Source organism: Lissotriton vulgaris, chromosome 3_1 (genome assembly GCF_964263255.1).
Source record: "Lissotriton vulgaris chromosome 3_1, aLisVul1.2, whole genome shotgun sequence".
NCBI lineage: Eukaryota > Metazoa > Chordata > Amphibia > Caudata > Salamandridae > Lissotriton > Lissotriton vulgaris.
In genome coordinates this window covers 593,995,173-594,067,261 of record NC_141689.1, presented here as the reverse complement: position 1 = coordinate 594,067,261, position 72,089 = coordinate 593,995,173, and positions in this window count along the sequence as shown.

The window sequence follows — 72,089 nt, the reverse complement described above, 5'->3', positions numbered from 1 at the left end:
CTCCTGAACCCCTCCTCTCTAACCCCACCCACTCTGACTAGGCTCCTCCTATACCCCTCCTCTCTGACCCAGCTCCTACTATACTCCTCCTCCTCTGACCCCACCCACTCGGACTTGGCTCCTCCTCCTCCACACAACACCTGTTCCCTTTCTTTCACCTCTCTCTATTCAGGCCACACCTATTTTACTTACCAACCAATCTGAAATCCCTCATTCACTAGGCATGATTTCACTCTTACACAACACACAGACACATTTTACTTACCGATTGGCCATTTAGGCCCAGCTCCAACTTACCTCTGCTCTGCCACCGTCAGTCACCTGGTGCCGAACCCAGGATTTGAACCCTGGTTGCCTGCATGGAAGGCAGGCACTTACCCACTGGACCACACTGGTTTCCATGTAAGTAGCCTATCAAATTGTCCTTATGTCATGGTCATCCTTTTCATGTGCAATGGAAGCCGCAGGGAAGGACACCAAGGCCTGTATGTTGCTTATAGTTACTACTACAATCCTCTAGACCACTAAGGAGCTATAGCTGAAAGGTAAGTCTTGTACCCTTGGTGCGGACAGCCCTCACAGGCCAGGGTTCGAATCCTGCCAATGCTGTAGAGGTATCCCAAGGTGGAAATTTTCAAAAAGTGAATGTTTTTTTTTTTGCTAAGATTTTTTTTTACTTGGTAACAGAGGAGAAAAGTGGACACTCTTTTTGGCATGTGTGTCCCAAAATTTCAAATGTTTTCCCTCATGACCTTCTACCAACCTCCCTATTTCTCAAGTAGGTGCAATAGGGACAAGGCATTATCTTCCTTTATCAATGTCTTCACTCTTTGTCCTCTAAGTTTGGTGAATTGCAGAGTGCAATTGTGGTATTGGGGGTTATAACTGAGCACAAGAAGGCGAGGTAGGTGCTACACTTATTGTAAAATAGGTTGGATGATGGTGATTTTTCATTTTGGTGTGAGCCACTCGCTCAAATCAGGGGTTTGGTGCCAGTGAGCTTGGATAGAAATAAAGGTCAAGTATGAGCTCTGTCTAATGAAATGATGGGTCAAGTTTGAGGCAAGCTAGAGTCCATTTATTAGGTGCAATAAGAAGCTAGAAAGATTGTTTCCTTTAAGAGACATACAAGGGCAGAGTCAAGCCTTTGCTCTAGTAGGTCTGCATCATGCCTGCTGCAGGATGTGAAGGAATTTACCTCCACAGCAGTGCGCTGTGCCGGGCTGGGCTGCGCTGGGCTGCGCTGGGCTGGGCTGGGCTGGGCTGGGCTGGGCTGGGCTGGGCTGGGCCTGCCCTGGCACTGTGAATTAATCACCCACCTCCTTCCTTTGAGGAACGCTCACGAACGCCCACGAACGCCCTTGTTCTGTATACAGGCTGACAGCAGCAATTTAAGACCCTGCTAAATGAGGGTCATGTCCCCATGTGCTTCCTTCGAGTGGCAAAATCCTTCGTCTAAGGCAGGTGGGCTTTTTTAAAATTTGGTTGAAGACCATATGTTGGAGGCGGTATCACGGCACAAGCCGCCGACCGTCTCAGAAGAAAGTATGCATGGGAGGATATTATTTGCATAGGACAGCCCTCTTCTCAGTCCCATTCTTATGCTGCAGTTGCCATGAAGTGTTACTAGAGGGCAGCAGTATGAACAAAAGAGCACACTGAGGCTTTTCTTCTGCTTGCTGACATGATTCTTGTTCATGGTGGTCTTGCAGGGCCTAAGGAGTGAAGGACTGCTTTGACTGAGGGGATGAGGAATGGCAGGCCTGTATTTGTGGTGAAGGGGGAATATTTGGAAGGTAAATAGCAAGATGAAAACGTCAAAGCATATATGTTTGCTGAGTGATTGAGTCTGTGTGTCACTTGTCTCTTTGAAGGGACATGTGAGAAAGGAACAGCAGCACCATAGACTTCAGATGGGAGAGAGCAAGCAAGGAAGAATATTTCCCTCAAATCCAAATACTTAAGTACCTCAATGATGACAAGTGCGATATGATGTTCTGCAATTGTAAGGATTTGCCATGTGTGGTAGATAAATATGCATAGTTAGTGAGGTTTTTCCCAGAATGTGAGTATCGTTAGGCTGGCAAATGTCAGGCACTCCTTTGGGAGTATGAGGCCAAGAAAAAATTGGGGAAGTTTGCTACAGTCATCTGTAGGATCGAAAGACACTGGGGAATCGTTACAGAGGGAGCCAGGCTTCACAAAATGTGGTAACAGTTGGACAGAAATCTTTAGCAGGGACTTTTGTCAACCCCCAATGTGGGACCAGGACCGCAGTAGCTCTGTGTCTCTGAAACATATTTTGACCTCTGGACACCACCATCTCAATACCCCTCAAATGTTCCCCCCTGGTACCCCAGCTTTGGTAGTGCATCAACCAGGTTTCAATCATTTGAGTGACCACAAACACCCTTCCTATGTGCCTTCCATTTACATTCAGTCAGTAACCCAGCTGCTTCGTTCGCTGCTCAATCTCAAGTGACAGTTGGATGCACATTGCAGGGGGTATACAGGCATTTACCGTACTGTACAGGCCCTCTCAGTACAGCCAGACTACACTTCTTAAAATCAGAAATACATGTTTTGCCCAACAGTAAGGCCAGGCCTTTCCTCTGTAGTTCATGGCCAACGTAAGGAGGAAAACATCAACTGAAGAGCATGCCAAAATTCTCTACAGACACTGCCAATCCTCACACTTTTGCCTATTCGCATGCTGAGGTTATTCTCTATGAACCACCAAACCAATTGCAACAGTAGCCTCTCCCTGCCTCATTCGTATGCTCCGATGCCACCTTTATTTAGCAAGTGTTAGTGCTCTCGGATTTTGTAGCGCGATTCGCTATAGCCTCTGTTTTCAACAGAAATGTCCTAAAGGTACCTATACCAATCTGCAGGGTGGGGAGGAAGGGGGCTGTTGCTGCTGCTGGCAGTAACATTTTGGGGCACCCCACCTGCAAAAATACAGCCAAATGCTCCTTGTTTTACCTTTCAATACCATAACTGCAGCAGAATCGTATGGTGACCCCTGTTGTTAATAGAAACTGTCAAACAACTTCTTGCCCCCCCGTTGCCCCTAACCATTTGGGGTACACCCCATGAGGGAGGATCAGAGCAATAAAAAATAATGGTAGCCCCTCAAAAAGTACCTGGAAGCCAAGCCATTGTGTGCACCTCATCGCCTTCACGTTGCGCCCAAGCACCTTTTAGTACTGCTCCCCCAAATTTTGACTGCCCCCTCCCAACAGAAATCAGAGAGTATAGGGGGGTGCAGTAAAAAAGTATTTGCAGTACCCCACAATAAGTCAGGATCCTCCTCCACCTATTCCTCTGCTCTCTGAACCCACCCACTCTGACTAGGCTCCTCCTATACCCCTCCTCTCTGCCCAGGCTCCGCCTTTACCCCTCCTCTATGACCCCACCCACTCTGACTAGGCTCCTCCTATACCCCTCCTCTCTGCCCAGGCTCCGCCTATACTCCTCCTCGCTGACCCCACCCACTCTGACTAGGCTCCTCCTATACCCCTCCTCTCTGCCCAGGCTCCGCCTATACTCCTCCTCTCTGACCCCACCCACTCTGACTAGGCTCCTCCTGAACCCCTCCTCTCTAACCCCACCCACTCTGACTAGGCTCCTCCTATACCCCTCCTCTCTGACCCAGCTCCTACTATACTCCTCCTCCTCTGACCCCACCCACTCGGACTTGGCTCCTCCTCCTCCACACAACACCTGTTCCCTTTCTTTCACCTCTCTCTATTCAGGCCACACCTATTTTACTTACCAACCAATCTGAAATCCCTCATTCACTAGGCATGATTTCACTCTTACACAACACACAGACACATTTTACTTACCGATTGGCCATTTAGGCCCAGCTCCAACTTACCTCTGCTCTGCCACCGTCAGTCACCTGGTGCCGAACCCAGGATTTGAACCCTGGTTGCCTGCATGGAAGGCAGGCACTTACCCACTGGACCACACTGGTTTCCATGTAAGTAGCCTATCAAATTGTCCTTATGTCATGGTCATCCTTTTCATGTGCAATGGAAGCCGCAGGGAAGGACACCAAGGCCTGTATGTTGCTTATAGTTACTACTACAATCCTCTAGACCACTAAGGAGCTATAGCTGAAAGGTAAGTCTTGTACCCTTGGTGCGGACAGCCCTCACAGGCCAGGGTTCGAATCCTGCCAATGCTGTAGAGGTATCCCAAGGTGGAAATTTTCAAAAAGTGAATGTTTTTTTTTTTGCTAAGATTTTTTTTTACTTGGTAACAGAGGAGAAAAGTGGACACTCTTTTTGGCATGTGTGTCCCAAAATTTCAAATGTTTTCCCTCATGACCTTCTACCAACCTCCCTATTTCTCAAGTAGGTGCAATAGGGACAAGGCATTATCTTCCTTTATCAATGTCTTCACTCTTTGTCCTCTAAGTTTGGTGAATTGCAGAGTGCAATTGTGGTATTGGGGGTTATAACTGAGCACAAGAAGGCGAGGTAGGTGCTACACTTATTGTAAAATAGGTTGGATGATGGTGATTTTTCATTTTGGTGTGAGCCACTCGCTCAAATCAGGGGTTTGGTGCCAGTGAGCTTGGATAGAAATAAAGGTCAAGTATGAGCTCTGTCTAATGAAATGATGGGTCAAGTTTGAGGCAAGCTAGAGTCCATTTATTAGGTGCAATAAGAAGCTAGAAAGATTGTTTCCTTTAAGAGACAGACAAGGGCAGAGTCAAGCCTTTGCTCTAGTAGGTCTGCATCATGCCTGCTGCAGGATGTGAAGGAATGGACCTCCACAGCAGTGCGCTGTGCTGGGCTGGGCTGGGCTGCGCTGGGCTGGGCTGCGCTGGGCTGGGCTGGGCTGGGCTGGGCTGGGCTGGGCTGGGCCTGCCCTGGCACTGTGAATTAATCACCCACCTCCTTCCTTTGAGGAACGCTCACGAACGCCCACGAACGCCCTTGTTCTGTATACAGGCTGACAGCAGGCAATTTAAGACCCTGCTAAATGAGGGTGATGTCCCCATGTGCTTCCTTCGAGTGGCAAAATCCTTCGTCTAAGGCAGGTGGGCTTTTTTAAAATTTGGTTGAAGACCATATGTTGGAGGCGGTATCACGGCACAAGCCGCCGACCGTCTCAGAAGAAAGTATGCATGGGAGGATATTATTTGCATAGGACAGCCCTCTTCTCAGTCCCATTCTTATGCTGCAGTTGCCATGAAGTGTTACTAGAGGGCAGCAGTATGAACAAAAGAGCACACTGAGGCTTTTCTTCTGCTTGCTGACATGATTCTTGTTCATGGTGGTCTTGCAGGGCCTAAGGAGTGAAGGACTGCTTTGACTGAGGGGATGAGGAATGGCAGGCCTGTATTTGTGGTGAAGGGGGAATATTTGGAAGGTAAATAGCAAGATGAAAACGTCAAAGCATATATGTTTGCTGAGTGATTGAGTCTGTGTGTCACTTGTCTCTTTGAAGGGACATGTGAGAAAGGAACAGCAGCACCATAGACTTCAGATGGGAGAGAGCAAGCAAGGAAGAATATTTCCCTCAAATCCAAATACTTAAGTACCTCAATGATGACAAGTGCGATATGATGTTCTGCAATTGTAAGGATTTGCCATGTGTGGTAGATAAATATGCATAGTTAGTGAGGTTTTTCCCAGAATGTGAGTATCGTTAGGCTGGCAAATGTCAGGCACTCCTTTGGGAGTATGAGGCCAAGAAAAAATTGGGGAAGTTTGCTACAGTCATCTGTAGGATCGAAAGACACTGGGGAATCGTTACAGAGGGAGCCAGGCTTCACAAAATGTGGTAACAGTTGGACAGAAATCTTTAGCAGGGACTTTTGTCTACCCCCAATGTGGGACCAGGACCGCAGTAGCTCTGTGTCTCTGAAACATATTTTGACCTCTGGACACCACCATCTCAATACCCCTCAAATGTTCCCCCCTGGTACCCCAGCTTTGGTAGTGCATCAACCAGGTTTCAATCATTTGAGTGACCACAAACACCCTTCCTATGTGCCTTCCATTTACATTCAGTCAGTAACCCAGCTGCTTCGTTCGCTGCTCAATCTCAAGTGACAGTTGGATGCACATTGCAGGGGGTATACAGGCATTTACCGTACTGTACAGGCCCTCTCAGTACAGCCAGACTACACTTCTTAAAATCAGAAATACATGTTTTGCCCAACAGTAAGGCCAGGCCTTTCCTCTGTAGTTCATGGCCAACGTAAGGAGGAAAACATCAACTGAAGAGCATGCCAAAATTCTCTACAGACACTGCCAATCCTCACACTTTTGCCTATTCGCATGCTGAGGTTATTCTCTATGAACCACCAAACCAATTGCAACAGTAGCCTCTCCCTGCCTCATTCGTATGCTCCGATGCCACCTTTATTTAGCAAGTGTTAGTGCTCTCGGATTTTGTAGCGCGATTCGCTATAGCCTCTGTTTTCAACAGAAATGTCCTAAAGGTACCTATACCAATCTGCAGGGTGGGGAGGAAGGGGGCTGTTGCTGCTGCTGGCAGTAACATTTTGGGGCACCCCACCTGCAAAAATACAGCCAAATGCTCCTTGTTTTACCTTTCAATACCATAACTGCAGCAGAATCGTATGGTGACCCCTGTTGTTAATAGAAACTGTCAAACAACTTCTTGCCCCCCCGTTGCCCCTAACCATTTGGGGTACACCCCATGAGGGAGGATCAGAGCAATAAAAAATAATGGTAGCCCCTCAAAAAGTACCTGGAAGCCAAGCCATTGTGTGCACCTCATCGCCTTCACGTTGCGCCCAAGCACCTTTTAGTACTGCTCCCCCAAATTTTGACTGCCCCCTCCCAACAGAAATCAGAGAGTATAGGGGGGTGCAGTAAAAAAGTATTTGCAGTACCCCACAATAAGTCAGGATCCTCCTCCACCTATTCCTCTGCTCTCTGAACCCACCCACTCTGACTAGGCTCCTCCTATACCCCTCCTCTCTGCCCAGGCTCCGCCTTTACCCCTCCTCTCTGACCCCACCCACTCTGACTAGGCTCCTCCTATACCCCTCCTCTCTGCCCAGGCTCCGTCTATACTCCTCCTCGCTGACCCCACCCACTCTGACTAGGCTCCTCCTATACCCCTCCTCTCTGCCCAGGCTCCGCCTATACTCCTCCTCTCTGACCCCACCCACTCTGACTAGGCTCCTCCTGAACCCCTCCTCTCTAACCCCACCCACTCTGACTAGGCTCCTCCTATACCCCTCCTCTCTGACCCAGCTCCTACTATACTCCTCCTCCTCTGACCCCACCCACTCGGACTTGGCTCCTCCTCCTCCACACAACACCTGTTCCCTTTCTTTCACCTCTCTCTATTCAGGCCACACCTATTTTACTTACCAACCAATCTGAAATCCCTCATTCACTAGGCATGATTTCACTCTTACACAACACACAGACACATTTTACTTACCGATTGGCCATTTAGGCCCAGCTCCAACTTACCTCTGCTCTGCCACCGTCAGTCACCTGGTGCCGAACCCAGGATTTGAACCCTGGTTGCCTGCATGGAAGGCAGGCACTTACCCACTGGACCACACTGGTTTCCATGTAAGTAGCCTATCAAATTGTCCTTATGTCATGGTCATCCTTTTCATGTGCAATGGAAGCCGCAGGGAAGGACACCAAGGCCTGTATGTTGCTTATAGTTACTACTACAATCCTCTAGACCACTAAGGAGCTATAGCTGAAAGGTAAGTCTTGTACCCTTGGTGCGGACAGCCCTCACAGGCCAGGGTTCGAATCCTGCCAATGCTGTAGAGGTATCCCAAGGTGGAAATTTTCAAAAAGTGAATGTTTTTTTTTTTGCTAAGATTTTTTTTTACTTGGTAACAGAGGAGAAAAGTGGACACTCTTTTTGGCATGTGTGTCCCAAAATTTCAAATGTTTTCCCTCATGACCTTCTACCAACCTCCCTATTTCTCAAGTAGGTGCAATAGGGACAAGGCATTATCTTCCTTTATCAATGTCTTCACTCTTTGTCCTCTAAGTTTGGTGAATTGCAGAGTGCAATTGTGGTATTGGGGGTTATAACTGAGCACAAGAAGGCGAGGTAGGTGCTACACTTATTGTAAAATAGGTTGGATGATGGTGATTTTTCATTTTGGTGTGAGCCACTCGCTCAAATCAGGGGTTTGGTGCCAGTGAGCTTGGATAGAAATAAAGGTCAAGTATGAGCTCTGTCTAATGAAATGATGGGTCAAGTTTGAGGCAAGCTAGAGTCCATTTATTAGGTGCAATAAGAAGCTAGAAAGATTGTTTCCTTTAAGAGACAGACAAGGGCAGAGTCAAGCCTTTGCTCTAGTAGGTCTGCATCATGCCTGCTGCAGGATGTGAAGGAATGGACCTCCACAGCAGTGCGCTGTGCTGGGCTGGGCTGGGCTGCGCTGGGCTGCGCTGGGCTGGGCTGGGCTGGGCTGGGCTGGGCTGGGCTGGGCCTGCCCTGGCACTGTGAATTAATCACCCACCTCCTTCCTTTGAGGAACGCTCACGAACGCCCACGAACGCCCTTGTTCTGTATACAGGCTGACAGCAGGCAATTTAAGACCCTGCTAAATGAGGGTGATGTCCCCATGTGCTTCCTTCGAGTGGCAAAATCCTTCGTCTAAGGCAGGTGGGCTTTTTTAAAATTTGGTTGAAGACCATATGTTGGAGGCGGTATCACGGCACAAGCCGCCGACCGTCTCAGAAGAAAGTATGCATGGGAGGATATTATTTGCATAGGACAGCCCTCTTCTCAGTCCCATTCTTATGCTGCAGTTGCCATGAAGTGTTACTAGAGGGCAGCAGTATGAACAAAAGAGCACACTGAGGCTTTTCTTCTGCTTGCTGACATGATTCTTGTTCATGGTGGTCTTGCAGGGCCTAAGGAGTGAAGGACTGCTTTGACTGAGGGGATGAGGAATGGCAGGCCTGTATTTGTGGTGAAGGGGGAATATTTGGAAGGTAAATAGCAAGATGAAAACGTCAAAGCATATATGTTTGCTGAGTGATTGAGTCTGTGTGTCACTTGTCTCTTTGAAGGGACATGTGAGAAAGGAACAGCAGCACCATAGACTTCAGATGGGAGAGAGCAAGCAAGGAAGAATATTTCCCTCAAATCCAAATACTTAAGTACCTCAATGATGACAAGTGCGATATGATGTTCTGCAATTGTAAGGATTTGCCATGTGTGGTAGATAAATATGCATAGTTAGTGAGGTTTTTCCCAGAATGTGAGTATCGTTAGGCTGGCAAATGTCAGGCACTCCTTTGGGAGTATGAGGCCAAGAAAAAATTGGGGAAGTTTGCTACAGTCATCTGTAGGATCGAAAGACACTGGGGAATCGTTACAGAGGGAGCCAGGCTTCACAAAATGTGGTAACAGTTGGACAGAAATCTTTAGCAGGGACTTTTGTCTACCCCCAATGTGGGACCAGGACCGCAGTAGCTCTGTGTCTCTGAAACATATTTTGACCTCTGGACACCACCATCTCAATACCCCTCAAATGTTCCCCCCTGGTACCCCAGCTTTGGTAGTGCATCAACCAGGTTTCAATCATTTGAGTGACCACAAACACCCTTCCTATGTGCCTTCCATTTACATTCAGTCAGTAACCCAGCTGCTTCGTTCGCTGCTCAATCTCAAGTGACAGTTGGATGCACATTGCAGGGGGTATACAGGCATTTACCGTACTGTACAGGCCCTCTCAGTACAGCCAGACTACACTTCTTAAAATCAGAAATACATGTTTTGCCCAACAGTAAGGCCAGGCCTTTCCTCTGTAGTTCATGGCCAACGTAAGGAGGAAAACATCAACTGAAGAGCATGCCAAAATTCTCTACAGACACTGCCAATCCTCACACTTTTGCCTATTCGCATGCTGAGGTTATTCTCTATGAACCACCAAACCAATTGCAACAGTAGCCTCTCCCTGCCTCATTCGTATGCTCCGATGCCACCTTTATTTAGCAAGTGTTAGTGCTCTCGGATTTTGTAGCGCGATTCGCTATAGCCTCTGTTTTCAACAGAAATGTCCTAAAGGTACCTATACCAATCTGCAGGGTGGGGAGGAAGGGGGCTGTTGCTGCTGCTGGCAGTAACATTTTGGGGCACCCCACCTGCAAAAATACAGCCAAATGCTCCTTGTTTTACCTTTCAATACCATAACTGCAGCAGAATCGTATGGTGACCCCTGTTGTTAATAGAAACTGTCAAACAACTTCTTGCCCCCCCGTTGCCCCTAACCATTTGGGGTACACCCCATGAGGGAGGATCAGAGCAATAAAAAATAATGGTAGCCCCTCAAAAAGTACCTGGAAGCCAAGCCATTGTGTGCACCTCATCGCCTTCACGTTGCGCCCAAGCACCTTTTAGTACTGCTCCCCCAAATTTTGACTGCCCCCTCCCAACAGAAATCAGAGAGTATAGGGGGGTGCAGTAAAAAAGTATTTGCAGTACCCCACAATAAGTCAGGATCCTCCTCCACCTATTCCTCTGCTCTCTGAACCCACCCACTCTGACTAGGCTCCTCCTATACCCCTCCTCTCTGCCCAGGCTCCGCCTTTACCCCTCCTCTCTGACCCCACCCACTCTGACTAGGCTCCTCCTATACCCCTCCTCTCTGCCCAGGCTCCGCCTATACTCCTCGTTGACCCCACCCACTCTGACTAGGCTCCTCCTATACCCCTCCTCTCTGCCCAGGCTCCGCCTATACTCCTCCTCTCTGACCCCACCCACTCTGACTAGGCTCCTCCTGAACCCCTCCTCTCTAACCCCACCCACTCTGACTAGGCTCCTCCTATACCCCTCCTCTCTGACCCAGCTCCTACTATACTCCTCCTCCTCTGACCCCACCCACTCGGACTTGGCTCCTCCTCCTCCACACAACACCTGTTCCCTTTCTTTCACCTCTCTCTATTCAGGCCACACCTATTTTACTTACCAACCAATCTGAAATCCCTCATTCACTAGGCATGATTTCACTCTTACACAACACACAGACACATTTTACTTACCGATTGGCCATTTAGGCCCAGCTCCAACTTACCTCTGCTCTGCCACCGTCAGTCACCTGGTGCCGAACCCAGGATTTGAACCCTGGTTGCCTGCATGGAAGGCAGGCACTTACCCACTGGACCACACTGGTTTCCATGTAAGTAGCCTATCAAATTGTCCTTATGTCATGGTCATCCTTTTCATGTGCAATGGAAGCCGCAGGGAAGGACACCAAGGCCTGTATGTTGCTTATAGTTACTACTACAATCCTCTAGACCACTAAGGAGCTATAGCTGAAAGGTAAGTCTTGTACCCTTGGTGCGGACAGCCCTCACAGGCCAGGGTTCGAATCCTGCCAATGCTGTAGAGGTATCCCAAGGTGGAAATTTTCAAAAAGTGAATGTTTTTTTTTTTGCTAAGATTTTTTTTTACTTGGTAACAGAGGAGAAAAGTGGACACTCTTTTTGGCATGTGTGTCCCAAAATTTCAAATGTTTTCCCTCATGACCTTCTACCAACCTCCCTATTTCTCAAGTAGGTGCAATAGGGACAAGGCATTATCTTCCTTTATCAATGTCTTCACTCTTTGTCCTCTAAGTTTGGTGAATTGCAGAGTGCAATTGTGGTATTGGGGGTTATAACTGAGCACAAGAAGGCGAGGTAGGTGCTACACTTATTGTAAAATAGGTTGGATGATGGTGATTTTTCATTTTGGTGTGAGCCACTCGCTCAAATCAGGGGTTTGGTGCCAGTGAGCTTGGATAGAAATAAAGGTCAAGTATGAGCTCTGTCTAATGAAATGATGGGTCAAGTTTGAGGCAAGCTAGAGTCCATTTATTAGGTGCAATAAGAAGCTAGAAAGATTGTTTCCTTTAAGAGACATACAAGGGCAGAGTCAAGCCTTTGCTCTAGTAGGTCTGCATCATGCCTGCTGCAGGATGTGAAGGAATTTACCTCCACAGCAGTGCGCTGTGCCGGGCTGGGCTGCGCTGGGCTGCGCTGGGCTGGGCTGGGCTGGGCTGGGCTGGGCTGGGCTGGGCTGGGCTGGGCCTGCCCTGGCACTGTGAATTAATCACCCACCTCCTTCCTTTGAGGAACGCTCACGAACGCCCACGAACGCCCTTGTTCTGTATACAGGCTGACAGCAGCAATTTAAGACCCTGCTAAATGAGGGTGATGTCCCCATGTGCTTCCTTCGAGTGGCAAAATCCTTCGTCTAAGGCAGGTGGGCTTTTTTAAAATTTGGTTGAAGACCATATGTTGGAGGCGGTATCACGGCACAAGCCGCCGACCGTCTCAGAAGAAAGTATGCATGGGAGGATATTATTTGCATAGGACAGCCCTCTTCTCAGTCCCATTCTTATGCTGCAGTTGCCATGAAGTGTTACTAGAGGGCAGCAGTATGAACAAAAGAGCACACTGAGGCTTTTCTTCTGCTTGCTGACATGATTCTTGTTCATGGTGGTCTTGCAGGGCCTAAGGAGTGAAGGACTGCTTTGACTGAGGGGATGAGGAATGGCAGGCCTGTATTTGTGGTGAAGGGGGAATATTTGGAAGGTAAATAGCAAGATGAAAACGTCAAAGCATATATGTTTGCTGAGTGATTGAGTCTGTGTGTCACTTGTCTCTTTGAAGGGACATGTGAGAAAGGAACAGCAGCACCATAGACTTCAGATGGGAGAGAGCAAGCAAGGAAGAATATTTCCCTCAAATCCAAATACTTAAGTACCTCAATGATGACAAGTGCGATATGATGTTCTGCAATTGTAAGGATTTGCCATGTGTGGTAGATAAATATGCATAGTTAGTGAGGTTTTTCCCAGAATGTGAGTATCGTTAGGCTGGCAAATGTCAGGCACTCCTTTGGGAGTATGAGGCCAAGAAAAAATTGGGGAAGTTTGCTACAGTCATCTGTAGGATCGAAAGACACTGGGGAATCGTTACAGAGGGAGCCAGGCTTCACAAAATGTGGTAACAGTTGGACAGAAATCTTTAGCAGGGACTTTTGTCAACCCCCAATGTGGGACCAGGACCGCAGTAGCTCTGTGTCTCTGAAACATATTTTGACCTCTGGACACCACCATCTCAATACCCCTCAAATGTTCCCCCCTGGTACCCCAGCTTTGGTAGTGCATCAACCAGGTTTCAATCATTTGAGTGACCACAAACACCCTTCCTATGTGCCTTCCATTTACATTCAGTCAGTAACCCAGCTGCTTCGTTCGCTGCTCAATCTCAAGTGACAGTTGGATGCACATTGCAGGGGGTATACAGGCATTTACCGTACTGTACAGGCCCTCTCAGTACAGCCAGACTACACTTCTTAAAATCAGAAATACATGTTTTGCCCAACAGTAAGGCCAGGCCTTTCCTCTGTAGTTCATGGCCAACGTAAGGAGGAAAACATCAACTGAAGAGCATGCCAAAATTCTCTACAGACACTGCCAATCCTCACACTTTTGCCTATTCGCATGCTGAGGTTATTCTCTATGAACCACCAAACCAATTGCAACAGTAGCCTCTCCCTGCCTCATTCGTATGCTCCGATGCCACCTTTATTTAGCAAGTGTTAGTGCTCTCGGATTTTGTAGCGCGATTCGCTATAGCCTCTGTTTTCAACAGAAATGTCCTAAAGGTACCTATACCAATCTGCAGGGTGGGGAGGAAGGGGGCTGTTGCTGCTGCTGGCAGTAACATTTTGGGGCACCCCACCTGCAAAAATACAGCCAAATGCTCCTTGTTTTACCTTTCAATACCATAACTGCAGCAGAATCGTATGGTGACCCCTGTTGTTAATAGAAACTGTCAAACAACTTCTTGCCCCCCCGTTGCCCCTAACCATTTGGGGTACACCCCATGAGGGAGGATCAGAGCAATAAAAAATAATGGTAGCCCCTCAAAAAGTACCTGGAAGCCAAGCCATTGTGTGCACCTCATCGCCTTCACGTTGCGCCCAAGCACCTTTTAGTACTGCTCCCCCAAATTTTGACTGCCCCCTCCCAACAGAAATCAGAGAGTATAGGGGGGTGCAGTAAAAAAGTATTTGCAGTACCCCACAATAAGTCAGGATCCTCCTCCACCTATTCCTCTGCTCTCTGAACCCACCCACTCTGACTAGGCTCCTCCTATACCCCTCCTCTCTGCCCAGGCTCCGCCTTTACCCCTCCTCTCTGACCCCACCCACTCTGACTAGGCTCCTCCTATACCCCTCCTCTCTGCCCAGGCTCCGCCTATACTCCTCCTCGCTGACCCCACCCACTCTGACTAGGCTCCTCCTATACCCCTCCTCTCTGCCCAGGCTCCGCCTATACTCCTCCTCTCTGACCCCACCCACTCTGACTAGGCTCCTCCTGAACCCCTCCTCTCTAACCCCACCCACTCTGACTAGGCTCCTCCTATACCCCTCCTCTCTGACCCAGCTCCTACTATACTCCTCCTCCTCTGACCCCACCCACTCGGACTTGGCTCCTCCTCCTCCACACAACACCTGTTCCCTTTCTTTCACCTCTCTCTATTCAGGCCACACCTATTTTACTTACCAACCAATCTGAAATCCCTCATTCACTAGGCATGATTTCACTCTTACACAACACACAGACACATTTTACTTACCGATTGGCCATTTAGGCCCAGCTCCAACTTACCTCTGCTCTGCCACCGTCAGTCACCTGGTGCCGAACCCAGGATTTGAACCCTGGTTGCCTGCATGGAAGGCAGGCACTTACCCACTGGACCACACTGGTTTCCATGTAAGTAGCCTATCAAATTGTCCTTATGTCATGGTCATCCTTTTCATGTGCAATGGAAGCCGCAGGGAAGGACACCAAGGCCTGTATGTTGCTTATAGTTACTACTACAATCCTCTAGACCACTAAGGAGCTATAGCTGAAAGGTAAGTCTTGTACCCTTGGTGCGGACAGCCCTCACAGGCCAGGGTTCGAATCCTGCCAATGCTGTAGAGGTATCCCAAGGTGGAAATTTTCAAAAAGTGAATGTTTTTTTTTTTGCTAAGATTTTTTTTTACTTGGTAACAGAGGAGAAAAGTGGACACTCTTTTTGGCATGTGTGTCCCAAAATTTCAAATGTTTTCCCTCATGACCTTCTACCAACCTCCCTATTTCTCAAGTAGGTGCAATAGGGACAAGGCATTATCTTCCTTTATCAATGTCTTCACTCTTTGTCCTCTAAGTTTGGTGAATTGCAGAGTGCAATTGTGGTATTGGGGGTTATAACTGAGCACAAGAAGGCGAGGTAGGTGCTACACTTATTGTAAAATAGGTTGGATGATGGTGATTTTTCATTTTGGTGTGAGCCACTCGCTCAAATCAGGGGTTTGGTGCCAGTGAGCTTGGATAGAAATAAAGGTCAAGTATGAGCTCTGTCTAATGAAATGATGGGTCAAGTTTGAGGCAAGCTAGAGTCCATTTATTAGGTGCAATAAGAAGCTAGAAAGATTGTTTCCTTTAAGAGACAGACAAGGGCAGAGTCAAGCCTTTGCTCTAGTAGGTCTGCATCATGCCTGCTGCAGGATGTGAAGGAATGGACCTCCACAGCAGTGCGCTGTGCTGGGCTGGGCTGGGCTGCGCTGGGCTGCGCTGGGCTGGGCTGGGCTGGGCTGGGCCTGCCCTGGCACTGTGAATTAATCACCCACCTCCTTCCTTTGAGGAACGCTCACGAACGCCCACGAACGCCCTTGTTCTGTATACAGGCTGACAGCAGGCAATTTAAGACCCTGCTAAATGAGGGTGATGTCCCCATGTGCTTCCTTCGAGTGGCAAAATCCTTCGTCTAAGGCAGGTGGGCTTTTTTAAAATTTGGTTGAAGACCATATGTTGGAGGCGGTATCACGGCACAAGCCGCCGACCGTCTCAGAAGAAAGTATGCATGGGAGGATATTATTTGCATAGGACAGCCCTCTTCTCAGTCCCATTCTTATGCTGCAGTTGCCATGAAGTGTTACTAGAGGGCAGCAGTATGAACAAAAGAGCACACTGAGGCTTTTCTTCTGCTTGCTGACATGATTCTTGTTCATGGTGGTCTTGCAGGGCCTAAGGAGTGAAGGACTGCTTTGACTGAGGGGATGAGGAATGGCAGGCCTGTATTTGTGGTGAAGGGGGAATATTTGGAAGGTAAATAGCAAGATGAAAACGTCAAAGCATATATGTTTGCTGAGTGATTGAGTCTGTGTGTCACTTGTCTCTTTGAAGGGACATGTGAGAAAGGAACAGCAGCACCATAGACTTCAGATGGGAGAGAGCAAGCAAGGAAGAATATTTCCCTCAAATCCAAATACTTAAGTACCTCAATGATGACAAGTGCGATATGATGTTCTGCAATTGTAAGGATTTGCCATGTGTGGTAGATAAATATGCATAGTTAGTGAGGTTTTTCCCAGAATGTGAGTATCGTTAGGCTGGCAAATGTCAGGCACTCCTTTGGGAGTATGAGGCCAAGAAAAAATTGGGGAAGTTTGCTACAGTCATCTGTAGGATCGAAAGACACTGGGGAATCGTTACAGAGGGAGCCAGGCTTCACAAAATGTGGTAACAGTTGGACAGAAATCTTTAGCAGGGACTTTTGTCTACCCCCAATGTGGGACCAGGACCGCAGTAGCTCTGTGTCTCTGAAACATATTTTGACCTCTGGACACCACCATCTCAATACCCCTCAAATGTTCCCCCCTGGTACCCCAGCTTTGGTAGTGCATCAACCAGGTTTCAATCATTTGAGTGACCACAAACACCCTTCCTATGTGCCTTCCATTTACATTCAGTCAGTAACCCAGCTGCTTCGTTCGCTGCTCAATCTCAAGTGACAGTTGGATGCACATTGCAGGGGGTATACAGGCATTTACCGTACTGTACAGGCCCTCTCAGTACAGCCAGACTACACTTCTTAAAATCAGAAATACATGTTTTGCCCAACAGTAAGGCCAGGCCTTTCCTCTGTAGTTCATGGCCAACGTAAGGAGGAAAACATCAACTGAAGAGCATGCCAAAATTCTCTACAGACACTGCCAATCCTCACACTTTTGCCTATTCGCATGCTGAGGTTATTCTCTATGAACCACCAAACCAATTGCAACAGTAGCCTCTCCCTGCCTCATTCGTATGCTCCGATGCCACCTTTATTTAGCAAGTGTTAGTGCTCTCGGATTTTGTAGCGCGATTCGCTATAGCCTCTGTTTTCAACAGAAATGTCCTAAAGGTACCTATACCAATCTGCAGGGTGGGGAGGAAGGGGGCTGTTGCTGCTGCTGGCAGTAACATTTTGGGGCACCCCACCTGCAAAAATACAGCCAAATGCTCCTTGTTTTACCTTTCAATACCATAACTGCAGCAGAATCGTATGGTGACCCCTGTTGTTAATAGAAACTGTCAAACAACTTCTTGCCCCCCCCGTTGCCCCTAACCATTTGGGGTACACCCCATGAGGGAGGATCAGAGCAATAAAAAATAATGGTAGCCCCTCAAAAAGTACCTGGAAGCCAAGCCATTGTGTGCATCTCATCGCCTTCACGTTGCGCCCAAGCACCTTTTAGTACTGCTCCCCCAAATTTTGACTGCCCCCTCCCAACAGAAATCAGAGAGTATAGGGGGGTGCAGTAAAAAAGTATTTGCAGTACCCCACAATAAGTCAGGATCCTCCTCCACCTATTCCTCTGCTCTCTGAACCCACCCACTCTGACTAGGCTCCTCCTATACCCCTCCTCTCTGCCCAGGCTCCGCCTTTACCCCTCCTCTCTGACCCCACCCACTCTGACTAGGCTCCTCCTATACCCCTCCTCTCTGCCCAGGCTCCGCCTATACTCCTCCTCACTGACCCCACCCACTCTGACTAGGCTCCTCCTATACCCCTCCTCTCTGCCCAGGCTCCGCCTATACTCCTCCTCTCTGACCCCACCCACTCTGACTAGGCTCCTCCTGAACCCCTCCTCTCTAACCCCACCCACTCTGACTAGGCTCCTCCTATACCCCTCCTCTCTGACCCAGCTCCTACTATACTCCTCCTCCTCTGACCCCACCCACTCGGACTTGGCTCCTCCTCCTCCACACAACACCTGTTCCCTTTCTTTCACCTCTCTCTATTCAGGCCACACCTATTTTACTTACCAACCAATCTGAAATCCCTCATTCACTAGGCATGATTTCACTCTTACACAACACACAGACACATTTTACTTACCGATTGGCCATTTAGGCCCAGCTCCAACTTACCTCTGCTCTGCCACCGTCAGTCACCTGGTGCCGAACCCAGGATTTGAACCCTGGTTGCCTGCATGGAAGGCAGGCACTTACCGACTGGACCACACTGGTTTCCATGTAAGTAGCCTATCAAATTGTCCTTATGTCATGGTCATCCTTTTCATGTGCAATGGAAGCCGCAGGGAAGGACACCAAGGCCTGTATGTTGCTTATAGTTACTACTACAATCCTCTAGACCACTAAGGAGCTATAGCTGAAAGGTAAGTCTTGTACCCTTGGTGCGGACAGCCCTCACAGGCCAGGGTTCGAATCCTGCCAATGCTGTAGAGGTATCCCAAGGTGGAAATTTTCAAAAAGTGAATGTTTTTTTTTTTGCTAAGATTTTTTTTTACTTGGTAACAGAGGAGAAAAGTGGACACTCTTTTTGGCATGTGTGTCCCAAAATTTCAAATGTTTTCCCTCATGACCTTCTACCAACCTCCCTATTTCTCAAGTAGGTGCAATAGGGACAAGGCATTATCTTCCTTTATCAATGTCTTCACTCTTTGTCCTCTAAGTTTGGTGAATTGCAGAGTGCAATTGTGGTATTGGGGGTTATAACTGAGCACAAGAAGGCGAGGTAGGTGCTACACCTATTGTAAAATAGGTTGGATGATGGTGATTTTTCATTTTGGTGTGAGCCACTCGCTCAAATCAGGGGTTTGGTGCCAGTGAGCTTGGATAGAAATAAAGGTCAAGTATGAGCTCTGTCTAATGAAATGATGGGTCAAGTTTGAGGCAAGCTAGAGTCCATTTATTAGGTGCAATAAGAAGCTAGAAAGATTGTTTCCTTTAAGAGACATACAAGGGCAGAGTCAAGCCTTTGCTCTAGTAGGTCTGCATCATGCCTGCTGCAGGATGTGAAGGAATTTACCTCCACAGCAGTGCGCTGTGCCGGGCTGGGCTGCGCTGGGCTGCGCTGGGCTGCGCTGGGCTGGGCTGGGCTGGGCTGGGCTGGGCTGGGCTGGGCTGGGCCTGCCCTGGCACTGTGAATTAATCACCCACCTCCTTCCTTTGAGGAACGCTCACGAACGCCCACGAACGCCCTTGTTCTGTATACAGGCTGACAGCAGCAATTTAAGACCCTGCTAAATGAGGGTGATGTCCCCATGTGCTTCCTTCGAGTGGCAAAATCCTTCGTCTAAGGCAGGTGGGCTTTTTTAAAATTTGGTTGAAGACCATATGTTGGAGGCGGTATCACGGCACAAGCCGCCGACCGTCTCAGAAGAAAGTATGCATGGGAGGATATTATTTGCATAGGACAGCCCTCTTCTCAGTCCCATTCTTATGCTGCAGTTGCCATGAAGTGTTACTAGAGGGCAGCAGTATGAACAAAAGAGCACACTGAGGCTTTTCTTCTGCTTGCTGACATGATTCTTGTTCATGGTGGTCTTGCAGGGCCTAAGGAGTGAAGGACTGCTTTGACTGAGGGGATGAGGAATGGCAGGCCTGTATTTGTGGTGAAGGGGGAATATTTGGAAGGTAAACAGCAAGATGAAAACGTCAAAGCATATATGTTTGCTGAGTGATTGAGTCTGTGTGTCACTTGTCTCTTTGAAGGGACATGTGAGAAAGGAACAGCAGCACCATAGACTTCAGATGGGAGAGAGCAAGCAAGGAAGAATATTTCCCTCAAATCCAAATACTTACAGTACCTCAAAGATGACAAGTGCGATATGATGTTCTGCAATTGTAAGGATTTGCCATGTGTGGTAGATAAATATGCATAGTTAGTGAGGTTTTTCCCAGAATGTGAGTATCGTTAGGCTGGCAAATGTCAGGCACTCCTTTGGGAGTATGAGGCCAAGAAAAAATTGGGGAAGTTTGCTACAGTCATCTGTAGGATCGAAAGACACTGGGGAATCGTTACAGAGGGAGCCAGGCTTCACAAAATGTGGTAACAGTTGGACAGAAATCTTTAGCAGGGACTTTTGTCTACCCCCAATGTGGGACCAGGACCGCAGTAGCTCTGTGTCTCTGAAACATATTTTGACCTCTGGACACCACCATCTCAATACCCCTCAAATGTTCCCCCCTGGGACCCCAGCTTTGGTAGTGCATCAACCAGGTTTCAATCATTTGAGTGACCACAAACACCCTTCCTATGTGCCTTCCATTTACATTCAGTCAGTAACCCAGCTGCTTCGTTCGCTGCTCAATCTCAAGTGACAGTTGGATGCACATTGCTGGGGTATACAGGCATTTACCGTACTGTACAGGCCCTCTCAGTACAGCCAGACTACACTTCTTAAAATCAGAAATACATGTTTTGCCCAACAGTAAGGCCAGGCCTTTCCTCTGTAGTTCATGGCCAACGTAAGGAGGAAAACATCAACTGAAGAGCATGCCAAAATTCTCTACAGACACTGCCAATCCTCACACTTTTGCCTATTCGCATGCTGAGGTTATTCTCTATGAACCACCAAACCAATTGCAACAGTAGCCTCTCCCTGCCTCATTCGTATGCTCCGATGCCACCTTTATTTAGCAAGTGTTAGTGCTCTCGGATTTTGTAGCGCGATTCGCTATAGCCTCTGTTTTCAACAGAAATGTCCTAAAGGTACCTATACCAATCTGCAGGGTGGGGAGGAAGGGGGCTGCTGCTGCTGCTGGCAGTAACATTTTGGGGCACCCCACCTGCAAAAATACAGCCAAATGCTCCTTGTTTTACCTTTCAATACCATAACTGCAGCAGAATCGTATGGTGACCCCTGTTGTTAATAGAAACTGTCAAACAACTTCTTGCCCCTCCGTTGCCCCTAACCATTTGGGGTACACCCGATGAGGGAGGATCAGAGCAATAAAAAATAATGGTAGCCCCTCAAAAAGTACCTGGAAGCCAAGCCATTGTGTGCACCTCATCGCCTTCACGTTGCGCCCAAGCACCTTTTAGTACTGCTCCCCCAAATTTTGACTGCCCCCTCCCAACAGAAATCAGAGAGTATAGGGGGGGTGCAGTAAAAAAGTATTTGCAGTACCCCACAATAAGTCAGGATCCTCCTCCACCTATTCCTCTGCTCTCTGAACCCACCCACTCTGACTAGGCTCCTCCTATATCCCTCCTCTCTGCCCAGGATCCGCCTATACTCCTCCTCGCTGACCCCACCCACTCTGACTAGGCTCCTCCTATACCCCTCCTCTCTGCCCAGGCTTCGCCTATACTCCTCCTCTCTGACCCCACCCACTCTGACTAGGCTCCTCCTGAACCCCTCCTCTCTAACCCCACCCACTCTGACTAGGCTCCTCCTATACCCCTCCTCTCTGACCCAGCTCCTCCTATACTCCTCCTCCTCTGACCCCACCCACTCTGACTTGGCTCCTCCTCCTCCACACAACACCTGTTCCCTTTCTTTCACCTCTCTCTATTCAGGCCACACCTATTTTACTTACCAACCAATCTGTAATCCCTCATTCACTAGGCATGATTTCACTCTTACACAACACACAGACACATTTTACTTACCGATTGGCCATTTAGGCCCAGCTCCAACTTACCTCTGCTCTGCCACCGTCAGTCACCTGGTGCCGAACCCAGGATTTGAACCCTGGTTGCCTGCATGGAAGGCAGGCACTTACCCACTGGACCACACTGGTTTCCATGTAAGTAGCCTATCAAATTGTCCTTATGTCATGGTCATCCTTTTATGTGCAATGGAAGCCGCAGGGAAGGACACCAAGGCCTGTATGTTGCTTATAGTTACTACTACAATCCTCTAGACCACTAAGGAGCTATAGCTGAAAGGTAAGTCTTGTACCCTTGGTGCGGACAGCCCTCACAGGCCAGGGTTCGAATCCTGCCAATGCTGTAGAGGTATCCCAAGGTGGAAATTTTCAAAAAGTGAATGTTTTTTTTTTTGCTAAGATTTTTTTTTACTTGGTAACAGAGGAGAAAAGTGGACACTCTTTTTGGCATGTGTGTCCCAAAATTTCAAATGTTTTCCCTCATGACCTTCTACCAACCTCCCTATTTCTCAAGTAGGTGCAATAGGGACAAGGCATTATCTTCCTTTATCAATGTCTTCACTCTTTGTCCTCTAAGTTTGGTGAATTGCAGAGTGCAATTGTGGTATTGGGGGTTATAACTGAGCACAAGAAGGCGAGGTAGGTGCTACACTTATTGTAAAATAGGTTGGATGATGGTGATTTTTCATTTTGGTGTGAGCCACTCGCTCAAATCAGGGGTTTGGTGCCAGTGAGCTTGGATAGAAATAAAGGTCAAGTATGAGCTCTGTCTAATGAAATGATGGGTCAAGTTTGAGGCAAGCTAGAGTCCATTTATTAGGTGCAATAAGAAGCTAGAAAGATTGTTTCCTTTAAGAGACAGACAAGGGCAGAGTCAAGCCTTTGCTCTAGTAGGTCTGCATCATGCCTGCTGCAGGATGTGAAGGAATGGACCTCCACAGCAGTGCGCTGTGCTGGGCTGGGCTGCGCTGGGCTGGGCTGGGCCTGCCCTGGCACTGTGAATTAATCACCCACCTCCTTCCTTTGAGGAACGCTCACGAACGCCCACGAACGCCCTTGTTCTGTATACAGGCTGACAGCAGGCAATTTAGGACCCTGCTAAATGAGGGTGATGTCCCCATGTGCTTCCTTCGAGTGGCAAAATCCTTCGTCTAAGGCAGGTGGGCTTTTTTAAAATTTGGTTGAAGACCATATGTTGGAGGCGGTATCACGGCACAAGCCGCCGACCGTCTCAGAAGAAAGTATGCATGGGAGGATATTATTTGCATAGGACAGCCCTCTTCTCAGTCCCATTCTTATGCTGCAGTTGCCATGAAGTGTTACTAGAGGGCAGCAGTATGAACAAAAGAGCACACTGAGGCTTTTCTTCTGCTTGCTGACATGATTCTTGTTCATGGTGGTCTTGCAGGGCCTAAGGAGTGAAGGACTGCTTTGACTGAGGGGATGAGGAATGGCAGGCCTGTATTTGTGGTGAAGGGGGAATATTTGGAAGGTAAATAGCAAGATGAAAACGTCAAAGCATATATGTTTGCTGAGTGATTGAGTCTGTGTGTCACTTGTCTCTTTGAAGGGACATGTGAGAAAGGAACAGCAGCACCATAGACTTCAGATGGGAGAGAGCAAGCAAGGAAGAATATTTCCCTCAAATCCAAATACTTAAGTACCTCAATGATGACAAGTGCGATATGATGTTCTGCAATTGTAAGGATTTGCCATGTGTGGTAGATAAATATGCATAGTTAGTGAGGTTTTTCCCAGAATGTGAGTATCGTTAGGCTGGCAAATGTCAGGCACTCCTTTGGGAGTATGAGGCCAAGAAAAAATTGGGGAAGTTTGCTACAGTCATCTGTAGGATCGAAAGACACTGGGGAATCGTTACAGAGGGAGCCAGGCTTCACAAAATGTGGTAACAGTTGGACAGAAATCTTTAGCAGGGACTTTTGTCTACCCCCAATGTGGGACCAGGACCGCAGTAGCTCTGTGTCTCTGAAACATATTTTGACCTCTGGACACCACCATCTCAATACCCCTCAAATGTTCCCCCCTGGTACCCCAGCTTTGGTAGTGCATCAACCAGGTTTCAATCATTTGAGTGACCACAAACACCCTTCCTATGTGCCTTCCATTTACATTCAGTCAGTAACCCAGCTGCTTCGTTCGCTGCTCAATCTCAAGTGACAGTTGGATGCACATTGCAGGGGGTATACAGGCATTTACCGTACTGTACAGGCCCTCTCAGTACAGCCAGACTACACTTCTTAAAATCAGAAATACATGTTTTGCCCAACAGTAAGGCCAGGCCTTTCCTCTGTAGTTCATGGCCAACGTAAGGAGGAAAACATCAACTGAAGAGCATGCCAAAATTCTCTACAGACACTGCCAATCCTCACACTTTTGCCTATTCGCATGCTGAGGTTATTCTCTATGAACCACCAAACCAATTGCAACAGTAGCCTCTCCCTGCCTCATTCGTATGCTCCGATGCCACCTTTATTTAGCAAGTGTTAGTGCTCTCGGATTTTGTAGCGCGATTCGCTATAGCCTCTGTTTTCAACAGAAATGTCCTAAAGGTACCTATACCAATCTGCAGGGTGGGGAGGAAGGGGGCTGTTGCTGCTGCTGGCAGTAACATTTTGGGGCACCCCACCTGCAAAAATACAGCCAAATGCTCCTTGTTTTACCTTTCAATACCATAACTGCAGCAGAATCGTATGGTGACCCCTGTTGTTAATAGAAACTGTCAAACAACTTCTTGCCCCCCCGTTGCCCCTAACCATTTGGGGTACACCCCATGAGGGAGGATCAGAGCAATAAAAAATAATGGTAGCCCCTCAAAAAGTACCTGGAAGCCAAGCCATTGTGTGCACCTCATCGCCTTCACGTTGCGCCCAAGCACCTTTTAGTACTGCTCCCCCAAATTTTGACTGCCCCCTCCCAACAGAAATCAGAGAGTATAGGGGGGTGCAGTAAAAAAGTATTTGCAGTACCCCACAATAAGTCAGGATCCTCCTCCACCTATTCCTCTGCTCTCTGAACCCACCCACTCTGCCCAGGCTCCGCCTTTACCCCTCCTCTCTGACCCCACCCACTCTGACTAGGCTCCTCCTATACCCCTCCTCTCTGCCCAGGCTCCGCCTATACTCCTCCTCGCTGACCCCACCCACTCTGACTAGGCTCCTCCTATACCCCTCCTCTCTGCCCAGGCTCCACCTATACTCCTCCTCTCTGACCCCACCCACTCTGACTAGGCTCCTCCTGAACCCCTCCTCTCTAACCCCACCCACTCTGACTAGGCTCCTCCTATACCCCTCCTCTCTGACCCAGCTCCTACTATACTCCTCCTCCTCTGACCCCACCCACTCGGACTTGGCTCCTCCTCCTCCACACAACACCTGTTCCCTTTCTTTCACCTCTCTCTATTCAGGCCACACCTATTTTACTTACCAACCAATCTGAAATCCCTCATTCACTAGGCATGATTTCACTCTTACACAACACACAGACACATTTTACTTACCGATTGGCCATTTAGGCCCAGCTCCAACTTACCTCTGCTCTGCCACCGTCAGTCACCTGGTGCCGAACCCAGGATTTGAACCCTGGTTGCCTGCATGGAAGGCAGGCACTTACCCACTGGACCACACTGGTTTCCATGTAAGTAGCCTATCAAATTGTCCTTATGTCATGGTCATCCTTTTCATGTGCAATGGAAGCCGCAGGGAAGGACACCAAGGCCTGTATGTTGCTTATAGTTACTACTACAATCCTCTAGACCTCTAAGGAGCTATAGCTGAAAGGTAAGTCTTGTACCCTTGGTGCGGACAGCCCTCACAGGCCAGGGTTCGAATCCTGCCAATGCTGTAGAGGTATCCCAAGGTGGAAATTTTCAAAAAGTGAATGTTTTTTTTTTTGCTAAGATTTTTTTTTACTTGGTAACAGAGGAGAAAAGTGGACACTCTTTTTGGCATGTGTGTCCCAAAATTTCAAATGTTTTCCCTCATGACCTTCTACCAACCTCCCTATTTCTCAAGTAGGTGCAATAGGGACAAGGCATTATCTTCCTTTATCAATGTCTTCACTCTTTGTCCTCTAAGTTTGGTGAATTGCAGAGTGCAATTGTGGTATTGGGGGTTATAACTGAGCACAAGAAGGCGAGGTAGGTGCTACACTTATTGTAAAATAGGTTGGATGATGGTGATTTTTCATTTTGGTGTGAGCCACTCGCTCAAATCAGGGGTTTGGTGCCAGTGAGCTTGGATAGAAATAAAGGTCAAGTATGAGCTCTGTCTAATGAAATGATGGGTCAAGTTTGAGGCAAGCTAGAGTCCATTTATTAGGTGCAATAAGAAGCTAGAAAGATTGTTTCCTTTAAGAGACATACAAGGGCAGAGTCAAGCCTTTGCTCTAGTAGGTCTGCATCATGCCTGCTGCAGGATGTGAAGGAATTTACCTCCACAGCAGTGCGCTGTGCCGGGCTGGGCTGCGCTGGGCTGCGCTGGGCTGCGCTGGGCTGGGCTGGGCTGGGCTGGGCTGGGCTGGGCCTGCCCTGGCACTGTGAATTAATCACCCACCTCCTTCCTTTGAGGAACGCTCACGAACGCCCACGAACGCCCTTGTTCTGTATACAGGCTGACAGCAGCAATTTAAGACCCTGCTAAATGAGGGTGATGTCCCCATGTGCTTCCTTCGAGTGGCAAAATCCTTCGTCTAAGGCAGGTGGGCTTTTTTAAAATTTGGTTGAAGACCATATGTTGGAGGCGGTATCACGGCACAAGCCGCCGACCGTCTTAGAAGAAAGTATGCATGGGAGGATATTATTTGCATAGGACAGCCCTCTTCTCAGTCCCATTCTTATGCTGCAGTTGCCATGAAGTGTTACTAGAGGGCAGCAGTATGAACAAAAGAGCACACTGAGGCTTTTCTTCTGCTTGCTGACATGATTCTTGTTCATGGTGGTCTTGCAGGGCCTAAGGAGTGAAGGACTGCTTTGACTGAGGGGATGAGGAATGGCAGGCCTGTATTTGTGGTGAAGGGGGAATATTTGGAAGGTAAACAGCAAGATGAAAACGTCAAAGCATATATGTTTGCTGAGTGATTGAGTCTGTGTGTCACTTGTCTCTTTGAAGGGACATGTGAGAAAGGAACAGCAGCACCATAGACTTCAGATGGGAGAGAGCAAGCAAGGAAGAATATTTCCCTCAAATCCAAATACTTACAGTACCTCAAAGATGACAAGTGCGATATGATGTTCTGCAATTGTAAGGATTTGCCATGTGTGGTAGATAAATATGCATAGTTAGTGAGGTTTTTCCCAGAATGTGAGTATCGTTAGGCTGGCAAATGTCAGGCACTCCTTTGGGAGTATGAGGCCAAGAAAAAATTGGGGAAGTTTGCTACAGTCATCTGTAGGATCGAAAGACACTGGGGAATCGTTACAGAGGGAGCCAGGCTTCACAAAATGTGGTAACAGTTGGACAGAAATCTTTAGCAGGGACTTTTGTCTACCCCCAATGTGGGACCAGGACCGCAGTAGCTCTGTGTCTCTGAAACATATTTTGACCTCTGGACACCACCATCTCAATACCCCTCAAATGTTCCCCCCTGGTACCCCAGCTTTGGTAGTGCATCAACCAGGTTTCAATCATTTGAGTGACCACAAACACCCTTCCTATGTGCCTTCCATTTACATTCAGTCAGTAACCCAGCTGCTTCGTTCGCTGCTCAATCTCAAGTGACAGTTGGATGCACATTGCTGGGGTATACAGGCATTTACCGTACTGTACAGGCCCTCTCAGTACAGCCAGACTACACTTCTTAAAATCAGAAATACATGTTTTGCCCAACAGTAAGGCCAGGCCTTTCCTCTGTAGTTCATGGCCAACGTAAGGAGGAAAACATCAACTGAAGAGCATGCCAAAATTCTCTACAGACACTGCCAATCCTCACACTTTTGCCTATTCGCATGCTGAGGTTATTCTCTATGAACCACCAAACCAATTGCAACAGTAGCCTCTCCCTGCCTCATTCGTATGCTCCGATGCCACCTTTATTTAGCAAGTGTTAGTGCTCTCGGATTTTGTAGCGCGATTCGCTATAGCCTCTGTTTTCAACAGAAATGTCCTAAAGGTACCTATACCAATCTGCAGGGTGGGGAGGAAGGGGGCTGCTGCTGCTGCTGGCAGTAACATTTTGGGGCACCCCACCTGCAAAAATACAGCCAAATGCTCCTTGTTTTACCTTTCAATACCATAACTGCAGCAGAATCGTATGGTGACCCCTGTTGTTAATAGAAACTGTCAAACAACTTCTTGCCCCCCCGTTGCCCCTAACCATTTGGGGTACACCCGATGAGGGAGGATCAGAGCAATAAAAAATAATGGTAGCCCCTCAAAAAGTACCTGGAAGCCAAGCCATTGTGTGCACCTCATCGCCTTCACGTTGCGCCCAAGCACCTTTTAGTACTGCTCCCCCAAATTTTGACTGCCCCCTCCCAACAGAAATCAGAGAGTATAGGGGGGGTGCAGTAAAAAAGTATTTGCAGTACCCCACAATAAGTCAGGATCCTCCTCCACCTATTCCTCTGCTCTCTGAACCCACCCACTCTGACTAGGCTCCTCCTATATCCCTCCTCTCTGCCCAGGATCCGCCTATACTCCTCCTCGCTGACCCCACCCACTCTGACTAGGCTCCTCCTATACCCCTCCTCTCTGCCCAGGCTTCGCCTATACTCCTCCTCTCTGACCCCACCCACTCTGACTAGGCTCCTCCTGAACCCCTCCTCTCTAACCCCACCCACTCTGACTAGGCTCCTCCTATACCCCTCCTCTCTGACCCAGCTCCTCCTATACTCCTCCTCCTCTGACCCCACCCACTCTGACTTGGCTCCTCCTCCTCCACACAACACCTGTTCCCTTTCTTTCACCTCTCTCTATTCAGGCCACACCTATTTTACTTACCAACCAATCTGAAATCCCTCATTCACTAGGCATGATTTCACTCTTACACAACACACAGACACATTTTACTTACCGATTGGCCATTTAGGCCCAGCTCCAACTTACCTCTGCTCTGCCACCGTCAGTCACCTGGTGCCGAACCCAGGATTTGAACCCTGGTTGCCTGCATGGAAGGCAGGCACTTACCCACTGGACCACACTGGTTTCCATGTAAGTAGCCTATCAAATTGTCCTTATGTCATGGTCATCCTTTTATGTGCAATGGAAGCCGCAGGGAAGGACACCAAGGCCTGTATGTTGCTTATAGTTACTACTACAATCCTCTAGACCACTAAGGAGCTATAGCTGAAAGGTAAGTCTTGTACCCTTGGTGCGGACAGCCCTCACAGGCCAGGGTTCGAATCCTGCCAATGCTGTAGAGGTATCCCAAGGTGGAAATTTTCAAAAAGTGAATGTTTTTTTTTTTGCTAAGATTTTTTTTTACTTGGTAACAGAGGAGAAAAGTGGACACTCTTTTTGGCATGTGTGTCCCAAAATTTCAAATGTTTTCCCTCATGACCTTCTACCAACCTCCCTATTTCTCAAGTAGGTGCAATAGGGACAAGGCATTATCTTCCTTTATCAATGTCTTCACTCTTTGTCCTCTAAGTTTGGTGAATTGCAGAGTGCAATTGTGGTATTGGGGGTTATAACTGAGCACAAGAAGGCGAGGTAGGTGCTACACTTATTGTAAAATAGGTTGGATGATGGTGATTTTTCATTTTGGTGTGAGCCACTCGCTCAAATCAGGGGTTTGGTGCCAGTGAGCTTGGATAGAAATAAAGGTCAAGTATGAGCTCTGTCTAATGAAATGATGGGTCAAGTTTGAGGCAAGCTAGAGTCCATTTATTAGGTGCAATAAGAAGCTAGAAAGATTGTTTCCTTTAAGAGACAGACAAGGGCAGAGTCAAGCCTTTGCTCTAGTAGGTCTGCATCATGCCTGCTGCAGGATGTGAAGGAATGGACCTCCACAGCAGTGCGCTGTGCTGGGCTGGGCTGCGCTGGGCTGCGCTGGGCTGGGCTGGGCTGGGCTGGGCTGGGCTGGGCCTGCCCTGGCACTGTGAATTAATCACCCACCTCCTTCCTTTGAGGAACGCTCACGAACGCCCACGAACGCCCTTGTTCTGTATACAGGCTGACAGCAGGCAATTTAGGACCCTGCTAAATGAGGGTGATGTCCCCATGTGCTTCCTTCGAGTGGCAAAATCCTTCGTCTAAGGCAGGTGGGCTTTTTTAAAATTTGGTTGAAGACCATATGTTGGAGGCGGTATCACGGCACAAGCCGCCGACCGTCTCAGAAGAAAGTATGCATGGGAGGATATTATTTGCATAGGACAGCCCTCTTCTCAGTCCCATTCTTATGCTGCAGTTGCCATGAAGTGTTACTAGAGGGCAGCAGTATGAACAAAAGAGCACACTGAGGCTTTTCTTCTGCTTGCTGACATGATTCTTGTTCATGGTGGTCTTGCAGGGCCTAAGGAGTGAAGGACTGCTTTGACTGAGGGGATGAGGAATGGCAGGCCTGTATTTGTGGTGAAGGGGGAATATTTGGAAGGTAAATAGCAAGATGAAAACGTCAAAGCATATATGTTTGCTGAGTGATTGAGTCTGTGTGTCACTTGTCTCTTTGAAGGGACATGTGAGAAAGGAACAGCAGCACCATAGACTTCAGATGGGAGAGAGCAAGCAAGGAAGAATATTTCCCTCAAATCCAAATACTTAAGTACCTCAATGATGACAAGTGCGATATGATGTTCTGCAATTGTAAGGATTTGCCATGTGTGGTAGATAAATATGCATAGTTAGTGAGGTTTTTCCCAGAATGTGAGTATCGTTAGGCTGGCAAATGTCAGGCACTCCTTTGGGAGTATGAGGCCAAGAAAAAATTGGGGAAGTTTGCTACAGTCATCTGTAGGATCGAAAGACACTGGGGAATCGTTACAGAGGGAGCCAGGCTTCACAAAATGTGGTAACAGTTGGACAGAAATCTTTAGCAGGGACTTTTGTCAACCCTCAATGTGGGACCAGGACCGCAGTAGCTCTGTGTCTCTGAAACATATTTTGACCTCTGGACACCACCATCTCAATACCCCTCAAATGTTCCCCCCTGGTACCCCAGCTTTGGTAGTGCATCAACCAGGTTTCAATCATTTGAGTGACCACAAACACCCTTCCTATGTGCCTTCCATTTACATTCAGTCAGTAACCCAGCTGCTTCGTTCGCTGCTCAATCTCAAGTGACAGTTGGATGCACATTGCAGGGGTATACAGGCATTTACCGTACTGTACAGGCCCTCTCAGTACAGCCAGACTACACTTCTTAAAATCAGAAATACATGTTTTGCCCAACAGTAAGGCCAGGCCTTTCCTCTGTAGTTCATGGCCAACGTAAGGAGGAAAACATCAACTGAAGAGCATGCCAAAATTCTCTACAGACACTGCCAATCCTCACACTTTTGCCTATTCGCATGCTGAGGTTATTCTCTATGAACCACCAAACCAATTGCAACAGTAGCCTCTCCCTGCCTCATTCGTATGCTCCGATGCCACCTTTATTTAGCAAGTGTTAGTGCTCTCGGATTTTGTAGCGCGATTCGCTATAGCCTCTGTTTTCAACAGAAATGTCCTAAAGGTACCTATACCAATCTGCAGGGTGGGGAGGAAGGGGGCTGTTGCTGCTGCTGGCAGTAACATTTTGGGGCACCCCACCTGCAAAAATACAGCCAAATGCTCCTTGTTTTACCTTTCAATACCATAACTGCAGCAGAATCGTATGGTGACCCCTGTTGTTAATAGAAACTGTCAAACAACTTCTTGCCCCCCCGTTGCCCCTAACCATTTGGGGTACACCCCATGAGGGAGGATCAGAGCAATAAAAAATAATGGTAGCCCCTCAAAAAGTACCTGGAAGCCAAACCATTGTGTGCACCTCATCGCCTTCACGTTGCGCCCAAGCACCTTTTAGTACTGCTCCCCCAAATTTTGACTGCCCCCTCCCAACAGAAATCAGAGAGTATAGGGGGGTGCAGTAAAAAAGTATTTGCAGTACCCCACAATAAGTCAGGATCCTCCTCCACCTATTCCTCTGCTCTCTGAACCCACCCACTCTGACTAGGCTCCTCCTATACCCCTCCTCTCTGCCCAGGCTCCGCCTTTACCCCTCCTCTCTGACCCCACCCACTCTGACTAGGCTCCTCCTATACCCCTCCTCTCTGCCCAGGCTCCGCCTATACTCCTCCTCGCTGACCCCACCCACTCTGACTAGGCTCCTCCTATACCCCTCCTCTCTGCCCAGGCTCTGCCTATACTCCTCCTCTCTGACCCCACCCACTCTGACTTGGCTCCTCCTCCTCCACACAACACCTGTTCCCTTTCTTTAACCTCTCTCTATTCAGGCCACACCTATTTTACTTACCAACCAATCTGAAATCCCTCATTCACTAGGCATGATTTCACTCTTACACAACACACAGACACATATTACTTACCGATTGGCCATTTAGGCCCAGCTCCAACTTACCTCTGCTCTGCCACCGTCAGTCACCTGGTGCCGAACCCAGGATTTGAACCCTGGTTGCCTGCATGGAAGGCAGGCACTTACCCACTGGACCACACTGGTTTCCATGTAAGTAGCCTATCAAATTGTCCTTATGTCATGGTCATCCTTTTCATGTGCAATGGAAGCCGCAGGGAAGGACACCAAGGCCTGTATGTTGCTTATAGTTACTACTACAATCCTCTAGACCACTAAGGAGCTATAGCTGAAAGGTAAGTCTTGTACCCTTGGTGCGGACAGCCCTCACAGGCCAGGGTTCGAATCCTGCCAATGCTGTAGAGGTATCCCAAGGTGGAAATTTTCAAAAAGTGAATGTTTTTTTTTTGCTAAGATTTTTTTTTACTTGGTAACAGAGGAGAAAAGTGGACACTCTTTTTGGCATGTGTGTCCCAAAATTTCAAATGTTTTCCCTCATGACCTTCTACCAACCTCCCTATTTCTCAAGTAGGTGCAATAGGGACAAGGCATTATCTTCCTTTATCAATGTCTTCACTCTTTGTCCTCTAAGTTTGGTGAATTGCAGAGTGCAATTGTGGTATTGGGGGTTATAACTGAGCACAAGAAGGCGAGGTAGGTGCTACACTTATTGTAAAATAGGTTGGATGATGGTGATTTTTCATTTTGGTGTGAGCCACTCGCTCAAATCAGGGGTTTGGTGCCAGTGAGCTTGGATAGAAATAAAGGTCAAGTATGAGCTCTGTCTAATGAAATGATGGGTCAAGTTTGAGGCAAGCTAGAGTCCATTTATTAGGTGCAATAAGAAGCTAGAAAGATTGTTTCCTTTAAGAGACAGACAAGGGCAGAGTCAAGCCTTTGCTCTAGTAGGTCTGCATCATGCCTGCTGCAGGATGTGAAGGAATTTACCTCCACAGCAGTGCGCTGTGCCGGGCTGGGCTGCGCTGGGCTGCGCTGGGCTGGGCTGGGCTGGGCTGGGCTGGGCTGGGCTGGGCCTGCCCTGGCACTGTGAATTAATCACCCACCTCCTTCCTTTGAGGAACGCTCACGAACGCCCACGAACGCCCTTGTTCTGTATACAGGCTGACAGCAGCAATTTAAGACCCTGCTAAATGAGGGTGATGTCCCCATGTGCTTCCTTCGAGTGGCAAAATCCTTCGTCTAAGGCAGGTGGGCTTTTTTAAAATTTGGTTGAAGACCATATGTTGGAGGCGGTATCACGGCACAAGCCGCCGACCGTCTTAGAAGAAAGTATGCATGGGAGGATATTATTTGCATAGGACAGCCCTCTTCTCAGTCCCATTCTTATGCTGCAGTTGCCATGAAGTGTTACTAGAGGGCAGCAGTATGAACAAAAGAGCACACTGAGGCTTTTCTTCTGCTTGCTGACATGATTCTTGTTCATGGTGGTCTTGCAGGGCCTAAGGAGTGAAGGACTGCTTTGACTGAGGGGATGAGGAATGGCAGGCCTGTATTTGTGGTGAAGGGGGAATATTTGGAAGGTAAACAGCAAGATGAAAACGTCAAAGCATATATGTTTGCTGAGTGATTGAGTCTGTGTGTCACTTGTCTCTTTGAAGGGACATGTGAGAAAGGAACAGCAGCACCATAGACTTCAGATGGGACAGAGCAAGCAAGGAAGAATATTTCCCTCAAATCCAAATACTTACAGTACCTCAAAGATGACAAGTGCGATATGATGTTCTGCAATTGTAAGGATTTGCCATGTGTGGTAGATAAATATGCATAGTTAGTGAGGTTTTTCCCAGAATGTGAGTATCGTTAGGCTGGCAAATGTCAGGCACTCCTTTGGGAGTATGAGGCCAAGAAAAAATTGGGGAAGTTTGCTACAGTCATCTGTAGGATCGAAAGACACTGGGGAATCGTTACAGAGGGAGCCAGGCTTCACAAAATGTGGTAACAGTTGGACAGAAATCTTTAGCAGGGACTTTTGTCTACCCCCAATGTGGGACCAGGACCGCAGTAGCTCTGTGTCTCTGAAACATATTTTGACCTCTGGACACCACCATCTCAATACCCCTCAAATGTTCCCCCCTGGTACCCCAGCTTTGGTAGTGCATCAACCAGGTTTCAATCATTTGAGTGACCACAAACACCCTTCCTATGTGCCTTCCATTTACATTCAGTCAGTAACCCAGCTGCTTCGTTCGCTGCTCAATCTCAAGTGACAGTTGGATGCACATTGCTGGGGTATACAGGCATTTACCGTACTGTACAGGCCCTCTCAGTACAGCCAGACTACACTTCTTAAAATCAGAAATACATGTTTTGCCCAACAGTAAGGCCAGGCCTTTCCTCTGTAGTTCATGGCCAACGTAAGGAGGAAAACATCAACTGAAGAGCATGCCAAAATTCTCTACAGACACTGCCAATCCTCACACTTTTGCCTATTCGCATGCTGAGGTTATTCTCTATGAACCACCAAACCAATTGCAACAGTAGCCTCTCCCTGCCTCATTCGTATGCTCCGATGCCACCTTTATTTAGCAAGTGTTAGTGCTCTCGGATTTTGTAGCGCGATTCGCTATAGCCTCTGTTTTCAACAGAAATGTCCTAAAGGTACCTATACCAATCTGCAGGGTGGGGAGGAAGGGGGCTGCTGCTGCTGCTGGCAGTAACATTTTGGGGCACCCCACCTGCAAAAATACAGCCAAATGCTCCTTGTTTTACCTTTCAATACCATAACTGCAGCAGAATCGTATGGTGACCCCTGTTGTTAATAGAAACTGTCAAACAACTTCTTGCCCCCCCGTTGCCCCTAACCATTTGGGGTACACCCGATGAGGGAGGATCAGAGCAATAAAAAATAATGGTAGCCCCTCAAAAAGTACCTGGAAGCCAAGCCATTGTGTGCACCTCATCACCTTCACGTTGCGCCCAAGCACCTTTTAGTACTGCTCCCCCAAATTTTGACTGCCCCCTCCCAACAGAAATCAGAGAGTATAGGGGGGGTGCAGTAAAAAAGTATTTGCAGTACCCCACAATAAGTCAGGATCCTCCTCCACCTATTCCTCTGCTCTCTGAACCCACCCACTCTGACTAGGCTCCTCCTATATCCCTCCTCTCTGCCCAGGATCCGCCTATACTCCTCCTCGCTGACCCCACCCACTCTGACTAGGCTCCTCCTATACCCCTCCTCTCTGCCCAGGCTTCGCCTATACTCCTCCTCTCTGACCCCACCCACTCTGACTAGGCTCCTCCTGAACCCCTCCTCTCTAACCCCACCCACTCTGACTAGGCTCCTCCTATACCCCTCCTCTCTGACCCAGCTCCTCCTATACTCCTCCTCCTCTGACCCCACCCACTCTGACTTGGCTCCTCCTCCTCCACACAACACCTGTTCCCTTTCTTTCACCTCTCTCTATTCAGGCCACACCTATTTTACTTACCAACCAATCTGAAATCCCTCATTCACTAGGCATGATTTCACTCTTACACAACACACAGACACATTTTACTTACCGATTGGCCATTTAGGCCCAGCTCCAACTTACCTCTGCTCTGCCACCGTCAGTCACCTGGTGCCGAACCCAGGATTTGAACCCTGGTTGCCTGCATGGAAGGCAGGCACTTACCCACTGGACCACACTGGTTTCCATGTAAGTAGCCTATCAAATTGTCCTTATGTCATGGTCATCCTTTTATGTGCAATGGAAGCCGCAGGGAAGGACACCAAGGCCTGTATGTTGCTTATAGTTACTACTACAATCCTCTAGACCACTAAGGAGCTATAGCTGAAAGGTAAGTCTTGTACCCTTGGTGCGGACAGCCCTCACAGGCCAGGGTTCGAATCCTGCCAATGCTGTAGAGGTATCCCGAGGTGGAAATTTTCAAAAAGTGAATGTTTTTTTTTTTGCTAAGATTTTTTTTTACTTGGTAACAGAGGAGAAAAGTGGACACTCTTTTTGGCATGTGTGTCCCAAAATTTCAAATGTTTTCCCTCATGACCTTCTACCAACCTCCCTATTTCTCAAGTAGGTGCAATAGGGACAAGGCATTATCTTCCTTTATCAATGTCTTCACTCTTTGTCCTCTAAGTTTGGTGAATTGCAGAGTGCAATTGTGGTATTGGGGGTTATAACTGAGCACAAGAAGGCGAGGTAGGTGCTACACTTATTGTAAAATAGGTTGGATGATGGTGATTTTTCATTTTGGTGTGAGCCACTCGCTCAAATCAGGGGTTTGGTGCCAGTGAGCTTGGATAGAAATAAAGGTCAAGTATGAGCTCTGTCTAATGAAATGATGGGTCAAGTTTGAGGCAAGCTAGAGTCCATTTATTAGGTGCAATAAGAAGCTAGAAAGATTGTTTCCTTTAAGAGACAGACAAGGGCAGAGTCAAGCCTTTGCTCTAGTAGGTCTGCATCATGCCTGCTGCAGGATGTGAAGGAATGGACCTCCACAGCAGTGCGCTGTGCTGGGCTGGGCTGCGCTGGGCTGCGCTGGGCTGGGCTGGGCTGGGCTGGGCTGGGCTGGGCCTGCCCTGGCACTGTGAATTAATCACCCACCTCCTTCCTTTGAGGAACGCTCACGAACGCCCACGAACGCCCTTGTTCTGTATACAGGCTGACAGCAGGCAATTTAGGACCCTGCTAAATGAGGGTGATGTCCCCATGTGCTTCCTTCGAGTGGCAAAATCCTTCGTCTAAGGCAGGTGGGCTTTTTTAAAATTTGGTTGAAGACCATATGTTGGAGGCGGTATCACGGCACAAGCCGCCGACCGTCTCAGAAGAAAGTATGCATGGGAGGATATTATTTGCATAGGACAGCCCTCTTCTCAGTCCCATTCTTATGCTGCAGTTGCCATGAAGTGTTACTAGAGGGCAGCAGTATGAACAAAAGAGCACACTGAGGCTTTTCTTCTGCTTGCTGACATGATTCTTGTTCATGGTGGTCTTGCAGGGCCTAAGGAGTGAAGGACTGCTTTGACTGAGGGGATGAGGAATGGCAGGCCTGTATTTGTGGTGAAGGGGGAATATTTGGAAGGTAAATAGCAAGATGAAAACGTCAAAGCATATATGTTTGCTGAGTGATTGAGTCTGTGTGTCACTTGTCTCTTTGAAGGGACATGTGAGAAAGGAACAGCAGCACCATAGACTTCAGATGGGAGAGAGCAAGCAAGGAAGAATATTTCCCTCAAATCCAAATACTTAAGTACCTCAATGATGACAAGTGCGATATGATGTTCTGCAATTGTAAGGATTTGCCATGTGTGGTAGATAAATATGCATAGTTAGTGAGGTTTTTCCCAGAATGTGAGTATCGTTAGGCTGGCAAATGTCAGGCACTCCTTTGGGAGTATGAGGCCAAGAAAAAATTGGGGAAGTTTGCTACAGTCATCTGTAGGATCGAAAGACACTGGGGAATCGTTACAGAGGGAGCCAGGCTTCACAAAATGTGGTAACAGTTGGACAGAAATCTTTAGCAGGGACTTTTGTCAACCCTCAATGTGGGACCAGGACCGCAGTAGCTCTGTGTCTCTGAAACATATTTTGACCTCTGGACACCACCATCTCAATACCCCTCAAATGTTCCCCCCTGGTACCCCAGCTTTGGTAGTGCATCAACCAGGTTTCAATCATTTGAGTGACCACAAACACCCTTCCTATGTGCCTTCCATTTACATTCAGTCAGTAACCCAGCTGCTTCGTTCGCTGCTCAATCTCAAGTGACAGTTGGATGCACATTGCAGGGGTATACAGGCATTTACCGTACTGTACAGGCCCTCTCAGTACAGCCAGACTACACTTCTTAAAATCAGAAATACATGTTTTGCCCAACAGTAAGGCCAGGCCTTTCCTCTGTAGTTCATGGCCAACGTAAGGAGGAAAACATCAACTGAAGAGCATGCCAAAATTCTCTACAGACACTGCCAATCCTCACACTTTTGCCTATTCGCATGCTGAGGTTATTCTCTATGAACCACCAAACCAATTGCAACAGTAGCCTCTCCCTGCCTCATTCGTATGCTCCGATGCCACCTTTATTTAGCAAGTGTTAGTGCTCTCGGATTTTGTAGCGCGATTCGCTATAGCCTCTGTTTTCAACAGAAATGTCCTAAAGGTACCTATACCAATCTGCAGGGTGGGGAGGAAGGGGGCTGTTGCTGCTGCTGGCAGTAACATTTTGGGGCACCCCACCTGCAAAAATACAGCCAAATGCTCCTTGTTTTACCTTTCAATACCATAACTGCAGCAGAATCGTATGGTGACCCCTGTTGTTAATAGAAACTGTCAAACAACTTCTTGCCCCCCCGTTGCCCCTAACCATTTGGGGTACACCCCATGAGGGAGGATCAGAGCAATAAAAAATAATGGTAGCCCCTCAAAAAGTACCTGGAAGCCAAGCCATTGTGTGCACCTCATCGCCTTCACGTTGCGCCCAAGCACCTTTTAGTACTGCTCCCCCAAATTTTGACTGCCCCCTCCCAACAGAAATCAGAGAGTATAGGGGGGTGCAGTAAAAAAGTATTTGCAGTACCCCACAATAAGTCAGGATCCTCCTCCACCTATTCCTCTGCTCTCTGAACCCACCCACTCTGACTAGGCTCCTCCTATACCCCTCCTCTCTGCCCAGGCTCCGCCTTTACCCCTCCTCTCTGACCCCACCCACTCTGACTAGGCTCCTCCTATACCCCTCCTCTCTGCCCAGGCTCCGCCTATACTCCTCCTCGCTGACCCCACCCACTCTGACTAGGCTCCTCCTATACCCCTCCTCTCTGCCCAGGCTCTGCCTATACTCCTCCTCTCTGACCCCACCCACTCTGACTTGGCTCCTCCTCCTCCACACAACACCTGTTCCCTTTCTTTAACCTCTCTCTATTCAGGCCACACCTATTTTACTTACCAACCAATCTGAAATCCCTCATTCACTAGGCATGATTTCACTCTTACACAACACACAGACACATTTTACTTACCGATTGGCCATTTAGGCCCAGCTCCAACTTACCTCTGCTCTGCCACCGTCAGTCACCTGGTGCCGAACCCAGGATTTGAACCCTGGTTGCCTGCATGGAAGGCAGGCACTTACCCACTGGACCACACTGGTTTCCATGTAAGTAGCCTATCAAATTGTCCTTATGTCATGGTCATCCTTTTCATGTGCAATGGAAGCCGCAGGGAAGGACACCAAGGCCTGTATGTTGCTTATAGTTACTACTACAATCCTCTAGACCACTAAGGAGCTATAGCTGAAAGGTAAGTCTTGTACCCTTGGTGCGGACAGCCCTCACAGGCCAGGGTTCGAATCCTGCCAATGCTGTAGAGGTATCCCAAGGTGGAAATTTTCAAAAAGTGAATGTTTTTTTTTTGCTAAGATTTTTTTTTACTTGGTAACAGAGGAGAAAAGTGGACACTCTTTTTGGCATGCGTGTCCCAAAATTTCAAATGTTTTCCCTCATGACCTTCTACCAACCTCCCTATTTCTCAAGTAGGTGCAATAGGGACAAGGCATTATCTTCCTTTATCAATGTCTTCACTCTTTGTCCTCTAAGTTTGGTGAATTGCAGAGTGCAATTGTGGTATTGGGGGTTATAACTGAGCACAAGAAGGCGAGGTAGGTGCTACACTTATTGTAAAATAGGTTGGATGATGGTGATTTTTCATTTTGGTGTGAGCCACTCGCTCAAATCAGGGGTTTGGTGCCAGTGAGCTTGGATAGAAATAAAGGTCAAGTATGAGCTCTGTCTAATGAAATGATGGGTCAAGTTTGAGGCAAGCTAGAGTCCATTTATTAGGTGCAATAAGAAGCTAGAAAGATTGTTTCCTTTAAGAGACAGACAAGGGCAGAGTCAAGCCTTTGCTCTAGTAGGTCTGCATCATGCCTGCTGCAGGATGTGAAGGAATTTACCTCCACAGCAGTGCGCTGTGCCGGGCTGGGCTGCGCTCGGCTGCGCTGGGCTGCGCTGGGCTGCGCTGGGCTGGGCTGGGCTGGGCTGGGCTGGGCTGGGCTGGGCTGGGCTGGGCCTGCCCTGGCACTGTGAATTAATCACCCACCTCCTTCCTTTGAGGAACGCTCACGAACGCCCACGAACGCCCTTGTTCTGTATACAGGCTGACAGCAGGCAATTTAAGACCCTGCTAAATGAGGGTGATGTCCCCATGTGCTTCCTTCGAGTGGCAAAATCCTTCGTCTAAGGCAGGTGGGCTTTTTTAAAATTTGGTTGAAGACCATATGTTGGAGGCGGTATCACGGCACAAGCCGCCGACCGTCTCAGAAGAAAGTATGCATGGGAGGATATTATTTGCATAGGACAGCCCTCTTCTCAGTCCCATTCTTATGCTGCAGTTGCCATGAAGTGTTACTAGAGGGCAGCAGTATGAACAAAAGAGCACACTGAGGCTTTTCTTCTGCTTGCTGACATGATTCTTGTTCATGGTGGTCTTGCAGGGCCTAAGGAGTGAAGGACTGCTTTGACTGAGGGGATGAGGAATGGCAGGCCTGTATTTGTGGTGAAGGGGGAATATTTGGAAGGTAAACAGCAAGATGAAAACGTCAAAGCATATATGTTTGCTGAGTGATTGAGTCTGTGTGTCACTTGTCTCTTTGAAGGGACATGTGAGAAAGGAACAGCAGCACCATAGACTTCAGATGGGAGAGAGCAAGCAAGGAAGAATATTTCCCTCAAATCCAAATACTTACAGTACCTCAAGGATGACAAGTGCGATATGATGTTCTGCAATTGTAAGGATTTGCCATGTGTGGTAGATAAATATGCATAGTTAGTGAGGTTTTTCCCAGAATGTGAGTATCGTTAGGCTGGCAAATGTCAGGCACTCCTTTGGGAGTATGAGGCCAAGAAAAAATTGGGGAAGTTTGCTACAGTCATCTGTAGGATCGAAAGACACTGGGGAATCGTTACAGAGGGAGCCAGGCTTCACAAAATGTGGTAACAGTTGGACAGAAATCTTTAGCAGGGACTTTTGTCTACCCCCAATGTGGGACCAGGACCGCAGTAGCTCTGTGTCTCTGAAACATATTTTGACCTCTGGACACCACCATCTCAATACCCCTCAAATGTTCCCCCCTGGTACCCCAGCTTTGGTAGTGCATCAACCAGGTTTCAATCATTTGAGTGACCACAAACACCCTTCCTATGTGCCTTCCATTTACATTCAGTCAGTAACCCAGCTGCTTCGTTCGCTGCTCAATCTCAAGTGACAGTTGGATGCACATTGCTGGGGTATACAGGCATTTACCGTACTGTACAGGCCCTCTCAGTACAGCCAGACTACACTTCTTAAAATCAGAAATACATGTTTTGCCCAACAGTAAGGCCAGGCCTTTCCTCTGTAGTTCATGGCCAACGTAAGGAGGAAAACATCAACTGAAGAGCATGCCAAAATTCTCTACAGACACTGCCAATCCTCACACTTTTGCCTATTCGCATGCTGAGGTTATTCTCTATGAACCACCAAACCAATTGCAACAGTAGCCTCTCCCTGCCTCATTCGTATGCTCCGATGCCACCTTTATTTAGCAAGTGTTAGTGCTCTCGGATTTTGTAGCGCGATTCGCTATAGCCTCTGTTTTCAACAGAAATGTCCTAAAGGTACCTATACCAATCTGCAGGGTGGGGAGGAAGGGGGCTGCTGCTGCTGCTGGCAGTAACATTTTGGGGCACCCCACCTGCAAAAATACAGCCAAATGCTCCTTGTTTTACCTTTCAATACCATAACTGCAGCAGAATCGTATGGTGACCCCTGTTGTTAATAGAAACTGTCAAACAACTTCTTGCCCCCCCGTTGCCCCTAACCATTTGGGGTACACCCGATGAGGGAGGATCAGAGCAATAAAAAATAATGGTAGCCCCTCAAAAAGTACCTGGAAGCCAAGCCATTGTGTGCACCTCATCGCCTTCACGTTGCGCCCAAGCACCTTTTAGTACTGCTCCCCCAAATTTTGACTGCCCCCTCCCAACAGAAATCAGAGAGTATAGGGGGGGTGCAGTAAAAAAGTATTTGCAGTACCCCACAATAAGTCAGGATCCTCCTCCACCTATTCCTCTGCTCTCTGAACCCACCCACTCTGACTAGGCTCCTCCTATATCCCTCCTCTCTGCCCAGGCTCCGCCTATACTCCTCCTCTCTGACCCCACCCACTCTGACTAGGCTCCTCCTGAACCCCTCCTCTCTAACCCCACCCACTCTGACTAGGCTCCTCCTATACCCCTCCTCTCTGACCCAGCTCCTCCTATACTCCTCCTCCTCTGACCCCACCCACTCTGACTTGGCTTCTCCTCCTCCACACAACACCTGTTCCCTTTCTTTCACCTCTCTCTATTCAGGCCACACCTATTTTACTTACCAACCAATCTGAAATCCCTCATTCACTAGGCATGATTTCACTCTTACACAACACACAGACACATTTTACTTACCGATTGGCCATTTAGGCCCAGCTCCAACTTACCTCTGCTCTGCCACCGTCAGTCACCTGGTGCCGAACCCAGGATTTGAACCCTGGTTGCCTGCATGGAAGGCAGGCACTTACCCACTGGACCACACTGGTTTCCATGTAAGTAGCCTATCAAATTGTCCTTATGTCATGGTCATCCTTTTATGTGCAATGGAAGCCGCAGGGAAGGACACCAAGGCCTGTATGTTGCTTATAGTTACTACTACAATCCTCTAGACCACTAAGGAGCTATAGCTGAAAGGTAAGTCTTGTACCCTTGGTGCGGACAGCCCTCACAGGCCAGGGTTCGAATCCTGCCAATGCTGTAGAGGTATCCCAAGGTGGAAATTTTCAAAAAGTGAATGTTTTTTTTTTTGCTAAGATTTTTTTTTACTTGGTAACAGAGGAGAAAAGTGGACACTCTTTTTGGCATGTGTGTCCCAAAATTTCAAATGTTTTCCCTCATGACCTTCTACCAACCTCCCTATTTCTCAAGTAGGTGCAATAGGGACAAGGCATTATCTTCCTTTATCAATGTCTTCACTCTTTGTCCTCTAAGTTTGGTGAATTGCAGAGTGCAATTGTGGTATTGGGGGTTATAACTGAGCACAAGAAGGCGAGGTAGGTGCTACACTTATTGTAAAATAGGTTGGATGATGGTGATTTTTCATTTTGGTGTGAGCCACTCGCTCAAATCAGGGGTTTGGTGCCAGTGAGCTTGGATAGAAATAAAGGTCAAGTATGAGCTCTGTCTAATGAAATGATGGGTCAAGTTTGAGGCAAGCTAGAGTCCATTTATTAGGTGCAATAAGAAGCTAGAAAGATTGTTTCCTTTAAGAGACAGACAAGGGCAGAGTCAAGCCTTTGCTCTAGTAGGTCTGCATCATGCCTGCTGCAGGATGTGAAGGAATGGACCTCCACAGCAGTGCGCTGTGCTGGGCTGGGCTGCGCTGGGCTGGGCTGGGCTGGGCTGGGCCTGCCCTGGCACTGTGAATTAATCACCCACCTCCTTCCTTTGAGGAACGCTCACGAACGCCCACGAACGCCCTTGTTCTGTATACAGGCTGACAGCAGGCAATTTAAGACCCTGCTAAATGAGGGTGATGTCCCCATGTGCTTCCTTCGAGTGGCAAAATCCTTCGTCTAAGGCAGGTGGGCTTTTTTAAAATTTGGTTGAAGACCATATGTTGGAGGCGGTATCACGGCACAAGCCGCCGACCGTCTCAGAAGAAAGTATGCATGGGAGGATATTATTTGCATAGGACAGCCCTCTTCTCAGTCCCATTCTTATGCTGCAGTTGCCATGAAGTGTTACTAGAGGGCAGCAGTATGAACAAAAGAGCACACTGAGGCTTTTCTTCTGCTTGCTGACATGATTCTTGTTCATGGTGGTCTTGCAGGGCCTAAGGAGTGAAGGACTGCTTTGACTGAGGGGATGAGGAATGGCAGGCCTGTATTTGTGGTGAAGGGGGAATATTTGGAAGGTAAATAGCAAGATGAAAACGTCAAAGCATATATGTTTGCTGAGTGATTGAGTCTGTGTGTCACTTGTCTCTTTGAAGGGACATGTGAGAAAGGAACAGCAGCACCATAGACTTCAGATGGGAGAGAGCAAGCAAGGAAGAATATTTCCCTCAAATCCAAATACTTAAGTACCTCAGTGATGACAAGTGCGATATGATGTTCTGCAATTGTAAGGATTTGCCATGTGTGGTAGATAAATATGCATAGTTAGTGAGGTTTTTCCCAGAATGTGAGTATCGTTAGGCTGGCAAATGTCAGGCACTCCTTTGGGAGTATGAGGCCAAGAAAAAATTGGGGAAGTTTGCTACAGTCATCTGTAGGATCGAAAGACACTGGGGAATCGTTACAGAGGGAGCCAGGCTTCACAAAATGTGGTAACAGTTGGACAGAAATCTTTAGCAGGGACTTTTGTCAACCCCCAATGTGGGACCAGGACCGCAGTAGCTCTGTGTCTCTGAAACATATTTTGACCTCTGGACACCACCATCTCAATACCCCTCAAATGTTCCCCCCTGGTACCCCAGCTTTGGTAGTGCATCAACCAGGTTTCAATCATTTGAGTGACCACAAACACCCTTCCTATGTGCCTTCCATTTACATTCAGTCAGTAACCCAGCTGCTTCGTTCGCTGCTCAATCTCAAGTGACAGTTGGATGCACATTGCAGGGGTATACAGGCATTTACCGTACTGTACAGGCCCTCTCAGTACAGCCAGACTACACTTCTTAAAATCAGAAATACATGTTTTGCCCAACAGTAAGGCCAGGCCTTTCCTCTGTAGTTCATGGCCAACGTAAGGAGGAAAACATCAACTGAAGAGCATGCCAAAATTCTCTACAGACACTGCCAATCCTCACACTTTTGCCTATTCGCATGCTGAGGTTATTCTCTATGAACCACCAAACCAATTGCAACAGTAGCCTCTCCCTGCCTCATTCGTAAGCTCCGATGCCACCTTTATTTAGCAAGTGTTAGTGCTCTCGGATTTTGTAGGGCGATTCGCTATAGCCTCTGTTTTCAACAGAAATGTCCTAAAGGTACCTATACCAATCTGCAGGGTGGGGAGGAAGGGGGCTGTTGCTGCTGCTGGCAGTAACATTTTGGGGCACCCCACCTGCAAAAATACAGCCAAATGCTCCTTGTTTTACCTTTCAATACCATAACTGCAGCAGAATCGTATGGTGACCCCTGTTGTTAATAGAAACTGTCAAACAACTTCTTTCCCCCCCGTTGCCCCTAACCATTTGGGGTACACCCCATGAGGGAGGATCAGAGCAATAAAAAATAATGGTAGCCCCTCAAAAAGTACCTGGAAGCCAAGCCATTGTGTGCACCTCATCGCCTTCACGTTGCGCCCAAGCACCTTTTAGTACTGCTCCCCCAAATTTTGACTGCCCCCTCCCAACAGAAATCAGAGAGTATAGGGGGGTGCAGTAAAAAAGTATTTGCAGTACCCCACAATAAGTCAGGATCCTCCTCCACCTATTCCTCTGCTCTCTGAACCCACCCACTCTGACTAGGCTCCTCCTATACCCCTCCTCTCTGCCCAGGCTCCGCCTTTACCCCTCCTCTCTGACCCCACCCACTCTGACTAGGCTCCTCCTATACCCCTCCTCTCTGCCCAGGCTCCGCCTATACTCCTCCTCGCTGACCCCACCCACTCTGACTAGGCTCCTCCTATACCCCTCCTCTCTGCCCAGGCTCCGCCTATACTCCTCCTCACTGACCCCACCCATTCTGACTTGGCTCCTCCTCCTCCACACAACACCTGTTCCCTTTCTTTCACCTCTCTCTATTCAGGCCACACCTATTTTACTTACCAACCAATCTGAAATCCCTCATTCACTAGGCATGATTTCACTCTTACACAACACACAGACACATTTTACTTACCGATTGGCCATTTAGGCCCAGCTCCAACTTACCTCTGCTCTGCCACCGTCAGTCACCTGGTGCCGAACCCAGGATTTGAACCCTGGTTGCCTGCATGGAAGGCAGGCACTTACCCACTGGACCACACTGGTTTCCATGTAAGTAGCCTATCAAATTGTTCTTATGTCATGGTCATCCTTTTCATGTGCAATGGAAGCCGCAGGGAAGGACACCAAGGCCTGTATGTTGCTTATAGTTACTACTACAATCCTCTAGACCACTAAGGAGCTATAGCTGAAAGGTAAGTCTTGTACCCTTGGTGCGGACAGCCCTCACAGGCCAGGGTTCGAATCCTGCCAATGCTGTAGAGGTATCCCAAGGTGGAAATTTTCAAAAAGTGAATGTTTTTTTTTTGCTAAGATTTTTTTTTACTTGGTAACAGAGGAGAAAAGTGGACACTCTTTTTGGCATGTGTGTCCCAAAATTTCAAATGTTTTCCCTCATGACCTTCTACCAACCTCCCTATTTCTCAAGTAGGTGCAATAGGGACAAGGCATTATCTTCCTTTATCAATGTCTTCACTCTTTGTCCTCTAAGTTTGGTGAATTGCAGAGTGCAATTGTGGTATTGGGGGTTATAACTGAGCACAAGAAGGCGAGGTAGGTGCTACACTTATTGTAAAATAGGTTGGATGATGGTGATTTTTCATTTTGGTGTGAGCCACTCGCTCAAATCAGGGGTTTGGTGCCAGTGAGCTTGGATAGAAATAAAGGTCAAGTATGAGCTCTGTCTAATGAAATGATGGGTCAAGTTTGAGGCAAGCTAGAGTCCATTTATTAGGTGCAATAAGAAGCTAGAAAGATTGTTTCCTTTAAGAGACAGACAAGGGCAGAGTCAAGCCTTTGCTCTAGTAGGTCTGCATCATGCCTGCTGCAGGATGTGAAGGAATTTACCTCCACAGCAGTGCGCTGTGCCGGGCTGGGCTGCGCTGGGCTGCGCTGGGCTGCGCTGGGCTGGGCCTGCCCTGGCACTGTGAATTAATCACCCACCTCCTTCCTTTGAGGAACGCTCACGAACGCCCACGAACGCCCTTGTTCTGTATACAGGCTGACAGCAGGCAATTTAAGACCCTGCTAAATGAGGGTGATGTCCCCATGTGCTTCCTTCGAGTGGCAAAATCCTTCGTCTAAGGCAGGTGGGCTTTTTTAAAATTTGGTTGAAGACCATATGTTGGAGGCGGTATCACGGCACAAGCCGCCGACCGTCTCAGAAGAAAGTATGCATGGGAGGATATTATTTGCATAGGACAGCCCTCTTCTCAGTCCCATTCTTATGCTGCAGTTGCCATGAAGTGTTACTAGAGGGCAGCAGTATGAACAAAAGAGCACACTGAGGCTTTTCTTCTGCTTGCTGACATGATTCTTGTTCATGGTGGTCTTGCAGGGCCTAAGGAGTGAAGGACTGCTTTGACTGAGGGGATGAGGAATGGCAGGCCTGTATTTGTGGTGAAGGGGGAATATTTGGAAGGTAAATAGCAAGATGAAAACGTCAAAGCATATATGTTTGCTGAGTGATTGAGTCTGTGTGTCACTTGTCTCTTTGAAGGGACATGTGAGAAAGGAACAGCAGCACCATAGACTTCAGATGGGAGAGAGCAAGCAAGGAAGAATATTTCCCTCAAATCCAAATACTTAAGTACCTCAATGATGACAAGTGCGATATGATGTTCTGCAATTGTAAGGATTTGCCATGTGTGGTAGATAAATATGCATAGTTAGTGAGGTTTTTCCCAGAATGTGAGTATTGTTAGGCTGGCAAATGTCAGGCACTCCTTTGGGAGTATGAGGCCAAGAAAAAATTGGGGAAGTTTGCTACAGTCATCTGTAGGATCGAAAGACACTGGGGAATCGTTACAGAGGGAGCCAGGCTTCACAAAATGTGGTAACAGTTGGACAGAAATCTTTAGCATGGACTTTTGTCAACCCCCAATGTGGGACCAGGACCGCAGTAGCTCTGTGTCTCTGAAACATATTTTGACCTCTGGACACCACCATCTCAATACCCCTCAAATGTTCCCCCTTGGTACCCCAGCTTTGGTAGTGCATCAACCAGGTTTCAATCATTTGAGTGACCACAAACACCCTTCCTATGTGCCTTCCATTTACATTCAGTCAGTAACCCAGCTGCTTCGTTCGCTGCTCAATCTCAAGTGACAGTTGGATGCACATTGCAGGGGTATACAGGCATTTACCGTACTGTACAGGCCCTCTCAGTACAGCCAGACTACACTTCTTAAAATCAGAAATACATGTTTTGCCCAACAGTAAGGCCAGGCCTTTCCTCTGTAGTTCATGGCCAACGTAAGGAGGAAAACATCAACTGAAGAGCATGCCAAAATTCTCTACAGACACTGCCAATCCTCACACTTTTGCCTATTCGCATGCTGAGGTTATTCTCTATGAACCACCAAACCAATTGCAACAGTAGCCTCTCCCTGCCTCATTCGTATGCTCCGATGCCACCTTTATTTAGCAAGTGTTAGTGCTCTCGGATTTTGTAGCGCGATTCGCTATAGCCTCTGTTTTCAACAGAAATGTCCTAAAGGTACCTATACCAATCTGCAGGGTGGGGAGGAAGGGGGCTGTTGCTGCTGCTGGCAGTAACATTTTGGGGCACCCCACCTGCAAAAATACAGCCAAATGCTCCTTGTTTTACCTTTCAATACCATAACTGCAGCAGAATCGTATGGTGACCCCTGTTGTTAATAGAAACTGTCAAACAACTTCTTGCCCCCCCGTTGCCCCTAACCATTTGGGGTACACCCCATGAGGGAGGATCAGAGCAATAAAAAATAATGGTAGCCCCTCAAAAAGTACCTGGAAGCCAAGCCATTGTGTGCACCTCATCGCCTTCACGTTGCGCCCAAGCACCTTTTAGTACTGCTCCCCCAAATTTTGACTGCCCCCTCCCAACAGAAATCAGAGAGTATAGGGGGGTGCAGTAAAAAAGTATTTGCAGTACCCCACAATAAGTCAGAATCCTCCTCCACCTATTCCTCTGCTCTCTGAACCCACCCACTCTGACTAGGCTCCTCCTATACCCCTCCTCTCTGCCCAGGCTCCGCCTTTACCCCTCCTCTCTGACCCCACCCACTCTGACTAGGCTCCTCCTATACCCCTCCTCTCTGCCCAGGCTCCGCCTATACTCCTCCTCTCTGACCCCACCCACTCTGACTTGGCTCCTCCTCCTCCACACAACACCTGTTCCCTTTCTTTCACCTCTCTCTATTCAGGCCACACCTATTTTACTTACCAACCAATCTGAAATCCCTCATTCACTAGGCATGATTTCACTCTTACACAACACACAGACACATTTTACTTACCGATTGGCCATTTAGGCCCAGCTCCAACTTACCTCTGCTCTGCCACCGTCAGTCACCTGGTGCCAAACCCAGGATTTGAACCCTGGTTGCCTGCATGGAAGGCAGGCACTTACCCACTGGACCACACTGGTTTCCATGTAAGTAGCCTATCAAATTGTCCTTATGTCATGGTCATCCTTTTCATGTGCAATGGAAGCCGCAGGGAAGGACACCAAGGCCTGTATGTTGCTTATAGTTACTACTACAATCCTCTAGACCACTAAGGAGCTATAGCTGAAAGGTAAGTCTTGTACCCTTGGTGCGGACAGCCCTCACAGGCCAGGGTTCGAATCCTGCCAATGCTGTAGAGGTATCCCAAGGTGGAAATTTTCAAGAAGTGAATGTTTTTTTTTTGCTAAGATTTTTTTTTACTTGGTAACAGAGGAGAAAAGTGGACACTCTTTTTGGCATGTGTGTCCCAAAATTTCAAATGTTTTCCCTCATGACCTTCTACCAACCTCCCTATTTCTCAAGTAGGTGCAATAGGGACAAGGCATTATCTTCCTTTATCAATGTCTTCACTCTTTGTCCTCTAAGTTTGGTGAATTGCAGAGTGCAATTGTGGTATTGGGGGTTATAACTGAGCACAAGAAGGCGAGGTAGGTGCTACACTTATTGTAAAATAGGTTGGATGATGGTGATTTTTCATTTTGGTGTGAGCCACTCGCTCAAATCAGGGGTTTGGTGCCAGTGAGCTTGGATAGAAATAAAGGTCAAGTATGAGCTCTGTCTAATGAAATGATGGGTCAAGTTTGAGGCAAGCTAGAGTCCATTTATTAGGTGCAATAAGAAGCTAGAAAGATTGTTTCCTTTAAGAGACAGACAAGGGCAGAGTCAAGCCTTTGCTCTAGTAGGTCTGCATCATGCCTGCTGCAGGATGTGAAGGAATGGACCTCCACAGCAGTGCGCTGTGCTGGGCTGGGCTGCGCTGGGCTGGGCTGGGCTGGGCCTGCCCTGGCACTGTGAATTAATCACCCACCTCCTTCCTTTGAGGAACGCTCACGAACGCCCACGAACGCCCTTGTTCTGTATACAGGCTGACAGCAGGCAATTTAAGACCCTGCTAAATGAGGGTGATGTCCCCATGTGCTTCCTTCGAGTGGCAAAATCCTTCGTCTAAGGCAGGTGGGCTTTTTTAAAATTTGGTTGAAGACCATATGTTGGAGGCGGTATCACGGCACAAGCCGCCGACCGTCTCAGAAGAAAGTATGCATGGGAGGATATTATTTGCATAGGACAGCCCTCTTCTCAGTCCCATTCTTATGCTGCAGTTGCCATGAAGTGTTACTAGAGGGCAGCAGTATGAACAAAAGAGCACACTGAGGCTTTTCTTCTGCTTGCTGACATGATTCTTGTTCATGGTGGTCTTGCAGGGCCTAAGGAGTGAAGGACTGCTTTGACTGAGGGGATGAGGAATGGCAGGCCTGTATTTGTGGTGAAGGGGGAATATTTGGAAGGTAAATAGCAAGATGAAAACGTCAAAGCATATATGTTTGCTGAGTGATTGAGTCTGTGTGTCACTTGTCTCTTTGAAGGGACATGTGAGAAAGGAACAGCAGCACCATAGACTTCAGATGGGAGAGAGCAAGCAAGGAAGAATATTTCCCTCAAATCCAAATACTTAAGTACCTCAATGATGACAAGTGCGATATGATGTTCTGCAATTGTAAGGATTTGCCATGTGTGGTAGATAAATATGCATAGTTAGTGAGGTTTTTCCCAGAATGTGAGTATCGTTAGGCTGGCAAATGTCAGGCACTCCTTTGGGAGTATGAGGCCAAGAAAAAATTGGGGAAGTTTGCTACAGTCATCTGTAGGATCGAAAGACACTGGGGAATCGTTACAGAGGGAGCCAGGCTTCACAAAATGTGGTAACAGTTGGACAGAAATCTTTAGCAGGGACTTTTGTCAACCCCCAATGTGGGACCAGGACCGCAGTAGCTCTGTGTCTCTGAAACATATTTTGACCTCTGGACACCACCATCTCAATACCCCTCAAATGTTCCCCCCTGGTACCCCAGCTTTGGTAGTGCATCAACCAGGTTTCAATCATTTGAGTGACCACAAACACCCTTCCTATGTGCCTTCCATTTACATTCAGTCAGTAACCCAGCTGCTTCGTTCGCTGCTCAATCTCAAGTGACAGTTGGATGCACATTGCAGGGGTATACAGGCATTTACCGTACTGTACAGGCCCTCTCAGTACAGCCAGACTACACTTCTTAAAATCAGAAATACATGTTTTGCCCAACAGTAAGGCCAGGCCTTTCCTCTGTAGTTCATGGCCAACGTAAGGAGGAAAACATCAACTGAAGAGCATGCCAAAATTCTCTACAGACACTGCCAATCCTCACACTTTTGCCTATTCGCATGCTGAGGTTATTCTCTATGAACCACCAAACCAATTGCAACAGTAGCCTCTCCCTGCCTCATTCGTAAGCTCCGATGCCACCTTTATTTAGCAAGTGTTAGTGCTCTCGGATTTTGTAGCGCGATTCGCTATAGCCTCTGTTTTCAACAGAAATGTCCTAAAGGTACCTATACCAATCTGCAGGGTGGGGAGGAAGGGGGCTGTTGCTGCTGCTGGCAGTAACATTTTGGGGCACCCCACCTGCAAAAATACAGCCAAATGCTCCTTGTTTTACCTTTCAATACCATAACTGCAGCAGAATCGTATGGTGACCCCTGTTGTTAATAGAAACTGTCAAACAACTTCTTTCCCCCCCGTTGCCCCTAACCATTTGGGGTACACCCCATGAGGGAGGATCAGAGCAATAAAAAATAATGGTAGCCCCTCAAAAAGTACCTGGAAGCCAAGCCATTGTGTGCACCTCATCGCCTTCACGTTGCGCCCAAGCACCTTTTAGTACTGCTCCCCCAAATTTTGACTGCCCCCTCCCAACAGAAATCAGAGAGTATAGGGGGGTGCAGTAAAAAAGTATTTGCAGTACCCCACAATAAGTCAGGATCCTCCTCCACCTATTCCTCTGCTCTCTGAACCCACCCACTCTGACTAGGCTCCTCCTATACCCCTCCTCTCTGCCCAGGCTCCGCCTTTACCCCTCCTCTCTGACCCCACCCACTCTGACTAGGCTCCTCCTATACCCCTCCTCTCTGCCCAGGCTCCGCCTATACTCCTCCTCGCTGACCCCACCCACTCTGACTAGGCTCCTCCTATACCCCTCCTCTCTGCCCAGGCTCCGCCTATACTCCTCCTCACTGACCCCACCCATTCTGACTTGGCTCCTCCTCCTCCACACAACACCTGTTCCCTTTCTTTCACCTCTCTCTATTCAGGCCACACCTATTTTACTTACCAACCAATCTGAAATCCCTCATTCACTAGGCATGATTTCACTCTTACACAACACACAGACACATTTTACTTACCGATTGGCCATTTAGGCCCAGCTCCAACTTACCTCTGCTCTGCCACCGTCAGTCACCTGGTGCCGAACCCAGGATTTGAACCCTGGTTGCCTGCATGGAAGGCAGGCACTTACCCACTGGACCACACTGGTTTCCATGTAAGTAGCCTATCAAATTGTTCTTATGTCATGGTCATCCTTTTCATGTGCAATGGAAGCCGCAGGGAAGGACACCAAGGCCTGTATGTTGCTTATAGTTACTACTACAATCCTCTAGACCACTAAGGAGCTATAGCTGAAAGGTAAGTCTTGTACCCTTGGTGCGGACAGCCCTCACAGGCCAGGGTTCGAATCCTGCCAATGCTGTAGAGGTATCCCAAAGTGGAAATTTTCAAAAAGTGAATGTTTTTTTTTTGCTAAGATTTTTTTTTACTTGGTAACAGAGGAGAAAAGTGGACACTCTTTTTGGCATGTGTGTCCCAAAATTTCAAATGTTTTCCCTCATGACCTTCTACCAACCTCCCTATTTCTCAAGTAGGTGCAATAGGGACAAGGCATTATCTTCCTTTATCAATGTCTTCACTCTTTGTCCTCTAAGTTTGGTGAATTGCAGAGTGCAATTGTGGTATTGGGGGTTATAACTGAGCACAAGAAGGCGAGGTAGGTGCTACACTTATTGTAAAATAGGTTGGATGATGGTGATTTTTCATTTTGGTGTGAGCCACTCGCTCAAATCAGGGGTTTGGTGCCAGTGAGCTTGGATAGAAATAAAGGTCAAGTATGAGCTCTGTCTAATGAAATGATGGGTCAAGTTTGAGGCAAGCTAGAGTCCATTTATTAGGTGCAATAAGAAGCTAGAAAGATTGTTTCCTTTAAGAGACAGACAAGGGCAGAGTCAAGCCTTTGCTCTAGTAGGTCTGCATCATGCCTGCTGCAGGATGTGAAGGAATTTACCTCCACAGCAGTGCGCTGTGCCGGGCTGGGCTGCGCTGGGCTGCGCTGGGCTGCGCTGGGCTGCGCTGGGCTGCGCTGGGCTGGGCCTGCCCTGGCACTGTGAATTAATCACCCACCTCCTTCCTTTGAGGAACGCTCACGAACGCCCACGAACGCCCTTGTTCTGTATACAGGCTGACAGCAGGCAATTTAAGACCCTGCTAAATGAGGGTGATGTCCCCATGTGCTTCCTTCGAGTGGCAAAATCCTTCGTCTAAGGCAGGTGGGCTTTTTTAAAATTTGGTTGAAGACCATATGTTGGAGGCGGTATCACGGCACAAGCCGCCGACCGTCTCAGAAGAAAGTATGCATGGGAGGATATTATTTGCATAGGACAGCCCTCTTCTCAGTCCCATTCTTATGCTGCAGTTGCCATGAAGTGTTACTAGAGGGCAGCAGTATGAACAAAAGAGCACACTGAGGCTTTTCTTCTGCTTGCTGACATGATTCTTGTTCATGGTGGTCTTGCAGGGCCTAAGGAGTGAAGGACTGCTTTGACTGAGGGGATGAGGAATGGCAGGCCTGTATTTGTGGTGAAGGGGGAATATTTGGAAGGTAAATAGCAAGATGAAAACGTCAAAGCATATATGTTTGCTGAGTGATTGAGTCTGTGTGTCACTTGTCTCTTTGAAGGGACATGTGAGAAAGGAACAGCAGCACCATAGACTTCAGATGGGAGAGAGCAAGCAAGGAAGAATATTTCCCTCAAATCCAAATACTTAAGTACCTCAATGATGACAAGTGCGATATGATGTTCTGCAATTGTAAGGATTTGCCATGTGTGGTAGATAAATATGCATAGTTAGTGAGGTTTTTCCCAGAATGTGAGTATCGTTAGGCTGGCAAATGTCAGGCACTCCTTTGGGAGTATGAGGCCAAGAAAAAATTGGGGAAGTTTGCTACAGTCATCTGTAGGATCGAAAGACACTGGGGAATCGTTACAGAGGGAGCCAGGCTTCACAAAATGTGGTAACAGTTGGACAGAAATCTTTAGCAGGGACTTTTGTCAACCCCCAATGTGGGACCAGGACCGCAGTAGCTCTGTGTCTCTGAAACATATTTTGACCTCTGGACACCACCATCTCAATACCCCTCAAATGTTCCCCCTTGGTACCCCAGCTTTGGTAGTGCATCAACCAGGTTTCAATCATTTGAGTGACCACAAACACCCTTCCTATGTGCCTTCCATTTACATTCAGTCAGTAACCCAGCTGCTTCGTTCGCTGCTCAATCTCAAGTGACAGTTGGATGCACATTGCAGGGGTATACAGGCATTTACCGTACTGTACAGGCCCTCTCAGTACAGCCAGACTACACTTCTTAAAATCAGAAATACATGTTTTGCCCAACAGTAAGGCCAGGCCTTTCCTCTGTAGTTCATGGCCAACGTAAGGAGGAAAACATCAACTGAAGAGCATGCCAAAATTCTCTACAGACACTGCCAATCCTCACACTTTTGCCTATTCGCATGCTGAGGTTATTCTCTATGAACCACCAAACCAATTGCAACAGTAGCCTCTCCCTGCCTCATTCGTATGCTCCGATGCCACCTTTATTTAGCAAGTGTTAGTGCTCTCGGATTTTGTAGCGCGATTCGCTATAGCCTCTGTTTTCAACAGAAATGTCCTAAAGGTACCTATACCAATCTGCAGGGTGGGGAGGAAGGGGGCTGTTGCTGCTGCTGGCAGTAACATTTTGGGGCACCCCACCTGCAAAAATACAGCCAAATGCTCCTTGTTTTACCTTTCAATACCATAACTGCAGCAGAATCGTATGGTGACCCCTGTTGTTAATAGAAACTGTCAAACAACTTCTTGCCCCCCCGTTGCCCCTAACCATTTGGGGTACACCCCATGAGGGAGGATCAGAGCAATAAAAAATAATGGTAGCCCCTCAAAAAGTACCTGGAAGCCAAGCCATTGTGTGCACCTCATCGCCTTCACGTTGCGCCCAAGCACCTTTTAGTACTGCTCCCCCAAATTTTGACTGCCCCCTCCCAACAGAAATCAGAGAGTATAGGGGGGTGCAGTAAAAAAGTATTTGCAGTACCCCACAATAAGTCAGAATCCTCCTCCACCTATTCCTCTGCTCTCTGAACCCACCCACTCTGACTAGGCTCCTCCTATACCCCTCCTCTCTGCCCAGGCTCCGCCTTTACCCCTCCTCTCTGACCCCACCCACTCTGACTAGGCTCCTCCTATACCCCTCCTCTCTGCCCAGGCTCCGCCTATACTCCTCCTCGCTGACCCCACCCACTCTGACTAGGCTCCTCCTATACCCCTCCTCTCTGCCCAGGCTCCGCCTATACTCCTCCTCTCTGACCCCACCCACTCTGACTTGGCTCCTCCTCCTCCACACAACACCTGTTCCCTTTCTTTCACCTCTCTCTATTCAGGCCACACCTATTTTACTTACCAACCAATCTGAAATCCCTCATTCACTAGGCATGATTTCACTCTTACACAACACACAGACACATTTTACTTACCGATTGGCCATTTAGGCCCAGCTCCAACTTACCTCTGCTCTGCCACCGTCAGTCACCTGGTGCCGAACCCAGGATTTGAACCCTGGTTGCCTGCATGGAAGGCAGGCACTTACCCACTGGACCACACTGGTTTCCATGTAAGTAGCCTATCAAATTGTCCTTATGTCATGGTCATCCTTTTCATGTGCAATGGAAGCCGCAGGGAAGGACACCAAGGCCTGTATGTTGCTTATAGTTACTACTACAATCCTCTAGACCACTAAGGAGCTATAGCTGAAAGGTAAGTCTTGTACCCTTGGTGCGGACAGCCCTCACAGGCCAGGGTTCGAATCCTGCCAATGCTGTAGAGGTATCCCAAGGTGGAAATTTTCAAAAAGTGAATGTTTTTTTTTTGCTAAGATTTTTTTTTACTTGGTAACAGAGGAGAAAAGTGGACACTCTTTTTGGCATGTGTGTCCCAAAATTTCAAATGTTTTCCCTCATGACCTTCTACCAACCTCCCTATTTCTCAAGTAGGTGCAATAGGGACAAGGCATTATCTTCCTTTATCAATGTCTTCACTCTTTGTCCTCTAAGTTTGGTGAATTGCAGAGTGCAATTGTGGTATTGGGGGTTATAACTGAGCACAAGAAGGCGAGGTAGGTGCTACACTTATTGTAAAATAGGTTGGATGATGGTGATTTTTCATTTTGGTGTGAGCCACTCGCTCAAATCAGGGGTTTGGTGCCAGTGAGCTTGGATAGAAATAAAGGTCAAGTATGAGCTCTGTCTAATGAAATGATGGGTCAAGTTTGAGGCAAGCTAGAGTCCATTTATTAGGTGCAATAAGAAGCTAGAAAGATTGTTTCCTTTAAGAGACAGACAAGGGCAGAGTCAAGCCTTTGCTCTAGTAGGTCTGCATCATGCCTGCTGCAGGATGTGAAGGAATTTACCTCCACAGCAGTGCGCTGTGCCGGGCTGGGCTGCGCTGGGCTGCGCTGGGCTGCGCTGGGCTGGGCTGGGCTGGGCTGGGCTGGGCTGGGCTGGGCTGGGCTGGGCTGGGCTGGGCTGGGCCTGCCCTGGCACTGTGAATTAATCACCCACCTCCTTCCTTTGAGGAACGCTCACTAACGCCCACGAACGCCCTTGTTCTGTATACAGGCTGACAGCAGCAATTTAAGACCCTGCTAAATGAGGGTGATGTCCCCATGTGCTTCCTTCGAGTGGCAAAATCCTTCGTCTAAGGCAGGTGGGCTTTTTTAAAATTTGGTTGAAGACCATATGTTGGAGGCGGTATCACGGCACAAGCCGCCGACCGTCTCAGAAGAAAGTATGCATGGGAGGATATTATTTGCATAGGACAGCCCTCTTCTCAGTCCCATTCTTATGCTGCAGTTGCCATGAAGTGTTACTAGAGGGCAGCAGTATGAACAAAAGAGCACACTGAGGCTTTTCTTCTGCTTGCTGACATGATTCTTGTTCATGGTGGTCTTGCAGGGCCTAAGGAGTGAAGGACTGCTTTGACTGAGGGGATGAGGAATGGCAGGCCTGTATTTGTGGTGAAGGGGGAATATTTGGAAGGTAAACAGCAAGATGAAAACGTCAAAGCATATATGTTTGCTGAGTGATTGAGTCTGTGTGTCAGTTGTCTCTTTGAAGGGACATGTGAGAAAGGAACAGCAGCACCATAGACTTCAGATGGGAGAGAGCAAGCAAGGAAGAATATTTCCCTCAAATCCAAATACTTACAGTACCTCAAAGATGACAAGTGCGATATGATGTTCTGCAATTGTAAGGATTTGCCATGTGTGGTAGATAAATATGCATAGTTAGTGAGGTTTTTCCCAGAATGTGAGTATCGTTAGGCTGGCAAATGTCAGGCACTCCTTTGGGAGTATGAGGCCAAGAAAAAATTGGGGAAGTTTGCTACAGTCATCTGTAGGATCGAAAGACACTGGGGAATCGTTACAGAGGGAGCCAGGCTTCACAAAATGTGGTAACAGTTGGACAGAAATCTTTAGCAGGGACTTTTGTCTACCCCCAATGTGGGACCAGGACCGCAGTAGCTCTGTGTCTCTGAAACATATTTTGACCTCTGGACACCACCATCTCAATACCCCTCAAATGTTCCCCCCTGGTACTCCAGCTTTGGTAGTGCATCAACCAGGTTTCAATCATTTGAGTGACCACAAACACCCTTCCTATGTGCCTTCCATTTACATTCAGTCAGTAACCCAGCTGCTTCGTTCGCTGCTCAATCTCAAGTGACAGTTGGATGCACATTGCTGGGGTATACAGGCATTTACCGTACTGTACAGGCCCTCTCAGTACAGCCAGACTACACTTCTTAAAATCAGAAATACATGTTTTGCCCAACAGTAAGGCCAGGCCTTTCCTCTGTAGTTCATGGCCAACGTAAGGAGGAAAACATCAACTGAAGAGCATGCCAAAATTATCTACAGACACTGCCAATCCTCACACTTTTGCCTATTCGCATGCTGAGGTTATTCTCTATGAACCACCAAACCAATTGCAACAGTAGCCTCTCCCTGCCTCATTCGTATGCTCCGATGCCACCTTTATTTAGCAAGTGTTAGTGCTCTCGGATTTTGTAGCGCGATTCGCTATAGCCTCTGTTTTCAACAGAAATGTCCTAAAGGTACCTATACCAATCTGCAGGGTGGGGAGGAAGGGGGCTGCTGCTGCTGCTGGCAGTAACATTTTGGGGCACCCCACCTGCAAAAATACAGCCAAATGCTCCTTGTTTTACCTTTCAATACCATAACTGCAGCAGAATCGTATGGTGACCCCTGTTGTTAATAGAAACTGTCAAACAACTTCTTGCCCCCCCGTTGCCCCTAACCATTTGGGGTACACCCGATGAGGGAGGATCAGAGCAATAAAAAATAATGGTAGCCCCTCAAAAAGTACCTGGAAGCCAAGCCATTGTGTGCACCTCATCGCCTTCACGTTGCGCCCAAGCACCTTTTAGTACTGCTCCCCCAAATTTTGACTGCCCCCTCCCAACAGAAATCAGAGAGTATAGGGGGGGTGCAGTAAAAAAGTATTTGCAGTACCCCACAATAAGTCAGGATCCTCCTCCACCTATTCCTCTGCTCTCTGAACCCACCCACTCTGACTAGGCTCCTCCTATATCCCTCCTCTCTGCCCAGGCTCCGCCTATACTCCTCCTCTCTGACCCCACCCACTCTGACTAGGCTCCTCCTGAACCCCTCCTCTCTAACCCCACCCACTCTGACTAGGCTCCTCCTATACCCCTCCTCTCTGACCCAGCTCCTCCTATACTCCTCCTCCTCTGACCCCACCCACTCTGACTTGGCTCCTCCTCCTCCACACAACACCTGTTCCCTTTCTTTCACCTCTCTCTATTCAGGCCACACCTATTTTACTTACCAACCAATCTGAAATCCCTCATTCACTAGGCATGATTTCACTCTTACACAACACACAGACACATTTTACTTACCGATTGGCCATTTAGGCACAGCTCCAACTTACCTCTGCTCTGCCACCGTCAGTCACCTGGTGCCGAACCCAGGATTTGAACCCTGGTTGCCTGCATGGAAGGCAGGCACTTACCCACTGGACCACACTGGTTTCCATGTAAGTAGCCTATCAAATTGTCCTTATGTCATGGTCATCCTTTTATGTGCAATGGAAGCCGCAGGGAAGGACACCAAGGCCTGTATGTTGCTTATAGTTACTACTACAATCCTCTAGACCACTAAGGAGCTATAGCTGAAAGGTAAGTCTTGTACCCTTGGTGCGGACAGCCCTCACAGGCCAGGGTTCGAATCCTGCCAATGCTGTAGAGGTATCCCAAGGTGGAAATTTTCAAAAAGTGAATGTTTTTTTTTTTGCTAAGATTTTTTTTTACTTGGTAACAGAGGAGAAAAGTGGACACTCTTTTTGGCATGTGTGTCCCAAAATTTCAAATGTTTTCCCTCATGACCTTCTACCAACCTCCCTATTTCTCAAGTAGGTGCAATAGGGACAAGGCATTATCTTCCTTTATCAATGTCTTCACTCTTTGTCCTCTAAGTTTGGTGAATTGCAGAGTGCAATTGTGGTATTGGGGGTTATAACTGAGCACAAGAAGGCGAGGTAGGTGCTACACTTATTGTAAAATAGGTTGGATGATGGTGATTTTTCATTTTGGTGTGAGCCACTCGCTCAAATCAGGGGTTTGGTGCCAGTGAGCTTGGATAGAAATAAAGGTCAAGTATGAGCTCTGTCTAATGAAATGATGGGTCAAGTTTGAGGCAAGCTAGAGTCCATTTATTAGGTGCAATAAGAAGCTAGAAAGATTGTTTCCTTTAAGAGACAGACAAGGGCAGAGTCAAGCCTTTGCTCTAGTAGGTCTGCATCATGCCTGCTGCAGGATGTGAAGGAATGGACCTCCACAGCAGTGCGCTGTGCTGGGCTGGGCTGCGCTGGGCTGGGCTGGGCTGGGCTGGGCCTGCCCTGGCACTGTGAATTAATCACCCACCTCCTTCCTTTGAGGAACGCTCACGAACGCCCACGAACGCCCTTGTTCTGTATACAGGCTGACAGCAGGCAATTTAAGACCCTGCTAAATGAGGGTGATGTCCCCATGTGCTTCCTTCGAGTGGCAAAATCCTTCGTCTAAGGCAGGTGGGCTTTTTTAAAATTTGGTTGAAGACCATATGTTGGAGGCGGTATCACGGCACAAGCCGCCGACCGTCTCAGAAGAAAGTATGCATGGGAGGATATTATTTGCATAGGACAGCCCTCTTCTCAGTCCCATTCTTATGCTGCAGTTGCCATGAAGTGTTACTAGAGGGCAGCAGTATGAACAAAAGAGCACACTGAGGCTTTTCTTCTGCTTGCTGACATGATTCTTGTTCATGGTGGTCTTGCAGGGCCTAAGGAGTGAAGGACTGCTTTGACTGAGGGGATGAGGAATGGCAGGCCTGTATTTGTGGTGAAGGGGGAATATTTGGAAGGTAAATAGCAAGATGAAAACGTCAAAGCATATATGTTTGCTGAGTGATTGAGTCTGTGTGTCACTTGTCTCTTTGAAGGGACATGTGAGAAAGGAACAGCAGCACCATAGACTTCAGATGGGAGAGAGCAAGCAAGGAAGAATATTTCCCTCAAATCCAAATACTTAAGTACCTCAATGATGACAAGTGCGATATGATGTTCTGCAATTGTAAGGATTTGCCATGTGTGGTAGATAAATATGCATAGTTAGTGAGGTTTTTCCCAGAATGTGAGTATCGTTAGGCTGGCAAATGTCAGGCACTCCTTTGGGAGTATGAGGCCAAGAAAAAATTGGGGAAGTTTGCTACAGTCATCTGTAGGATCGAAAGACACTGGGGAATCGTTACAGAGGGAGCCAGGCTTCACAAAATGTGGTAACAGTTGGACAGAAATCTTTAGCAGGGACTTTTGTCAACCCCCAATGTGGGACCAGGACCGCAGTAGCTCTGTGTCTCTGAAACATATTTTGACCTCTGGACACCACCATCTCAATACCCCTCAAATGTTCCCCCCTGGTACCCCAGCTTTGGTAGTGCATCAACCAGGTTTCAATCATTTGAGTGACCACAAACACCCTTCCTATGTGCCTTCCATTTACATTCAGTCAGTAACCCAGCTGCTTCGTTCGCTGCTCAATCTCAAGTGACAGTTGGATGCACATTGCAGGGGTATACAGGCATTTACCGTACTGTACAGGCCCTCTCAGTACAGCCAGACTACACTTCTTAAAATCAGAAATACATGTTTTGCCCAACAGTAAGGCCAGGCCTTTCCTCTGTAGTTCATGGCCAACGTAAGGAGGAAAACATCAACTGAAGAGCATGCCAAAATTCTCTACAGACACTGCCAATCCTCACACTTTTGCCTATTCGCATGCTGAGGTTATTCTCTATGAACCACCAAACCAATTGCAACAGTAGCCTCTCCCTGCCTCATTCGTAAGCTCCGATGCCACCTTTATTTAGCAAGTGTTAGTGCTCTCGGATTTTGTAGCGCGATTCGCTATAGCCTCTGTTTTCAACAGAAATGTCCTAAAGGTACCTATACCAATCTGCAGGGTGGGGAGGAAGGGGGCTGTTGCTGCTGCTGGCAGTAACATTTTGGGGCACCCCACCTGCAAAAATACAGCCAAATGCTCCTTGTTTTACCTTTCAATACCATAACTGCAGCAGAATCGTATGGTGACCCCTGTTGTTAATAGAAACTGTCAAACAACTTCTTTCCCCCCCGTTGCCCCTAACCATTTGGGGTACACCCCATGAGGGAGGATCAGAGCAATAAAAAATAATGGTAGCCCCTCAAAAAGTACCTGGAAGCCAAGCCATTGTGTGCACCTCATCGCCTTCACGTTGCGCCCAAGCACCTTTTAGTACTGCTCCCCCAAATTTTGACTGCCCCCTCCCAACAGAAATCAGAGAGTATAGGGGGGTGCAGTAAAAAAGTATTTGCAGTACCCCACAATAAGTCAGGATCCTCCTCCACCTATTCCTCTGCTCTCTGAACCCACCCACTCTGACTAGGCTCCTCCTATACCCCTCCTCTCTGCCCAGGCTCCGCCTTTACCCCTCCTCTCTGACCCCACCCACTCTGACTAGGCTCCTCCTATACCCCTCCTCTCTGCCCAGGCTCCGCCTATACTCCTCCTCGCTGACCCCACCCACTCTGACTAGGCTCCTCCTATACCCCTCCTCTCTGCCCAGGCTCCGCCTATACTCCTCCTCACTGACCCCACCCACTCTGACTTGGCTCCTCCTGAACCCCTCCTCTCTAACCCCACCCACTCTGACTAGGCTCCTCCTATACCCCTCCTCTCTGACCCAGCTCCTCCTATACTCCTCCTCCTCTGACCCCACGCACTCTGACTTGGCTCCTCCTTCTCCACACAACACCTGTTCCCTTTCTTTCACCTCTCTCTATTCAGGCCACACCTATTTTACTTACCAACCAATCTGAAATCCCTCATTCACTAGGCATGATTTCACTCTTACACAACACACAGACACATTTTACTTACCGATTGGCCATTTAGGCCCAGCTCCAACTTACCTCTGCTCTGCCACCGTCAGTCACCTGGTGCCGAACCCAGGATTTGAACCCTGGTTGCCTGCATGGAAGGCAGGCACTTACCCACTGGACCACACTGGTTTCCATGTAAGTAGCCTATCAAATTGTTCTTATGTCATGGTCATCCTTTTCATGTGCAATGGAAGCCGCAGGGAAGGACACCAAGGCCTGTATGTTGCTTATAGTTACTACTACAATCCTCTAGACCACTAAGGAGCTATAGCTGAAAGGTAAGTCTTGTACCCTTGGTGCGGACAGCCCTCACAGGCCAGGGTTCGAATCCTGCCAATGCTGTAGAGGTATCCCAAGGTGGAAATTTTCAAAAAGTGAATGTTTTTTTTTTGCTAAGATTTTTTTTTACTTGGTAACAGAGGAGAAAAGTGGACACTCTTTTTGGCATGTGTGTCCCAAAATTTCAAATGTTTTCCCTCATGACCTTCTACCAACCTCCCTATTTCTCAAGTAGGTGCAATAGGGACAAGGCATTATCTTCCTTTATCAATGTCTTCACTCTTTGTCCTCTAAGTTTGGTGAATTGCAGAGTGCAATTGTGGTATTGGGGGTTATAACTGAGCACAAGAAGGCGAGGTAGGTGCTACACTTATTGTAAAATAGGTTGGATGATGGTGATTTTTCATTTTGGTGTGAGCCACTCGCTCAAATCAGGGGTTTGGTGCCAGTGAGCTTGGATAGAAATAAAGGTCAAGTATGAGCTCTGTCTAATGAAATGATGGGTCAAGTTTGAGGCAAGCTAGAGTCCATTTATTAGGTGCAATAAGAAGCTAGAAAGATTGTTTCCTTTAAGAGACAGACAAGGGCAGAGTCAAGCCTTTGCTCTAGTAGGTCTGCATCATGCCTGCTGCAGGATGTGAAGGAATTTACCTCCACAGCAGTGCGCTGTGCCGGGCTGGGCTGCGCTGGGCTGCGCTGGGCTGCGCTGGGCTGCGCTGGGCTGGGCCTGCCCTGGCACTGTGAATTAATCACCCACCTCCTTCCTTTGAGGAACGCTCACGAACGCCCACGAACGCCCTTGTTCTGTATACAGGCTGACAGCAGGCAATTTAAGACCCTGCTAAATGAGGGTGATGTCCCCATGTGCTTCCTTCGAGTGGCAAAATCCTTCGTCTAAGGCAGGTGGGCTTTTTTAAAATTTGGTTGAAGACCATATGTTGGAGGCGGTATCACGGCACAAGCCGCCGACCGTCTCAGAAGAAAGTATGCATGGGAGGATATTATTTGCATAGGACAGCCCTCTTCTCAGTCCCATTCTTATGCTGCAGTTGCCATGAAGTGTTACTAGAGGGCAGCAGTATGAACAAAAGAGCACACTGAGGCTTTTCTTCTGCTTGCTGACATGATTCTTGTTCATGGTGGTCTTGCAGGGCCTAAGGAGTGAAGGACTGCTTTGACTGAGGGGATGAGGAATGGCAGGCCTGTATTTGTGGTGAAGGGGGAATATTTGGAAGGTAAATAGCAAGATGAAAACGTCAAAGCATATATGTTTGCTGAGTGATTGAGTCTGTGTGTCACTTGTCTCTTTGAAGGGACATGTGAGAAAGGAACAGCAGCACCATAGACTTCAGATGGGAGAGAGCAAGCAAGGAAGAATATTTCCCTCAAATCCAAATACTTAAGTACCTCAATGATGACAAGTGCGATATGATGTTCTGCAATTGTAAGGATTTGCCATGTGTGGTAGATAAATATGCATAGTTAGTGAGGTTTTTCCCAGAATGTGAGTATCGTTAGGCTGGCAAATGTCAGGCACTCCTTTGGGAGTATGAGGCCAAGAAAAAATTGGGGAAGTTTGCTACAGTCATCTGTAGGATCGAAAGACACTGGGGAATCGTTACAGAGGGAGCCAGGCTTCACAAAATGTGGTAACAGTTGGACAGAAATCTTTAGCAGGGACTTTTGTCAACCCCCAATGTGGGACCAGGACCGCAGTAGCTCTGTGTCTCTGAAACATATTTTGACCTCTGGACACCACCATCTCAATACCCCTCAAATGTTCCCCCTTGGTACCCCAGCTTTGGTAGTGCATCAACCAGGTTTCAATCATTTGAGTGACCACAAACACCCTTCCTATGTGCCTTCCATTTACATTCAGTCAGTAACCCAGCTGCTTCGTTCGCTGCTCAATCTCAAGTGACAGTTGGATGCACATTGCAGGGGTATACAGGCATTTACCGTACTGTACAGGCCCTCTCAGTACAGCCAGACTACACTTCTTAAAATCAGAAATACATGTTTTGCCCAACAGTAAGGCCAGGCCTTTCCTCTGTAGTTCATGGCCAACGTAAGGAGGAAAACATCAACTGAAGAGCATGCCAAAATTCTCTACAGACACTGCCAATCCTCACACTTTTGCCTATTCGCATGCTGAGGTTATTCTCTATGAACCACCAAACCAATTGCAACAGTAGCCTCTCCCTGCCTCATTCGTATGCTCCGATGCCACCTTTATTTAGCAAGTGTTAGTGCTCTCGGATTTTGTAGCGCGATTCGCTATAGCCTCTGTTTTCAACAGAAATGTCCTAAAGGTACCTATACCAATCTGCAGGGTGGGGAGGAAGGGGGCTGTTGCTGCTGCTGGCAGTAACATTTTGGGGCACCCCACCTGCAAAAATACAGCCAAATGCTCCTTGTTTTACCTTTCAATACCATAACTGCAGCAGAATCGTATGGTGACCCCTGTTGTTAATAGAAACTGTCAAACAACTTCTTGCCCCCCCGTTGCCCCTAACCATTTGGGGTACACCCCATGAGGGAGGATCAGAGCAATAAAAAATAATGGTAGCCCCTCAAAAAGTACCTGGAAGCCAAGCCATTGTGTGCACCTCATCGCCTTCACGTTGCGCCCAAGCACCTTTTAGTACTGCTCCCCCAAATTTTGACTGCCCCCTCCCAACAGAAATCAGAGAGTATAGGGGGGTGCAGTAAAAAAGTATTTGCAGTACCCCACAATAAGTAGGAATCCTCCTCCACCTATTCCTCTGCTCTCTGAACCCACCCACTCTGACTAGGCTCCTCCTATACCCCTCCTCTCTGCCCAGGCTCCGCCTTTACCCCTCCTCTCTGACCCCACCCACTCTGACTAGGCTCCTCCTATACCCCTCCTCTCTGCCCAGGCTCCGCCTATACTCCTCCTCGCTGACCCCACCCACTCTGACTAGGCTCCTCCTATACCCCTCCTCTCTGCCCAGGCTCCGCCTATACTCCTCCTCTCTGACCCCACCCACTCTGACTTGGCTCCTCCTCCTTCACACAACACCTGTTCCCTTTCTTTCACCTCTCTCTATTCAGGCCACACCTATTTTACTTACCAACCAATCTGAAATCCCTCATTCACTAGGCATGATTTCACTCTTACACAACACACAGACACATTTTACTTACCGATTGGCCATTTAGGCCCAGCTCCAACTTACCTCTGCTCTGCCACCGTCAGTCACCTGGTGCCGAACCCAGGATTTGAACCCTGGTTGCCTGCATGGAAGGCAGGCACTTACCCACTGGACCACACTGGTTTCCATGTAAGTAGCCTATCAAATTGTCCTTATGTCATGGTCATCCTTTTCATGTGCAATGGAAGCCGCAGGGAAGGACACCAAGGCCTGTATGTTGCTTATAGTTACTACTACAATCCTCTAGACCACTAAGGAGCTATAGCTGAAAGGTAAGTCTTGTACCCTTGGTGCGGACAGCCCTCACAGGCCAGGGTTCGAATCCTGCCAATGCTGTAGAGGTATCCCAAGGTGGAAATTTTCAAAAAGTGAATGTTTTTTTTTTGCTAAGATTTTTTTTTACTTGGTAACAGAGGAGAAAAGTGGACACTCTTTTTGGCATGTGTGTCCCAAAATTTCAAATGTTTTCCCTCATGACCTTCTACCAACCTCCCTATTTCTCAAGTAGGTGCAATAGGGACAAGGCATTATCTTCCTTTATCAATGTCTTCACTCTTTGTCCTCTAAGTTTGGTGAATTGCAGAGTGCAATTGTGGTATTGGGGGTTATAACTGAGCACAAGAAGGCGAGGTAGGTGCTACACTTATTGTAAAATAGGTTGGATGATGGTGATTTTTCATTTTGGTGTGAGCCACTCGCTCAAATCAGGGGTTTGGTGCCAGTGAGCTTGGATAGAAATAAAGGTCAAGTATGAGCTCTGTCTAATGAAATGATGGGTCAAGTTTGAGGCAAGCTAGAGTCCATTTATTAGGTGCAATAAGAAGCTAGAAAGATTGTTTCCTTTAAGAGACAGACAAGGGCAGAGTCAAGCCTTTGCTCTAGTAGGTCTGCATCATGCCTGCTGCAGGATGTGAAGGAATTTACCTCCACAGCAGTGCGCTGTGCCGGGCTGGGCTGCGCTGGGCTGCGCTGGGCTGGGCTGGGCTGGGCTGGGCTGGGCTGGGCTGGGCTGGGCTGGGCCTGCCCTGGCACTGTGAATTAATCACCCACCTCCTTCCTTTGAGGAACGCTCACTAACGCCCACGAACGCCCTTGTTCTGTATACAGGCTGACAGCAGCAATTTAAGACCCTGCTAAATGAGGGTGATGTCCCCATGTGCTTCCTTCGAGTGGCAAAATCCTTCGTCTAAGGCAGGTGGGCTTTTTTAAAATTTGGTTGAAGACCATATGTTGGAGGCGGTATCACGGCACAAGCCGCCGACCGTCTCAGAAGAAAGTATGCATGGGAGGATATTATTTGCATAGGACAGCCCTCTTCTCAGTCCCATTCTTATGCTGCAGTTGCCATGAAGTGTTACTAGAGGGCAGCAGTATGAACAAAAGAGCACACTGAGGCTTTTCTTCTGCTTGCTGACATGATTCTTGTTCATGGTGGTCTTGCAGGGCCTAAGGAGTGAAGGACTGCTTTGACTGAGGGGATGAGGAATGGCAGGCCTGTATTTGTGGTGAAGGGGGAATATTTGGAAGGTAAACAGCAAGATGAAAACGTCAAAGCATATATGTTTGCTGAGTGATTGAGTCTGTGTGTCAGTTGTCTCTTTGAAGGGACATGTGAGAAAGGAACAGCAGCACCATAGACTTCAGATGGGAGAGAGCAAGCAAGGAAGAATATTTCCCTCAAATCCAAATACTTACAGTACCTCAAAGATGACAAGTGCGATATGATGTTCTGCAATTGTAAGGATTTGCCATGTGTGGTAGATAAATATGCATAGTTAGTGAGGTTTTTCCCAGAATGTGAGTATCGTTAGGCTGGCAAATGTCAGGCACTCCTTTGGGAGTATGAGGCCAAGAAAAAATTGGGGAAGTTTGCTACAGTCATCTGTAGGATCGAAAGACACTGGGGAATCGTTACAGAGGGAGCCAGGCTTCACAAAATGTGGTAACAGTTGGACAGAAATCTTTAGCAGGGACTTTTGTCTACCCCCAATGTGGGACCAGGACCGCAGTAGCTCTGTGTCTCTGAAACATATTTTGACCTCTGGACACCACCATCTCAATACCCCTCAAATGTTCCCCCCTGGTACTCCAGCTTTGGTAGTGCATCAACCAGGTTTCAATCATTTGAGTGACCACAAACACCCTTCCTATGTGCCTTCCATTTACATTCAGTCAGTAACCCAGCTGCTTCGTTCGCTGCTCAATCTCAAGTGACAGTTGGATGCACATTGCTGGGGTATACAGGCATTTACCGTACTGTACAGGCCCTCTCAGTACAGCCAGACTACACTTCTTAAAATCAGAAATACATGTTTTGCCCAACAGTAAGGCCAGGCCTTTCCTCTGTAGTTCATGGCCAACGTAAGGAGGAAAACATCAACTGAAGAGCATGCCAAAATTCTCTACAGACACTGCCAATCCTCACACTTTTTCCTATTCGCATGCTGAGGTTATTCTCTATGAACCACCAAACCAATTGCAACAGTAGCCTCTCCCTGCCTCATTCGTATGCTCCGATGCCACCTTTATTTAGCAAGTGTTAGTGCTCTCGGATTTTGTAGCGCGATTCGCTATAGCCTCTGTTTTCAACAGAAATGTCCTAAAGGTACCTATACCAATCTGCAGGGTGGGGAGGAAGGGGGCTGCTGCTGCTGCTGGCAGTAACATTTTGGGGCACCCCACCTGCAAAAATACAGCCAAATGCTCCTTGTTTTACCTTTCAATACCATAACTGCAGCAGAATCGTATGGTGACCCCTGTTGTTAATAGAAACTGTCAAACAACTTCTTGCCCCCCCGTTGCCCCTAACCATTTGGGGTACACCCGATGAGGGAGGATCAGAGCAATAAAAAATAATGATAGCCCCTCAAAAAGTACCTGGAAGCCAAGCCATTGTGTGCACCTCATCGCCTTCACGTTGCGCCCAAGCACCTTTTAGTACTGCTCCCCCAAATTTTGACTGCCCCCTCCCAACAGAAATCAGAGAGTATAGGGGGGTGCAGTAAAAAAGTATTTGCAGTACCCCACAATAAGTCAGGATCCTCCTCCACCTATTCCTCTGCTCTCTGAACCCACCCACTCTGACTAGGCTCCTCCTATATCCCTCCTCTCTGCCCAGGCTCCGCCTATACCCCTCCTCTCTGACCCCACCCACTCTGACTAGGCTCCTCCTATACCCCTCCTCTCTGCCCAGGCTCCGCCTATACTCCTCCTCGCTGACCCCACCCACTCTGACTAGGCTCCTCCTATACCCCTCCTCTCTGCCCAGGCTCCGCCTATACTCCTCCTCTCTGACCCCACCCACTCTGACTAGGCTCCTCCTGAACCCCTCCTCTCTAACCCCACCCACTCTGACTAGGCTCCTCCTATACCCCTCCTCTCTGACCCAGCTCCTCCTATACTCCTCCTCCTCTGACCCCACCCACTCTGACTTGGCTCCTCCTCCTCCACACAACACCTGTTCCCTTTCTTTCACCTCTCTCTATTCAGGCCACACCTATTTTACTTACCAACCAATCTGAAATCCCTCATTCACTAGGCATGATTTCACTCTTACACAACACACAGACACATTTTACTTACCGATTGGCCATTTAGGCCCAGTTCCAACTTACCTCTGCTCTGCCACCGTCAGTCACCTGGTGCCGAACCCAGGATTTGAACCCTGGTTGCCTGCATGGAAGGCAGGCACTTACCCACTGGACCACACTGGTTTCCATGTAAGTAGCCTATCAAATTGTCCTTATGTCATGGTCATCCTTTTCATGTGCAATGGAAGCCGCAGGGAAGGACACCAAGGCCTGTATGTTGCTTATAGTTACTACTACAATCCTCTAGACCACTAAGGAGCTATAGCTGAAAGGTAAGTCTTGTACCCTTGGTGCGGACAGCCCTCACAGGCCAGGGTTCGAATCCTGCCAATGCTGTAGAGGTATCCCAAGGTGGAAATTTTCAAAAAGTGAATGTTTTTTTTTTTTGCTAAGATTTTTTTTTACTTGGTAACAGAGGAGAAAAGTGGACACTCTTTTTGGCATGTGTGTCCCAAAATTTCAAATGTTTTCCCTCATGACCTTCTACCAACCTCCCTATTTCTCAAGTAGGTGCAATAGGGACAAGGCATTATCTTCCTTTATCAATGTCTTCACTCTTTGTCCTCTAAGTTTGGTGAATTGCAGAGTGCAATTGTGGTATTGGGGGTTATAACTGAGCACAAGAAGGCGAGGTAGGTGCTACACTTATTGTAAAATAGGTTGGATGATGGTGATTTTTCATTTTGGTGTGAGCCACTCGCTCAAATCAGGGGTTTGGTGCCAGTGAGCTTGGATAGAAATAAAGGTCAAGTATGAGCTCTGTCTAATGAAATGATGGGTCAAGTTTGAGGCAAGCTAGAGTCCATTTATTAGGTGCAATAACAAGCTAGAAAGATTGTTTCCTTTAAGAGACAGACAAGGGCAGAGTCAAGCCTTTGCTCTAGTAGGTCTGCATCATGCCTGCTGCAGGATGTGAAGGAATGGACCTCCACAGCAGTGCGCTGTGCCGGGCTGGGCTGCGCTGGGCTGGGCTGGGCTGGGCTGGGCTGGGCTGGGCTGGGCTGGGCTGGGCTGGGCCTGCACTGGCACTGTGAATTAATCACCCACCTCCTTCCTTTGAGGAACGCTTACGAACGCCCACGAACGCCCTTGTTCTGTATACAGGCTGACAGCAGGCAATTTAAGACCCTGCTAAATGAGGGTGATGTCCCCATGTGCTTCCTTCGAGTGGCAAAATCCTTCGTCTAAGGCAGGTGGGCTTTTTTAAAATTTGGTTGAAGACCATATGTTGGAGGCGGTATCACGGCACAAGCCGCCGACCGTCTCAGAAGAAAGTATGCATGGGAGGATATTATTTGCATTGGACAGCCCTCTTCTCAGTCCCATTCTTATGCTGCAGTTGCCGTGAAGTGTTACTAGAGGGCAGCAGTATGAACAAAAGAGCACACTGAGGCTTTTCTTCTGCTTGCTGACATGATTCTTGTTCATGGTGGTCTTGCAGGGCCTAAGGAGTGAAGGACTGTTTTGACTGAGGGGATGAGGAATGGCAGGCCTGTATTTGTGGTGAAGGGGGAATATTTGGAAGGTAAACATCAAGATGAAAACGTCAAAGCACATATGTTTGCTGAGTGATTGAGTCTGTGTGTCACTTGTCTCTTTGAAGGGACATGTGAGAAAGGAACAGCAGCACCATAGACTTCAGATGGGAGAGAGCAAGCAAGGATGAATATTTCCCTCAAATCCTAATACTTACAGTACCTCAAAGATGACAAGTGCGA